Genomic DNA, 72,089 nt, shown 5'->3' on the forward strand with positions numbered 1-72,089 from the left:
GTTGGCACTAGGCCCATCAAGCCTTAAGTTGAGTCGGTTCACGAATACCAGTTTGATGAGTTTCCCATTTTAACTGTAGCATGAGGATGAGACGATCTTGAGGAAAGATAACTTGTTCAAGCCTCCTGTTTGAAATCTGAAGGTGAGAAAAAGAATGAGCTGAAGGTCTGTTTCTGCTCTTACCCCAACATGTCTCTCTCCAGCAAGGTTATCGCTTCACTTTGACAGGAACAACAGAGTGTGAGAAATAGCAGCAAGCTCCAAGGCCATCGCCTGTGATTCACTGGTTCTGTGCAGTGTGTTAACTAAACTTCCTAATCTTGCTGTCAGGGTGAGATATACATCTTTATTTCTGCGCCCCCCCCCCCCCCCCCTCCCTCCGCACCCCCCCTCCCCCATTTCTCCTCAGCCTCTGTGGCGTTCTTACATGCCGACCCAGATAGCGAATGTTGGCATCTTCCTCGCCCACCCCCGTCATCACCACCACCGAGTCTGACCCCACACATGGTGCCCTCGCCGCTCTTGTGTTGAGGAAGGAGGAAAAATAATCAGATTCCCTCCTCCTGAACGCTGAAAGTAGTATCTCCTGCAGGAAACTGGGCATGTGCATATGGGAGGACAGGATTTGATTTATTATTGTAACATGTATTAGCATACAGTGAAAAGTATTGTTTCTTGCTCCCTATACAGACAAAGCATACCGTTCATAGAGTACACAGGGGAGAAGGAAAGGAGAGGGTGCAGAATGTAGTGTGACAGTCATAGCTAGGGTGTAGAGAAAGATCAACTTAATGCGAGGTAAGTCCATTCAAAAGTCTGATGGCAGCAGGGAAGAAACTGTTCTTGAGTCAGTTGATATGTGACCTCAGACTTTTGTATCTTTTTCCCGATGGAAGAAGGTGGAAGAGAGAATGTCCGGGGTGCGTGGGGTCCTTAACTATGCTGGCTGTTGTGCCGAGACTGTGTGGAGTTTGCACATTCTCCTCGTGTCTGCGTGGGTTTCCTCCGGGTGCTCTGGTTTCCTCCCACAGTCCAAAGATGTGCGGGTTAGGTTGATTGGCCATGCTAAAAAATTGCCCCTTAGTGTCCTGAGATGTGTAGGTTAGAGGGATTAGTGGGTAAAATATGGGGGTAGGGCCTGGGTGGGATTGTGGTCGGTGCAGACTCGATGGGCTGAATGGCCTCTTTCTGTACTGTAGGGTTTCTATGATTTCTATGAGACAGCGGGAAGTGTAGACAGAGTCAATGGATGGGAGGCTGGTTTGTGTGGTGGACTGGGCTATGTTTACAACCCTTTGTAGTTTCTTGGGCAGAGCAGGAGCCCATACCAAGCTGTGATGCAACCAGAAAGAATGTTTTCTACGGTGCATCTGTAAAAGTTGGCTAGAGTCGTAGCTGAATTTCCTCAGCCTCCTGAGAAAGTAGAGGCGTTGGTGGGCTTTCTTAACTTTGAGGTCGGCATGGGGGGATTAGGACAGATTGTTGGTGATCTGGACAACTGGAAACCTGAAGTCCTCGACCAGTCCAAAGATGTGTGGGCTAGGTTGATTGGCCATGCTAAATTAATCCTCGTGTCAGGGGATTAGCAGGGTAAATGTGTGGGGTTACAGGAATAGGGCCTGGGTGGGATGTGGTTGGTACAGACTCAATGGGCCGAATGGCCTCCTCTGTACTGTGGGGATTCTATGTTTCCATTCTATGATTCCCACTTCCTCCCCCCTGCTAAGTTTAACGCAGAGGAATGGCACGAAGGGTGGGATTTTGTGTAGTCTCCCCTCTTCCCCCACCTCCCATGGCCTGTTTGTGTAACGGCGGAGGTGGCCCACATTGGCTGGCATCAGAATCTTCCACTCCCGCTGATGCCAACAGCTTTATCCATAGCTGGCACCCTCTGCCACTGCGGGACGCGCCATGAGGGGTGGGGGGGGCGGGGGTGCCACCATCAATGGGGCCAGAAGATCCCACCAGTGGGAAGGGTGGAAAATTTCACCCTAAGTGGTGAAGTTTGCTGTAGAGCAGGGGCAGACAGGATGGGCCAAACGGCCTCCTTCTGCATAGAGTCATAGAGGTTTACAGCATGGAAACAGGCCCTTCGGCCCTACTTGTCCATGCCGCCCTTTTTTTTAACAACCTAGTCCCAATTGCCCGTATTTGGCCCATATCCCTCTATACCCATCTTACCCATGTAACTTCTAAATGCTTTTTAAAAGACAAAATTGTATCCGCCTCTACTACTGTCTCTGGCAGCTCGTTCCAGACACTCACCACCCTCTGTGAGAAAAAATTTGCCCCTCTGGACACTTTTGTACCTCTCCCCTCTCACCTTAAACCTATGCCCTCTAGTTTTAGACTCCCCTACCTTTGGGAAAAGATATGAACTATCTCGCTGATCTATGCCCCTCATTATTTTATAGACCTCTATAAGATCACCCTTCAGCCTCCCACGCTCCAGGGAAAAAACGTCCTGGTCTATCCAACCTCTCCTTATAACTCACCTCAAGAACGATGTGGTTCTGTGAAGTTGTTAAGCTGGCACTGGCTGCTGTCCGTCCCTTGAGTGAACACTTTGTGAGGAGCGAACGTTAATGGAACGATGCCCGCGCGATGAGCCGGCACCTTCACAGCAGATGGAGCAGGTGTAGCTGCGATCATTGGGGTGGTGATTAAGTTTGTTTTTCTTATTCTTACGAAGCAGAAATGTCAGGAGAACAATTTAAATCTGTACTACCTTCCTCGTCCAAGGCAGAAAACGCAGCAGGAATTGATGAGGGAGGGTAGTTTATTGTGGAAGAGAAAGATATTCGTGATCAGAGTGCTTGATACGTCCTCAAACAGCACAATTGTGAGTCAACCTGGGGAGACATCTCGATGAGCAATCAGAAATGTTACCTGGTGTTGGACACTCTCTGTAAAAACAATTCAATTCCGTCAATGGTTTGTAACATTCTTGTTTTCCCTCCTCCAGAGCTCGCTAGCCTGATCGACGATGGAAAGGTTCCTCTTCTCTCTGCTCCTGCTCAGCCTGGCCGTCAAGGCCCAGATTTGCCCCAACCGCTGCATCTGCCAGAACCTGTCCCCGTCCCTCGCCATCCTCTGTGCCAAAACCGGCCTTCTCTTCGTGCCTCCCTTCATCAACAGGAAGACCGTGGAGCTTCGCCTGACCGATAACTTCATCACCACCGTCAAGAGGAAGGACTTTGCGAACATGACCAGCCTGGTCCACCTCACCTTGTCTCGGAACACCATCAGCCAGATCATGCCGCTGACCTTTGGTGACCTGCGTGGACTGCGGGCTTTACACCTGGACAGTAACAGGCTGACTAAACTCGTAAACGACCACCTGAAAGGTCTGGTGAACCTGCGGCACTTAATCCTGAACAATAATCAGCTCAGCCACATTGCGGAAGGATCCTTCAACGACTTTATCACCTGTCTGGAAGACCTGGACATGTCCTACAATAACTTGGAGCAATTTCCTTGGGAGGCCATTGCCAAAATGGTCAACTTGAACACTCTGACCTTGGATCACAATCTAATTGACCACATTGAAGAGGGGACCTTCTCTGTTCTTCACAAGTTGGCCAGATTGGACATGACGTCTAACAGATTGCATAAGCTTCCACCTGATCCCCTTTTCTTAAGGACTCAACTATTGGTCAATTCCAAAGGCGCCCAATATTTCTCGTTGGTGCTTAGTTTTGGTGGAAATCCTCTACACTGCAACTGTGAGTTGCTATGGCTACGACGCCTGACGAGGGAGGATGACTTGGAGACATGTGCGTCGCCGCCTCATTTGATGGGAAAATATTTCTGGTCAATCTCCGAGGACGAGTTTGTCTGTGAACCTCCTCTCATAACGAGGCTTCATTCAACCAAGGTGTTTGTCATGGAAGGACAAAGCGTGACCTTGAAGTGTAAAGCGGTCGGGGATCCGGACCCCTCTATTCTCTGGAGCTCGCCAGAGGGGAAGCTGGTTTCCAACACGTCCCGGACCACATTGCATGACAATGGCACCTTGGACATCCTGATCACCACCCTCAAGGACAGCGGCGTGTTCACCTGCATCGCCTCCAACGCGGCCGGAGAGTCGACGAACAACGTCACCATTGGGATCATCCCCCTCCCTCACCTCGTCAACTTAACCAGCCACGTGAAGGAGTCGGCCCCTGGCTCCTCGGATATCACCACCTCCACCAAATCTGGATCCCCCTCCAACAGCACTGACACCAAGAGCTTACAGGATAAGAAGGTGGTGGCCACTGAACTGAGCACGACATCAGCCCTCATCCGCTGGCCCTCCCAACGCCCCATCCCTGGGATCCGCATGTACCAAATTCAGTACAACAGCTCCACCGATGACACACTTGTGTACAGGTAAATCCTCACCTTAAAACTTCCTCAACAACTTCAATTCTAACTTGGTCAAAAAAAAATCAAACTGCGAACAGAATCAATAATGGGTTCATCTGCTTTTCTTAGTGTTGGTTTGGGGAAGAATATTGACCTGGAACCATAGAACCATAGAGTCTCCACAGTGCAGAAAGAGGCCATTCGGCCCATCAACTCTGCACCAACTCTCCGACAGAGCATCTTACCCAGCTCCCCCCCGCAACCTCTCCTTATCTTATCACTGTAACCCCATGCATTTACTAGGGTCAATCCACCTAATCTGCACAGGGAGTGGGGAGAATGTGGGACTCGCTCTCACAGGGGGTGGGGAGAATGTGGGACTCGCTCCCACAGGGGGTGGGGAGAATGTGGGACTCGCTCCCACAGGGGGTGGGGAGAATGTGGGACTCGCACCCACAGGGGGTGGGGAGAATGTGGGTCTCGCTCCCATGAGGAGTGGGGAGAATGTGGCACTCGCTCCCACAGGGAGTGGGGAGAATGTGGGACTCGCTCCCACAGGGAGTGGGGAGAATGTGGTACTCACTCCCACGGGGTGTGGGGAGAATGCGGAACTCGCTCCCACAGGGAGAGGGAGAATGAGGAACTCGCTCCCACGGGGTGTGGGGAGAATGTGGGACTCGCTCCCACAGAGGAGTGGGGAGAATGTGGGACTCGCTCCCACAGGGAGTGGGGAGAATGTGGGACTCTCTCCCACGGGGTGTGGGGAGAATGCGGAACTCGCTCCCACAGAGGAGTGGGGAGAATGTGGGACTCTCTCCCACGGGGTGTGGGGAGAATGTGGAATTCGCTGGGTTGAATAGTTACGATACATTTAAGGGGGGAGCTGGGTAAACACATGAGGGAGAAAGGATTGATGAATTTGGGGATCGAGTGAAACCAGGTTGGACGGGAGGGGGCTCGTGTGGAACATAAACACCAGCACGGAGCAGATGGCCCAAACGGCCTGTTTCTCTGCTGCAATATTTATGTCGATAATTCCTTTTTAAAGGCATGGGAAGCAATTGATTCAAACAGGAGCTGGTGTTGCTGTGACTGCAAGGTGCTGTCCAGATATTTCACCCAATGTGCTGAGATGCTGGAGTGAAAATGCCCCACTTGCTGTTTGAATAAAGGCGTCACCTTGAATAACGCACTCCGGGGGGCGGGGGGGTGGGGGGAGGGGCACAGCAATGAGCCCCGTTGGGGTTCTTTGCTACCAACATTCTGCAACATCGTCCCTGCCTCACAGACCCCGATGAAATGACCGGATCTGCTGAAAGGCTTGCTGGGAAATGGACGTCTGCAACCCCAGGATGAGGTCCTGAGCTAGGCTAGGGCATGATGTCCCCCTCATGTTCTGATAGCCTGCCACTCCTCACTGCTTCGGCTAACCTGGTCATAGAATCATAGAATCCCTACAGTGCAGAAGGTGGCCATTCAGCCCATCCAGTCTGCACTGACCACAATCCCACCCAGGCCCTATTCCCGTAACCCCACATATTTACCCTGCCAATCCCCCTGACGCTAGGGTCAATTTTAGCATGGTCAATCCACCCGGGTCCCTGGCGCTGTGATGTAGCAGTACTGACCACTGTGGCACCGTGCCACTGATGAAGCAGTTGCCTTAGACAAGCATGTTGAGGCTATGGCGTAGTGGTATCGTCACTGGACTAATAATCCAGGGACCTGGGTAATGTTCCTGGGATCCGGGTTCGAATCCCAGCATGGCTGATGGTGAAATTTGAATTCAGCAAAAAACTTGGAATTGAAAGTCTAATAATGACCATTGTCGTAAAAACCCATCTGGCTGGGATAGCACGGTGGCACAGTGATTAGCACTGCTGCCTCACAGCGCCAAGGACCTGGGTTCGATTCCCGGCTTGGGTCACTGTCTGTGTGGAGGCTGCACGTTCTCCCCGTGACTGCGTGGGTTTCCTCCGGGTGCTCCGGTTCCCTCCCACATTCTGAAAGACATGCTGGTTAGAACAAAGAACAAAGAACAAAGAACAGTACAGCACAGGAAACAGGCCCTTCGGCCCTCCAAGCCTGTGCCGCTCCTTGGTCCAACTAGACCAATCGTTTGTATCCCTCCATTCCCAGGCTGCTCATGTGACTATCCAGGTAAGTCTTAAACGATGTCAGTGTGCCTGCCTCCACCACCCTACTTGGCAGCGCATTCCAGGCCCCCACCACCCTCTGTGTAAAAAACATCCCTCTAATATCTGAGTTATACTTCGCCCCTCTCACCTTGAGCCCGTGACCCCTCGTGATCGTCACTTCTGATCTGGGAAAAAGCTTCCCACCGTTCACCCTATCTATCCCCTTCATAATCTTGTACACCTCTATTAGATCTCCCCTCATTCTCCATCTTTCCAGGGAGAACAACCCCAGTTTACCCAATCTCTCCTCATAGCTAAGACCCTCCATACCAGGCAACATCCTGGTAAACCTTCTCTGCACTCTCTCTAAAGCCTCCACGTCCTTCTGGTAGTGCGGCGACCAGATCTGGACGCAGTATTCCAAATGTGGCCTAACCAGTGTTCTATACAGCTGCATCATCAGACTCCAGGGAGGTGGGGTGCGAGTGTGGCGACTAGGGGAATTTCACAGTAACTTCATTGCAGTGTTAATATAAGCCAACTTGTGACATGAATAAACTTATAAAATAATGCTCTTTAGGGAGGGAAATCTGCAGTCTTTAACTGCTCTGGCCTACACGTGACTCCAGGCCCACAGCAATGTGCTCAGGGATGGGCACCAAATGCTGGTCCAGTCAGCAACACCCACATCCCGTAAATAAATTTAAAAAAAATCTTCAATGAACTGTTTAATTCTTTAGCTGGAGGGATTTAATGGGGTTTTTGATTTGATTTGATTTGGTTTATTCTTGTCACATGTATTAACATACAGTGAAAAGTATTGTTTCTTGCACGCTATACAGACAAAGCATACCATTCATAGAGAAGGAAAGGAGAGAGTGCAGAATGTAGTGTTACAGTCATAGCTAGGGTGTAGAGAAAGATCAACTTAGTGTGAGGTAAGTCCATTCAAAAGTCTGACGGCAGCAGGGAAGATGCTGTTGGTGGCAGAGGGGGTGGGGGGGGCCGGGGGGGGAAGGGGGAGGGGAGAGTGGGGAGGGGAGTGGGGGGAGGGAGGTGGGGAGGGGGGAGGGGAGAGGGGGAGGGGAGAGGGGGGAGTGGAGAGGGGGAGTGGGGGGAGGGAAGTGGGGAGGGGGGTGGGGAGAGGGGGGAGTGGAGAGGGGGAGTGGGGGGAGGGAAGTGGGGAGGGGGGTGGGGAGAGGGGGGAGTGGAGAGGGGGAGTGGGGGGAAGGTGGTGGGGGGAGGGGGTTGGGGGGGAGGGTGGTGGTGGGGGGTAGGGAGGTAGGGGGAGGGGAGAGGGGGAGGGGAGAGGAGGAGTGGGGGATGGGAGTGGGGGGAGGGTGGTGGGGAGGGGGGGTGGGGAGAGCGGGGAGTGGAGGGGGGAATGGGGGGAGGGTGGTGGGGGGAGGGGGTTGGGGGGGAGGGTGGTGGTGGGGGGTAGGGAGGTAGGGGGAGGGGAGAGGGGGAGGGGAGAGGGGGAGTGGGGGATGGGAGTGGGGGGAGGGTGGTGGGGAGGGGGGGTGGGGAGAGCGGGGAGTGGAGAGGGGGAATGGGGGGAGGATGGTGGGGGGAGGGGGTTGGGGGGGAGGGTGGTGGTGGGGGGTAGGGAGGTGGGGGGAGGGGGGAGGGGAGAGGGGGAGTGGGGGATGGGAGTGGGGGGAGGGTGGTGGGGGGAGGGGGGTGTTGGGGTGCAGGGTAAGAGAATTCTCCATTTTGAGCGTGCGCCTCTTTCGCCTCGCAACCCTTTTCTCCGCGATGCTACAGTGATGTCCCGTCTGGTTGTGTGTACTGTACAGCGCTATTCTGGGGCCTCTGACTGGAGTGGGTTAATGAAAAGAATAGGCAGTCAGTGCCACAGTTTAATTACAACCAGGGTTAACCACCTTGCTGCCACTCCGCTGTTGCTAACATCCTTTATTCCTTGAGACCCGACGCGCCGCAGGTGCAGACCGGTCTTCCCATGGTTCCTATTTCTGGGAACTAATATCTGGAAAATCAATTGGCCCTTTCATCGGTTTTACTGGTTCATTTGTTCCCTGTTCCTCCGGAGTTGGAGTGTGGCTCAGAATTCCAAATGTGATGGATTGCAGGGGGGGGGGGTGGTGGGGTGGGGGTGCGGGGGGATCAATACTTTTCTATTCCCATTGCTGAAGTGCCTCATTAGAAACTGCCCTCGGTCTAATTGCACAGGTTCATAGAAGGGTTAGGTTGGCTGATCCCAGCAGCCAGCCCATTTATACAGCCGTCACGGATATTATGTCCTTTACTACACTGAATTTCTATAACACATGCAGAGGAATCACAGACTGGCATGGCCCAAGCACCGAGACCATAAGACCATAGGAATTGGGCCATTCGGCCCATCGAGTCTGCCCCGCAAATCAATCATGGCTGTTATTTTTCTCATCCCCATTCTCCTGCCTTTTCCCCATAACCCCTGATCCCCTTATTAATCAAGAACCTATCTATCTCTGTCTTAAATACACTCAATGAGCCGGCCTCCACTGTGGCAAAGAGTTCCACAGATTCACCACCCTCTGGCTGAAGAAATTCCTCCTCATCTCTGTTTTAAAGGATCGTCCCTTTAGCCTGAGGTTGTGCCCTCTGGTTCTAGTTTTTCCTACTCGTGGAACATCCTCTCCACGTCCACTCTATCCAGGCCTCGCAGTATCCTGTAAGTTTTAATTAGATCCCCCCTCATCCTTCTAAACTTCATCGAGTACAGACCCAGAGTCCTCAACCGCTCCTCATATGACAAACCCTTAATTCCTGGGGTCATTCTTGTGAACCTTCTCTGGACCCCCTCCAAGGCCAGCACATCCTTTCTCAGATATGGGGCCCAAAACTGCTCACAAATGGGGTCTGACCAGAGCCTTATACAGCCTCAGAAGTACATCCCTGCTCTTGTATACTAGCCCTCTCGAATGGACATTACTGTAGGACATTAATGGATTTCTCACTGTGCCAGTCACGGTTGGAATTGGAATTCCATTTTTTCTTCATTCTTTCACGGGTTGTGAGCGTCGCTGGCCAGCATTTATTGCCCATCCCTAATTGCCCCTTGAACTGGCTCATCAGACTGTTTCAGAGGATGTATATGAGCCAGCCACGTTGCTGAGGGTCTGAAACCAGACCGGGTAAGGACGGCAGATACCTTTCTCGAGAGGAAGCAGATGGGTTTTTATGGCAATCAGCAAAGGGTTTGTGGTAATTCTTTGCCATCTACCGTGGTAGGATTGAATCTCGATCCCCAGAACATGACCCGAGGTTTCTGGATTGCCAGTCTAGCGATTCTGCCCCTGTAGAATCCTCCCCCAAATTTAGGATTTACCCAAAGTAGGCTAGAGTTGGTTTTTGGGGTCCGGGAGACCAAGTTACTAAATTGTGACGTAAGCTGGAATAATTGTGCTCAGTTCTAGGCATGGCACTTCTAAAAAAGGTAAATTGGCCAATTGGCGGCACGATGGCACAGTGGTTAGCACTGCTGCCTCGCAGGACCAGGGTTCTGGGTTCGATTCCAGCCTCGGGTCACTGTCTGTGTTGAGTTTGCACATTCTCCCCGTGTCTGCGTGGGTTTCCTCCGGGTGCTCCGGTTTCCTCCCACACACCAAAGATGGGTAGGTCGATGGGGAGGCGATGGCCTGGTGGTGTTATCACCAGACTATTAATCCAGAAGCTCACCTTATATTCTGGGTACCCGGGTTCGAATCCCGTCACGGCAGATGGTGGAATCTGAATTCAATAAAAAATATCTGGTATTAAGAATCTACTGATGACATGAAACCATTGTCGATTGTCAGAAAAATCCATCTGGTTCACTAATGTCCTTTAGGGAAGGAAATCTGCCATCCTTACCCGGTCTGGCCTACATGAGACTTCAGAGCCAGAGCAATGCGGTTGACTCTCAACTGCCCTCTGAACAAGGGCAACTAGGGATGGGCAATAAATGCTGGCCCAGCCAGCGACGCCCATGTCCCACGAATGAATGAAAGAAAGGTTATGTGGAGTGGCCATGCTGATTAGTGTCAGGGGGGGTTAGTAGGGGTTATGAGGATAGGGCCTGGGTGGGATTGTTGTTGGTGCAGGCTGGATGGGCCAAATGGCCCCCATCTACGCTGTAGGGATTCTATGATATGGTTTATGGACCGGGTGCAGGAAGGTGGGATTAGAAGGGGCACCTGGGTGTCCTCAGACTGGCATGGAAAAGATGGGCTGAAAGGCCTCCTTCTGCATTGTAACTTTGTTGTGGTTCTATGGTTCTAAGTAAGGCGTGCAGTCCAGATACACCACATTGATACCCCAGTTCCAAAGGGCCAGGTTTTGAGGAGAGATTGTGGGGCGATTCTCCCATCTCCCGGGAGACTCTAGTGGAATCCTTTGCGGGGGTCATCGGGCTGGCCAGCAATCGGGAGACCCGCACTGGGGGCCACTGCGCATGTGTCAGTCTCGGCGCTGACAGATCGGCGCACGCGCAGTGGCCCGCTCAGCGCTGTGCTGCCGGCCTCACCAGCGGAAATAGGCCCCACCACCTGGTTTTCAGCGTGATTCACACTCGGGCACTCTGCAGCACACAGAGTGTGGGAGATTCATTCTGAAACTCCCGCTGAAAAATCTAGCGGAATTTACTCCAGTTTTTACGCGAATTAGAATGTTTTTGGGAGAATCGCCCCCTCTATAAACGAAGGTTGCACTCTCTGGAATATCGAAGCTGAAAAGAGAATCCGATTGAGGCTTTGGGATGGTGAACGGACCTGGTCGGGCAGATCGAGGGAGACGACTCCCACTGGTGGGTGGGCAAGAGCTGTTCTTGAGTCGGTTGGGACGTGATCTCAGAATTTTGTATCTTTTTCCTGACGGAAGAAGATGGAACAGAGAATGTTTGGTAGCTCCTATTCTTTCCGAGGGTACGAAGGGATAATTAAATCAAACAGAGTAGATGGAGTTAGACGCAAGTGAGCAATGATCATAGACTCACAGAATCCCTGCAGTGCAGAAGGAGGCCATTCGGCCCATCAAGCCTGCACCGACTCCCTGAAAGAGCACCTTACGTAGACCCACCCCTCCATCTCCATAACCCCATGCATTTAGCATGGCCAATCAACCTAGCCTACGAATGTTTGGACACAAAAGGGCAATTTAAAATGACCAATCCCCCTAACCTACACATCTTTTGACACTAAGGGGCAATTTAGCATGGCCAATCCACCTAACCTACACATCTTTGGACACAAAGGGGCAATTTATAATGGCCAATCCCCCAAACCTACACATCTTTGGACACTAAGGGGCAACTTAGCATGGCCAATCCACCTAACCTGCACATCTTTGGACACTAAGGGGGAATTTAGAATGGCCAATCCACCTAACCTGCACATCTTTGGACACTAAGGGGCAATTTAGCATGGCCAATCCACCTAACCTGCACATCTTTGGAATCTGGGAGGAAACCAGAGCACCCGGAGGAAACCCACGCAGACACGGGGAAACTCGACACAGACAGTGACCCAAGGCCGGAATTGAATCTGGGTCCCTGGCGCTGTGAGACAGCAGTGCTAACCACTGTGCCACCTTGTCAGTTTAAATGATCTCAAGGAATGAAAGAATGGGCTTGAGGGGCTGAATGTACTCCTCCTGTTGCTGCGTACTTCAATAATAATTGTTCCCCAAGATGTGTTTCAGATCTACTTACCTGGTCAATATATCCTCTCTAAAGTGCAGTACCGAGGTCTCTGCACAGTAAGTCCAGTTTGCATCATGATTTGTGTGAAGTTTCAGATAAAGCGAAATATTTATTTTGTGTGAAGCCTCAACTGAAACAAAAACATTAAATTTAACTGCCGGTTTATTTCCAAATTATATGTGAGGACAGAGATACTGTTATAACCTCAGCAAGAACATCAATGCTGAGAAAGTTAAAATACGTTTGCTGCCAATAAGGGTTTTATGGATTCTCAGCGTAGATCCATTAACATGAAGAGGGCGCCATCACGAAAGATCAATCAATCAAACCAGAAAACTTGCTTTCGAGATGTTTGCAAAGTCTTACGTTTTACACCTTGGAATCATTGGGGAACTCGGAATTTCTATTCCAACATCAGCAAGTAACCACTTCTGGTTTGATGGTAATGTTTACAGGAAATTGCTGTGCATATTCTTGAATCCCAAAAAACGCCAGTACGTCGGGGTGGAATATCAATACAGGAGAATCCATAGAATCCAGACCAGTGCAGAAGGAGGCTTTTCAGCCCATCGAGTCGGCACTGACCCTCCAAAAGTCCATGCCCTCATCCTATCCCTGTATACCAGTGCATTTATCATGGCCGTTTCAGCGAACCTATACATCTTGGGACAAAGGGGCAATTTAGCATGGCCAATCCACCGAATCGCTTCTCGGCCTTTTGGCTAAGATCAAGTGTAGTACGGACAGGCTGCACTTGGTTGAGGTCATTAGGTTACATTTAAGCTTCATTTGAAGCAATTTTTAGAAGCGGCATCTCGGCCTTTTGGCTAAGATGCAAATGAGATCAAACCTTGGAGGAGGAGGACTTGCACCTACTCCAATCAGCTTGGCTCATGTAGATCAGGCCCAAGACAGGAGTGGAGTCTTGTCAGCTTGGATTGGGAATGTCTCAACTTGTTGAGACTCTGAATTGGACTTGATTTGATTGAATTGGAATTTTTTTTTAAATCCACCGAATCTACACATATTTGGACACCAAGGGGCAATTTAGCATGGCCAATCCACCTAACTCACACATCTTTGGACATTAAGGGGCAATTTAGCAAGGCCAATCCACCTAACCGACACATCTTTGGACACTAAGGGACAATTTAGTATGGCCAATCCCCCGAACTTACACATCTTTGGACACTAAGGAGCAATTTAGCATGGTCAATCCACCTAACCCGCACATCTTTGAACTTTGTGAGGACCCGGAGGAAACCCACGCAGACACGGGGAGAATATGCAGACCCCACACAGACAGTGACCCAAGCCGGGAAGCGAACCCGGGTCCCTGGCGCTGTGAGGCAGTGGTGCTAACCACTGTGCCACCGTGAGAGATTTCCTGAGTATTCTCCGAATGGTTTGACAGCACTTCAGTGACAAAGCGAAAATAGCTTTTCACTTGGATAATGGAGTAAAGAATTGCCTACAAGACTAATTGCAATGTGTTGTCTTCCTCATTTAAAGTAGTCTTGAAGACAGCTTTAACAAATGCCAGCGCGTTGACCAAATATTTATAAAGCGGAGATTCAAGACTCATTAGCGGAGGTGGAGTAAAGGAAGCTTTGTCCACACTCAAATTGTGCTGGGGACACTCAATGTTAATGTTCATGGATTTAGCAGTCCAAAGATGGCATAGAAACGCATAGATCTTCCCGATGCCCCTCTCGTACCATCTATTATCATAGGTTAGGCGCCGCACTCAGTCGATGGGCATACGAGCAACAACTAATCAGCTATTTCAGTGTCTGAAAGTTCATGGCATTGATTCATAGTTGCCCTGTGTGATTACACTGAGAGTGATCAATGCCAATACTCAAATCGCCAATCCAATTTGCACTTGGGGAAATCCACATAATGAAACAGCCGTGATTTATGGATTGTCCCTCTGCTCCCTGATTGGATCATTTAGATCGGCACTTGGCTGCCCCACTGCCATCAATCAAACTAAAAATTAATCCAACAAAAGTGCCGTCTTTTTAAATAAATGCCTAAATCGTAAATAAAGCAAAGGAAACTTATTAAATTAAATGATTTTGTTCTCCTTGCTGCTTCCAGTCCTCCGCAGAATGAACATTCCATTATAACTCTTTCTATCGGAAGATATGTGATTGGCGGTCAAATAAATTATTTGCATTTATCCAGCTCTGTTCACACCCCCTGGGCTTCTCATAATATTTTACAGCAATTGAGTACTTGGGATGGCATGGTGGCACAGTGGGTTAGCACTGCTGCCTCACAGCGCCAGGGACCCAGGTTCGATTCCCGGCTCGGGTCACTGTCTGTATGGAGTCTGCACGTTCTCCCCGTGTCTGCGTGGGTTTCTTCTGGGTGCTCCAATTTCCTCCCACACTCCAAAGCTATGCTGGTTAGGGTGCATTTGCCATGCTAAATTCTCCCTCGGTGTACCCAAACAGGCACCGGAGTGTGGCGACTAGGGGATTTTCACAGCAATTTCATTGCAGTGTTAATGTAAGCCTTACTTGTGACCAATAAATAAAGTCAAAAAAAGATCCCACAAGTGGCAGAGTGATTAAGGGATAAATGTGAGTTCAGAGACGAGGGAAATCTCCCCAACTCCTCCCTCGAAAGACCATCCATGGGATGTTTCACCTTCAGCTGAGAGAACAGGCAGCACTGACCTGGCTTTATCCTCTCAAAGGCAGAACTACTAACACTGTGGCACTCCCCCACTACTGACCCTCTGACAGTGCGGCACTCCCCCACTACTGACCCTCTGACAGTGCGGCACTCCCCCACTACTGACCCTCTGACAGTGCGGCACTCCCTCAGCACTGACCCTCTGACAGTGCGGCACTCGCTCAGTACTGACCCTCTGACACTGTGGCACTCCCCCACTACTGACACTCTGACAGTGCGGCACTCCCTCAGCACTGACCCTCTGACAGTGCGGCACTCGCTCAGTACTGACTCTCTCACAGTGCGGCACTCGCTCAGTACTGACCCTCTCACAGTGCGGCACTCCCTCAGCACTGACCCTCTGACAGTGCGGCACTCCCTCAGCACTGACCCTCTGACAGTGCGGCACTCCCTCAGTACTGACCCTCTGACAGTGCGGCACTCCCTCAGCACTGACCCTCTGACAATGCAGCACTCCCTCAGCACTGACCCTCTGACAGTGCGGCACTCGCTCAGTACTGACTCTCTCACAGTGCGGCACTCCCTAAGTACTGACCCTCTGACAGTGCGGCACTCCCGCAGCACTGACCCTCTGACAGTGCAGCACTCCCTCAGTACTGACCCTCTGACAGTGCAGCACTCCCTCAGCACTGACCCTCTGACAGTGCAGCACTCCCTCAGTACTGACCCTCTGACAGTGCGGCACTCCCTCAGCGCTGACCCTCTGACAGTGCGACACTCCCTCAGTACTGACCCTCTGACAGTGCAGCACTCCCTCAGCACTGACACTCTGACAGTGTGGCACTCCCTCAGCACTGACCCTCTGACAGTGCAGCACTCTCTCAGCACTGACCCTCTGACAGTGCGGCACTCCCTCAGCACTGACCCTCTGACAGTGCAGCACTCCCTCAGTACCGACCCTCTGACAGTGCAGCACTCCCTCAGCACTGACCCTCTGACAGTGCGGCACTCCCTCAGCACTGACCCTCTGACAGTGCAGCACTCTCTCAGCACTGACCCTCTGACAGTGCGGCACTCCCTCAGTACCGACCCTCTGACAGTGCAGCACTCCCTCAGTACTGACCCTCTGACAGTGCGGCACTCCCTCAGCACTGACCCTCTGACAGTGCAGCACTCCCTCAGTACCGACCCTCTGACAGTGCAGCACTCCCTCAGCACTGACACTCTGACAGTGTGGCACTCCCTCAGCACTGACCCTCTGACAGTGTGGCACTCCCTCAGTACCGACCCTCTGACAGTGCGGCACTCCCTCAGCACTGACCCTCTGACAGTGCGGCACTCGCTCAGTACTGACTCTCTCACAGTGCGGCACTCCCTCAGTACTAACCCTCTGACAGTGCGGCACTCCCACAGTACTGACCCTCTGACAGTGCGGCACTCCCTCAGCACTGACCCTCTGACAGTGCAGCACTCCCTCAGTACTGACCCTCTGACAGTGCAGCACTCCCTCAGCACTGACCCTCTGACAGTGCAGCACTCCCTCAGTACTGACCCTCTGACAGTGCGGCACTCCCTCAGCGCTGACCCTCTGACAGTGCGGCACTCCCTCAGTACTGACCCTCTGACAGTGCAGCACTCCCTCAGCACTGACACTCTGACAGTGTGGCACTCCCTCAGCACTGACCCTCTGACAGTGCAGCACTCTCTCAGCACTGACCCTCTGACAGTGCGGCACTCCCTCAGCACTGACCCTCTGACAGTGCAGCATTCCATCAGTACTGACCCACTGACAGTGCAGCACTCCCTCAGCACTGACCCTCTGACAGTGCGGCACTCCCTCAGCACTGACCCTCTGACAGTGCAGCACTCCCTCAGTACCGACCCTCTGACAGTGCAGCACTCCCTCAGCACTGACCCTCTGACAGTGCGGCACTCCCTCAGCACTGACCCTCTGACAGTGCAGCACTCTCTCAGCACTGACCCTCTGACAGTGCGGCACTCCCTCAGCACTGACCCTCTGACAGTGCGGCACTCCCTCAGTACTGACCCACTGACAGTGCAGCACTCCCTCAGCACTGACCCTCTGACAGTGCGGCACTCCCTCAGTACCGACCCTCTGACAGTGCAGCACTCCCTCAGTACTGACCCTCTGACAGTGCGGCACTCCCTCAGCTCTGACCCTCTGACAGTGCAGCACTCCCTCAGTACCGACCCTCTGACAGTGCAGCACTCCCTCAGCACTGACACTCTGACAGTGTGGCACTCCCTCAGCACTGACCCTCTGACAGTGCGGCACTCCCTCAGCACTGACCCTCTGACAGTGCAGCATTCCATCAGTACTGACCCACTGACAGTGCAGCACTCCCTCAGTACTGACCCTCTGACAGTGCGGCACTCCCTGAGTACTGACCCTCTGACAGTGCGGCACTCCCTGAGTACTGACCCTCTGACAGTGCAGCACTCCCTCAGCACTGACCCTCTGACAGTGCGGCACTCCCTCAGCACTGACCCTCTGACAGTGCGGCACTCCCTCAGCACTGACCCTCTGACAGTGCGGCGCTCCCTCAGCACTGACCCTCTGACAGTGCGGCGCTCCCTCAGTACTGACCCTCTGACAGTGCGGCACTCCCTCAGCACTGACCCTCTGACAGTGCGGCACTCCCTCAGCACTGACCCTCTGACAGTGCGGCACTCCCTCAGCACTGACCCTCTGACAGTGCGGCGCTCCCTCAGCACTGACCCTCTGACAGTGCGGCGCTCCCTCAGCACTGACCCTCTGACAGTGCGGCACTCCCTCAGCACTGACCCTCTGACAGTGCGGCACTCCCTCAGCACTGACCCTCTGACAGTGCGGCACTCCCTCAGTACTGACCCTCTGACAGTGCGGCACTCCCTCAGCACTGACCCTCTGACAGTGCGGCACTCCCTCAGCACTGACCCTCTGACAGTGCGGCACTCCCTGAGTACTGACCCTCTGACAGTGCGGCACTCCCTGAGTACTGACCCTCTGACGGTGCGGCACTCCCTCAGCACTGTATTGAAGTGTTAGCCTGGATTTCTGAGCTCAAGTCTGTTTTGAGTGAGATTTGCACCCTTTACTTAGAGACAAGTATGTTTCCCACTGAGCCGATCCTTTGCCGCACACTGCCTCACTATCAGGCTTTAACTAATTTACATTTCTTCTTCCTGAGTCCATTCTTTAGTTGGGGAATTGGAAAATAAGACCATAAGATCGTCAGACACAGGAGCAGAATTAGGCCACTCGGCCCATCGAGTCTGCTCCGCCATTTAATCATGGCCGGAGATGCTGCTTCTAGCCACTGGTCAGTTGGTGCCCGCATGTTAGATGGTGCTGTATGTGGGTGAGGGGGTGAGGACGGCACTCGAGTATGAAGCATTGAGTGGAGAGGAAGCTGCCAACACATGACGTCTGGGCTCACGCGCGCAGCTCAGGCGAGGCACATGGAGGATGGTCACTGTTCATTAACCCAGATAGTGGAGAGAGCTCTCAGAATGGAAGAACTAATTCAAACAGGAAAAAAGTCATTCCAATTGAAAGGGAAATAATGATTTGCTATTTCCAATTTGGCCTGGGGTATGAAATGGAAAGGTGCATTTATCAGCTGGGTGGTGAAGCGAGTTTCACATCTTTCACACTGCGGTCCATCCTTCCGTTTCCAACATTTCATCTCTCTCTCTGACGGCGAGTTATCTCCCAAAACAATTCTCAACATTTGCAACACAAAACTGCCCAAATTCAATGCAGATGGATTCTGTCCCTATCTCGTTCCTTACCTGTCCTGGGAGTGTTTGATGGGGACAGTGTAGAGGGAGCTTTACTCTGTATCTAACCCCATGCTGTACCTGTCCTGGGAGTGTTTGATGGGGACAGTGTAGAAGGAGCTTTACTCTGTATCTAACCCCGTGCTGAACCTGTCCTGGGAGTGACGGGGAAACGATTAAGCCAAATAAAGTGTGAAGAGTTTTCAGGGAGTGGTCACTGGTCCTTTCTCTACAATCTTGTTGGAACACGGGGCTGGGATGGTCACCGCCTCTGCTTACCCCTCACTCGGCATCCTTCAGAGGATATGACTCCCAGAGAGGTGGGGTGAGGGGGGGTTCTAATTTGCTCCCTTCTTTAAAATCTCCTCCTGGCATTGAAAACCGGAATGCGTCGCGGCACTCGGAGCGCGATCCTGGAACTTAAAGTCATCCCTGAGCCTCTGTAACAGTAACCGCTCCATATCCCAGTGCTAACAATTCTCACCTCCATCAGCACCAAGCAGTCATAAATGTCAGCTTCTGTCTAGCGGAGAATTCAGTTATCATCTTTTTATGTCGAATCATCAGGAATGAATGATGCTCTTGGCATTTCCTAGCTGTGTGTTGCCGCTGTACAAAAACCTTGCGTTTGCAAACCGATACACCTCACTGTCTCTGCCTTCCGATGACCTTCAGCGGGACTGAGAATAAGTGGCAAGCGTAATCAAAATATTAGGTGGACCCTGAGTCTCACCCAGGCCTGACAATACCTCCCTTTGTGTTCCTGCAACGCTTTGTCTCCGTCAGACATCTAGGCCTGACGAGATAGCGACAGCACGGGGGAAAAAATGGGCTGAATAGCCTCTGAGAGAGACATTAATTCTTTGTGCAGCCGTTGCTCGGTCAGCAACATGGTCGACAAATAATTTATGGGCAAAATGCCTCTCACTGAAGCCCTGATAATTTAAATACAGTCTGACTTTTATTGCCTGGTGCAGGCGCACACTGCACCAACTCTCCTGCGATTTGTGAATTCATTCGTCAGCTGATTATTCGTGCAGTTCGCCACGCTTTATTCCTGCTTTTGTTGCTTGATGTTTGGGAGTTCCCAGGGCCTGGTTGTGATTTTCCTTTTGTGTTCCACGTTCTTCAGAACCCTAAATATTTTGGAAAGCACCGTTGGGGCATTATTTTATTCATTCCTGGGACGTGGGCATCACAGGCTGGGACAACATCCTTTGTCCATCCCTAATTGCCTTGAACTAAGGTCGTGAATGTAGCCCAATCCATCACGTAAACCAACCCATCATCCATTGACTCTGTCTACACTTCCCGCTGCCTCGGGAAAGCAGCCAGCATGATCAAGGAGGGACGGCACGGTGGCGCAGTGGCTAGCGCAGCTGCCTCACAGCGCCAGGGACCCGGGTTCGATTCCCGGCTTGGGTCACTGTCTGTGTGGAGTCTGCACATTTTCCCCGTGTCTGCGTGGGTTTCCTCCGGGTGCTCCGGTTTCCTCCCACACTCCAAAGATGTGCGGGTTAGGTTGATTGGACATGCTAAATTAACCTTGGTGCCCCAGGATGTGATGGGTTTGTGGGATTAGCAGGGTAACTCAGCAGAGATAGGGTCGAGGTGGGATTGTGGTCGGTGCAGACTCGATGGGCCAAATGGCCTCGATCTGCACTGGAGGGTTTCTATGATTCTATGAATCTTCTAAGGACCCCACACATCCCAAACATTCTCTCTTCCAACTTCTTCCGTTGGGAAAAAGATACAAAGTCTGAGGTCACGTACCATCCAACTCAAGAACAGCTTCTTCCCTGCTGCTGTCAGACTTTTGAACGGACCTACCTCGCATTAAATTGATCTTTCTCTACATCCCAGCTATGACTGTAACACTACATTTTGCACCGTCTCATTTCCTTCTCTATGAATGGTATGCTTTGTCTGTATAGCGTGCAAGAAACAATACTTTTCACTGTATCCCAATACATGTGACAATAATAAACCAAATCAAATCAAACTGAGTTTCTTCCTCGGCCATTTCAGAGGACAGTTGAGAGTCAACATTACTGTGGCTCTGGAGCCTAACATATTGCGACATCTTGTGGCACAATGGCACAGTGGTTAGCACTGCTGCCTCGCAGTGCCAGGGACCCGGGTTCGATTCCCGGCTCGGGTCACTGTCTGTGTGGAATTTGCACGTTCTCCCCGTGTCTGCGTGGGTTTCCTCCGGGTGCTCCGGTTTCCTCCCACAGTCCAAAGATGGGCGGGTTAGATTGATTAGCCATGCTAAATTGCCCCTTAGTGTCAGGGGTAAAATCTGTGGGGTCACGGAAATAGGGCCTGGGTGGGATTGTGGTCAGTGCAGACGTGATGGGCCAAATGGCCTCCTTCTGCACTGTAGGAATTCTATGATTTAGGCCAGACCAGGAGAGGATGGCAGATTCACTCCCCTGCAGGATTTCCCAGAGTTGAAATGCCTAACACAAGAGGACGTGCACTGAAGGTGAGAGAGGGAAAGTTTAAAGGAGATGTTAGGGACGAGTTTTTTCACACAGAGAATTAGGTGTCTGGAACACGCTGCCAAGGGTGGTCGTGGAGCCAGATATGATAGGGATGTTTAAGGGGCGTTTAGATAAGCACATGTATGTGCAAAAAATATCACAGAATCATAGAAACCCTACATGCAGAAAGAGGCCATTCAGCCCATCGAGCCTGCACTGACAACAATCCCACACAGGCCCTATCCCCATAATCCCACATATTTACCCTGCTAATCCCTCTAATCTACACATCCTGGGACACTAAGGGCCAATTTACCATGGCCAATCCACCTAACCCGCACATCTTTGGACTGTGGGAACAAACTCCCGCAGACACAGGGAGAACATGCAAACTCCATACAGACCCAAGCCGGGAATCGAACCCGGGTCCCTAGAGTTATGAGGCAGCAGTGCTAACCACTGTGCCACCGTGCCACCTGGCAAATGCAAAAAGGAATATGCTGGTTGATGTGAAGAGTAATGAAGGAAGGTAATCAGTCCCATGGAAAAACAGAAAGAGAATGCCGGATAAACTCCCAGAAATAAATAAACCCCAAAACTGATACAATTGCCAGGAATAATAATTTTTCAACCATGGCCGGCACGGTGGCACAATGGTTAGCCTCACAGCACCAGGGACCCAGGTTCAATTCCAGCCTTGGATGACTGTCTATGTGAAGTCTGCACGTTCTCCCCATGTCTGCGTGGGTTTCCTCTGGGTGCTCCGGTTTCCTCCTACACTCCAAAGAAGTGTAGGTTAGTTGGATTGGCCATGCTAAATTGCCTCTCAGTCTTCAGAGATATGTAGATTAGGTGGATTGGCCCTGGTAAATTGCCCCTTTGTGTCCCAAGATGTGTAGGTTAGGTGGACTGGCCATGGTAAAGTGCCCCCTTGTGTCCCAAGATGTGTAGGTTAGGTGGATTGGCCATGCTAAATTGCCCTTTTGTGTCCCAAGATGTGTAGGTTAGGTGGATTAGCCATGCTAAATTGCCCCTTTGCATCCCAAGATGTGTAGGTTAGGTGGATTGGCCATGCTAAATTGCCCCTTAGTCTCCAGAGATGTGTAGGTTAGGTGGATTAGCCATGGTAAATTGCCCCTTTGTTGCAAGATGTGCAGGGTTGAGGAATTAACGAGGGAGACGTGTGGGGTTACAGAGAAAGGGCCTGGTCTGTTGGAGTGATGGTGCAGACTTGATGGGCTGAATGGCCTCCTGCCGCACTGCAGGGATTCTATGATTCTAAGAGGAGGGAGACTGGCCTGATGAGATATCCTATTCCGAGAAACATTGCAGTGATTCCGTTCCAAAGCAATATGACTCGGATAATGAAATGAACCCATCAAAAAGCTGTTACATTGCTTTAACTGCCTTGAATCATATCACACTCAGTGTTTCAGGAGGAAGCCCTGGTACCTACATGGCAGCATCCCCAAATAAAGGTTCAGACACAATCGCACAGGTTGAGTGAAGCCTAAAGACATTTTCACCCATCACTTTCAAAGCTCTGATGATGAGATCACACTGCAATGATTTCAGAACTGTATACTTGTACAGTACAAAAGCTACGGACTCTGCACCCAATATAGATTTTCAAAAGGATTTCTGGGCAATCTGTTAGGTCAGATTTCTCTCTTTCTCGTGCAGTCAGTAGCAGCAGTGTGTACCATCTACAAGATGCACTGCAGCAATTCACCAAAGATCCTTAGACAGCACCTTCCAAACCCACGACCACTTCCACCCAGGAGGACAAGGGCAGCAGATACATGGGAACACCACCACCTGCAAGCTCCCCTCCGAGTCACTCACCATCCTGACTTGGGAACATATCGCCATTCCTTCGCAATCGCTGGGTCAAAATCCTGGGATTCCCACGGTGGCACAGTGGTTAGCACTGCTGCCTCACAGCAGCAGGGACCCAGGTTCGATTCCCGGCTTGGGCCACTGCCTGTGTGGAGTTTGCACATTATCCCCTCGTCTGCGTGGGTTTCCTCCGGGTGCTCCGGTTTCCTCCCACACTCCAAAGATGTGCGGGTTAGGTGCATTGGCCATGCTAAATTTCCCCTTAGTGTCCTGGGGTGCATTGGTCAGAGGGATGAGCGGGGTAAATGTGTTTTACTTTGACTTTTGACATTCATTCAATAGTGCAAAGAAACCAGCGGTGAAATAACTCCTCAGAGGCCGTTGTCTCTTCACCAGATTCCCTTTATTTACAAACTCTATTTCATTCATAGAGTGCTTCAGGAACGTGGTCAGAGTCTGGAGTGCCAGAAGACCTGACACTCCCAGCTTACGTTACACATGAGACTCTCTGGTTGGGCGGGCAATTAATGGCAATCAGGGAGCTCATACTCCAAGAGGCCCAACCCCCCTGGGCCTCGCTGAAGTCATAGAGTCATAGAGGTTTACAGCACGGAAACAGGCACTTGGGCCCAACTTGTCCATGCCACCCTTTTTTTAAAAAACCCTTAAGCTAATCCCAATTGCCCGCATTTGGCCCATATCCCTCTATACCCATCGTATCCATGTAACAATCTAAATGCTTTTTAAAAGACAAAATTGTACCTGCCTCTACTACTGCCTCTGGCAGCTTGTTCCAGGCACTCACTACCCTCTGTGTGAAAAAATTGCCCCTCTGGACACTTTTGTATCTCTCCCCTCTCATCTTAAACCTTTGCCCTCTAGTTTTAGACTCCCCTACCTTTAGGAAAGATATTGACTATCTACCTTGTCTATGCCCCTCATTATTTTATAGACCTCTATAAGTCACCCCTCAGCCTTCTACACTCCAGAGGGAAAAGTCCCAGTCCATTCAGCCTCTCCTTATAACTCAAACCATCAAGTCCCGGTAGCATCCTAGTCAATCTTTTCTGCACTCTTTCTAGTTTAAGTCGTTACACAGCGGTTGGGAATCCTGACTGATACTCCCCCCCCTCCTGGACCAGAGAGTGCTCTGACCAATTGTAGTTTACCTGCCACCATCTTGGCGGCACAGTGGTTAGCTCTGCTGCCTCACAGCGCCAGGGACCCGGGTTCGATTCACGGCTTGGGTCACTGCCTGTGTGGAGTTTGCACGTTCTCCCCGTGTCTGCATGGGTTTCCTCCGGGTGTTCGTTTCCTCCCATAGTCCAAAGATGTACAGGTTAGGTGGATTGGCCCTGCTAAATTGCCCCTCAGTGTCAGGGGCACTAGCTGGGGTAAATGCATGGGGTTATGGGGATAGGGCTTGGGTGGGATTGTTGACGGTGCAGGCTCGATGGGCCGGATGGCCTCCTTCTGCACTGTAGGGATTCTATGACTCTATCTTGACTGACATCAAGTTATGGATTTACAATCCAGTTTCAGTCGAGCTATGAGTCTCCACAGTTTGCAGCTCTGAAGGAAGATCCAAGTAAATCCAGCTGAATTCAAAATGACTTGTGAATTGCATTGGGTGGAATTTCACCGTCCCGCTTGCCACAGCAATTGTCGCGGGCGGAACAGGGACCATGCAAGACCTGTTGACCCTGGGCGGGATCTTCTGGTCTCGGGGTGAGGACGGCCAGAAAATCCCGCCTAATGATTGGTACAATATGGGAAATGCTTCCAAAAGAGAAAATGCTGGAAAATCTCGGCAGGTCTGGCAGCATATGTAAGGAGAGAAAAGAGCTGATGTTTCGAGTCCAGGTGACCCTTTGTCAAAGCTAAAAGGCAGAGAAAGTGGGTGATATTTATACTACAGGGGGAGGGAATGAAAGATGAGTCATAGCCATGGAAACCAGGGGAAAAGGCTGCTAATGGCAGCCCATAGAGAGAATAAAGGGTGTGAATGGCCAACTGGCAGAGAAGCTGAAATTAGAAGGTAAACTATGACAGATGAAGATGTGGGGGAAGAGGGGAATGGGTGGGAGAGAGGGAAAATTGAGAAAAATGGGGGGAAAGGGGAAGCAAATGTGAGGTAATGCATTTTGGAAGGTCTAATACAGATAGGAAATATACAGTAAATGGCAGAACCCTTAGGAGTATTGATAGGCAAAGGGATCTGGGTGTACAGGTACACAGGTCACTGAAAGTGACAACGCAGGTGGAGAAGGTAGTCAAGAAGGCATACGGCATGCTTGCCTTCATCGGCCGGGGTATTGAGTTTAAAAATTGGCAAGGCATGTTGCAGTTTTATAGAACCTTAGTGAGGCCGCACTTGGAATATAGTGTTCAATTCTGGTCGCCACACTACCAGAAGGATGTCGAGGCTGTGGAGAGGGTACAGAAAGGATTTACCAGGATGTTGCCTGGTATGGAGGGCATTAGCTATGAGGAGAGGTTTGAGAAACTTGGTTTGTTCTCACTGGAGCGACGGAGGTTGAGGGGAGACCTGATAGAAGTCTACAAGATTATGAGAGGCATGGACAGAGTGGATAGTCAGAAGCTTTTTCCCAGGGTGGAAGAGTCAATTACTAGGGAGCAGAGGTTTAAGGTGTGAGGGGAAAGGTTTGAAAGAGATGTACGAGGTAGATTTTTTACACAGAGAGTGCCTGGAACTCGTTGCCGGGGGAGGTAGTGGAAGCGGATACGGTAGTGACTTTTAAGGGCATCTTGACAAGTACATGAATGAGATGGGAATAGAGGGATATAGTCCCCGGAAGCGTAGGGGGTTTTAGTTCAGTCGGGGCAGCATGGTCGGTGCAGGCTTGGAGGGCCGAAGGGTCTGTTCCTGTGCTGTAATTTTCTTTGTTCTTTGTTCAAATGGGGAGAAAAGGTAAGGAAAGAGGGATGAAATATGGGGAAAGTGGGGGGCGGGGGGAAGAAAAGTGAAGAAAGACAATAAAGAAATAAAAGGTTGAGAACCGTTAAAAATTAAATAAAATGAAAACAAAGGGGGGAATTGTATCCTTGTCAGTGACATACTATTTACTAATTTAAGTGTCTTGTATCTTTCAGAATGATTCCGTCTGCAAGCAAAACCTTCTTGGTGAATGACCTAGCTCCTGGCAGGGACTATGACCTGTGTATTTTGGCTGTCTACGATGACGGAATCACTTCGATGACTGGGACTAGGGTGGTGGGCTGCGTCCAATTCACTACAGAACAGGAGTATACCCAGTGTCATTCAGTGCACACCCAGTTCCTTGGTGGGACCATGATCATCATCATTGGAGGGATCATTGTGGCCTCCGTGCTGGTCTTCATCATCATCCTTATGATCAGGTATAAGGTCTACAATAACACTGGAGAACACAAGACTGTTGTGAGCAACATGTGCTCACAGACCAACGGGGGTCAGAACGGAGGGATGACTCGCTCCAGCTCCAAGCTCGCCGAGGGTTCAGGTGAGTCAATTCCAGAGATTTTTTGTGAATCCTCCAAGGGCTCGGTGACTGTGCTATTAAACGTGTCTCGGGAAAAGGGCCATTTACCGCAAACCAGAACTGTGCTGACTGCCGCCACTTTGTCTCAAGCGCAATGCAGGAGGGCAAAGCCAAGCATAGACTCCCAGAAAGAAGCTCAGTTGTCTTCTGAAGAGGGGCAGACAGAAGGGAGCACAACTGACTCCAGTTTGTCCGTGTGTTTGATTAGACCGAGCAAGGGCACTCTACCTCGACGGGAGAAACAATCTAAACTAAGCAATGTATCTGTTCTGCCCTCTGAAATCTCGAGAGCTCACCATAGACACTCGTTTGATGGAGACTATTCTCTGTTCCAGAGTCACAGTTACCCCCGGAGGGCACGGACTAGGATAAATCTGACTGGCAGTGGGCAGAATTTGAACTCTGATGACACTGTTCTGGAAAGCAAGAGAACAACCTTTAGCAGCACCGAATGGATGTTGGAAAGCACCGTGTGAGTCCCAACCTCACTCGCGGGACAGTATCACCAGTCCGCCATTCAATGCGGGGTTAGCATTCGCACAGAGGTAAAACCTTTCGAGGGAGCGAGCAGGGGCAGGAAAACCTCGGGATGTGACCCTTACCATCCGCAGTGGTGCCTTATACGAGCACGATACTGAAACCTTTGGAACGGGAAGGTTCATTGCTGCCAACATCAGTGCCCCGAGGACATGGCACGTTCCGCCAGAGGAGTCCGTCACTTTCTTGGTGTTTTCTTTTCATCCCTCCCGCCAGGTGGTCGCGGGTCTCAGCGATCCGGAGCTTTGTGTTCAATAAAGGTGCATTCCGAATACTTCACACATCACCGGCCGGGAGAGCCAGTCACTGAAAATAAAGCAAATGAGCTCCTGTCATTAACACTCTCATCTCAAAGAAGACGCACACAGCTTTGATGTTTATTGGAATCAAAAAATAAGAAGTGTATAAGCAGAAACTCACGGGAAAAACGAGGAAGGAAAGATTGAAATACGCGGACAGAGTGTCCAACTTTAAAATGACTTCATTTGTAGTATCTGGCTGGTCTGGATAGATTTCTGTGTCAGTGTATGTACAATATCTATATATCTGTCTGGATATCAGTGTACAGATATTTATATGGATATATGTATCTGTATTCTACATTTATATATCGTAAAGAGTTGTGTCACCCATGACTTTTTTTAACCAATGCTGTTGATGAACATGTTTTTATATTAAAAACCTGTGCCATCATCTTGTCTGCTGCTTTTTTTTCCTGCTCTGAGTACGTCTAATACCAGCTGGAAGAGTTTCAGGCAGGGGATGGCCGAGTGGTATAGAATCCTACAGAGCAGAAGGAGGCCATTCGGCCCATCGAGTCTGCACCGACTACAATCCCACCCAGGCCCTATCCGCATAACCCCACGCATTTACTCGAGCTAGTCCCCCTGAGACTAAGGGGCAATTTAGCACGGCCAATCCACCTTAACCCGCACATCTTTGGGCTGTGGGAGGAAACCGGAGCACCCGGAGGAAACCCACGCAGACACGGGGAGAACGTGCAAACTCCACACAGACACTGACCTGAGGCCGGAATTGAACCTGGGTCCCTGGCGCTGTGGAGCAGCAGTGCTAACCACTGTGCTACCGTGCCGCAGGAGGCATATGGCATGCTTGTCTTTATCTTGTTGGGAAGTCTTGTTGAAGTTGTACAAGACATTGGTAAGGCCACACTTGGAATACTGTGTACAGTTCTGATCACCCTATTATAGAAAGGATATTATTAAACTAGAAAGAGCACAGAAAAGATTTACTAGGATGCTACCGGGACTTGATGGTTTGAGTTATAAGGAGAGGCTGGATAGACTGGGACTTTTTTCCCTGGAGTGTAAAAGGCTGAGGGGTGATCTTATAGAGGTCTATAAAATAATGAGGGGCATAGATCAGCTGGATAGTCAATATCTTTTCCCAAAGGTAGGGGAGTCTAAAACTAGAGGGCATAGATTTAAGGTGAGAGAGGAGAGATACAAAAGTGTCCAGAGGGGCAATTTTTTCACACAGAGGGTGGTGAGTGTTTGGAACAAGCTGCCAAAGGTAGTAGTAGAGGTGGGTACAATTTTGTCTTTTAAAAAGTATTTAGACAGTTACATGGGTACGGTGGGTATAGAGGGATATGGGCCAAATGCGGGCAATTGGGATTAGCTTAAGGGTTTTTAAAAAAAAAGGGCGGCATGGACAAGTTGGGCCGAAAGGCCTGTTTCCATGCTGTAAACCTCTATGACCTCTATGATCTGCCGGGACATTGAGTACAAGAGTTGGGAAATCATGTTGCAGCTATATAAAACTTTAGTTAGGCCGCATTTGGGGTATTGCGTGCAGTTCTGGTCGCCACACTACCAGAAGGACATGGAGAATCCAGTCTCATTCATGAAGGGAATGAGACTGGACCCCTCATTCTCAGTCCCTGATCACATTCCCTCTCCTGGTCCGATCTCTCCCTTTCACGTCCCTCTTCCCTAACTCTCTGTCCACCTGCTCTGGTTCATCTTTGTTGAGGCTGAGTTTATGGCCAGAAGCTTGTGGGAAGGCACCGAGAACCAAATGAACATAGGGAAGGATATGCACAGACATAAACGTTCCATACTCCCATGAGTACAATCCTTATGTCTCCACCAGCACAGTGGGACAGTGGTTAGCGCTACTGCCTCAGAGCGCCAGGGACCCGGCTTCAATTCCCGGCTTGGGTCACTGTCTGTGCGGAGTTTGCACATTCTCCCCGTGTCTGCGTGGGTTTCCCCTGGGTGCTCCAGCTTCCTCCCGCACACCAAAGATGTGCAGGTTAGGTGGTGTGGCCATGCTAAATTGCCCTTTATTGTGTAGGTTAGGGGGATTCGCGGGGTAAATACGTGGAGCTATGGGGATCGAACCTGGGTGGGTTGCTTTGTTGCGGAGTTGGTGCTGGCTCGATGGGCCGAATGGCCTCCCTCTGCACTGTCGGGATTCTATGAAGTTGAAATGTGCAACTCAGCCCCAAAGCCGAGCAGGACGATGGCCTCTACAAGCTGATATTATCAAAGAATCGATTTTACCATCAAGATCATTGATTAATGGCAGCCGCTGCCTTGTGCTGCCCTCTCTGAGTTCAGCCTTTTCCCTCCTTCCGTGTCCTTTCCGTTGACAATGCTAATGCTGCCCTGAAGGAAATGAAGAAAGCAGCTCATTGCTCTGGTGAATACATTTTCTTTCTTAATGCCCTTTAATTATGAATTAGTGTTTGCATTGTTAATTTTCTTTTAAGTTTGCAGTGTATAAATTCATCTCTCGAACTTCTTCAAGCCTATTAAAATTACACTCACACACACACACACTCACACACACACACAAACAGACACACACACGCACACACGCAACTCACTCACACACAACTCACACACACACGTGCACACTCACACACGTGCACACTCACACGCGCACACACACACGCGCACACACACACACACTCACACACTCACACACACACACACAAACAGACACACACACACACACTCACACACACACACTCACACACACACACACACACAAACAGACACACACACACACACACACACACACACGCGCGCACACTCAGACACACACACTCACACACACACAACTCACATGCACACATACACACAGTAATTAACAGTAATTGCCCAGCAACAGGGAACATCTCTGTCTCCCTGACTCGCGCACACCAGATGGTGCAGTGCTGTATGTCAGATAGAGATAAATGGATGCCTGAGAGTAGGTTTACAAGGCTGTCACCTAATGGAGTGAAACACAGGCAGTATCTAACAGCCAGCTGTACCCCCTTCGGTCATCAATGTCTCTCCGCTACCGTTACTTCTCAGATACTGTGATGAAGGTGAGTTGAATTTAGAAGGCATCCGTGTGAGAACAGGTCCTCGAGGCATTGAGAACAGATTGTCTTTGAACTGGTCCTACAACCCCAGAGCTATTGCCACGGACTGTCAGAGGACAAGCTGTGCCAATCAGCTCCTCCTTTGCAGAATGACCTTGAGGAAGGAGTTGAATCGGGGCGAGGGAATCTGACTTTTCACAGAAGCAGCCATGCTACAACTTGAACTTATATTGCACTCCACGGAGAGGCGATGGCCCAGTGGTAATATCTCGCTGGACTGTTAATGTTCTGGGGACCCGGGTTCAGATCCCGCTACAAAATCCCTATTGTGCAGAAGGACTTCATTGGGCCCAATGAGTCTGCGCGACTCACCAACACAGCAACCCATCCAGGTTCTACCCCCTAACACAGCAACCCACCCAGGCTCTATCCCCCAACACAGCAACCCACCCAGGCTCTATCCCGCAACACAGCAACCCACCCAGGTCCTATCCCGCAACACAGCAACCCACCCAGGTTCTATCCCCCAACACAGCAACCCACCCAGGTTCTATCCCCCAACACAGCAACCCACCCAGGTTCTATCCCGCAACACAGCAACCCATCCAGGTTCTACCCCCTAACACAGCAACCCACCCAGGTTCAATCTCCCAACACACTCACACACCCAGGTTCTACCCCCCAGCACAGCAACCCACCCAGGTTCTACCCCTCAACACAGCAACCCACCCAGGTTCTACCCCTCAACACAGCAACCCACCCAGGCTCAATCCCCCAACACAGTAACCCACCCAGGCTCTATCCCCCAATACAGCAACCCACCCAGGTTCTACCCCTCAACACAGCAACCCACCCAGGTTCTATCCCCCAACACAGCAACCCACCCAGGCTCTATCCCCCAACACAGCAACCCACCCAGGTTCTATCCTCCAACACAGCAACCCACCCAGGTTCTACCTCCCCAACACAGCAACCCACCCAGGTTCTACCCCTCAACACAGCAACCCACCCAGGTTCTATCCCCCAACACAGCAACCCACCCAGGCTCTATCCCCCAACACAGCAACCCACCCAGGCTCTATCCCCCAACACAGCAACCCACCCAGGTTCTATCCTCCAACACAGCAACCCACCCAGGTTCTACCTCCCCAACACAGCAACCCACACAGGTTCAATCCCCCAACACAGCAACCCACCCAGTTTCTACCCTGCAACAGAGCAACCCACCCAGGCTCTATCCCCCAACACAGCAACCCACCCAGGTTCTATCCCTTTACACAGCAACTCACCCAGGTTCTACCCCCTAACACATCAACCGACCCAGGTTCTATCCCCATAGCCCCACAGCAAATGGTGGAATTTGAATTCAATAAAAAATATCTGGAATTAAGCATCTACTGATGACCATGAAACCATTGTCGATTGTCGGAAAAACCCACCTGGTTCACTGATGTCCTTTAGGGAAGGAAATCTGTCGCCCTTACCCGGTCTGGCTACATGTGACTCCAGAGCCACAGCAATGTGGTTGACTCTCAACTGCCCTCGGGCAACTAGGGATGGGCAATAAATACTGGCCAGCCAGCAATGCCCATGTTCCACAAATGAATAATAAAAAATTTGCCATGACTATAATCTATGATTGTGGGTGGCGCGGTGGCACAGTGGTTAGCACTGCTGCCTCACAGCGCCAGGGACCCGAGTTCAATTCCCGGCTTGGGTCACTGTCTGTGCGGAGTCTGTAAGGAATCTGTAAGGAGACTCCTCACTGTGTTTACCCCAGTCCAACGCCGGCATCTCCACATCGTGCGGAATCTGCACAGTCTCCCCATGTCTGAGTGGGTTTCCTCCGGGTGCTCCGGTTTCCTCCCACAGTCTGAAAGACGTGCTGGTTCGATGGATTGGCCGTGCTAAATTCTCCCTCAGTGTACCCGAACAGGCACCGGAGTGTGGTGACTAGGGGATTTACACAGTAACTTCATTGCAGTGTTAATGTAAGCCTTACTTGTGATACTAATAAATAAACTTTAAACTTTAAAAAGATAGCATTAGCTGTGATTCCACCCACGGTTGAATGGCCTGCTGGCAGAAGACTAAATTTGACTTCTGGAGAGCGTGTGGGTCATCCCATGAGAAAGAAGAAAGGAGGGATAAAGGGAAAAGTAAAGTGAAAGGGTAAAGCCAGTGAAGAGATAAAATGAGTAGCTGTTAACTACAAGTTGCGACGGAACATATCTCTGGCCATATAATCAGCTATTACTTTTCACAATCATTGCCAAGCTATTAAACAACCACTTGAATCACGTTATTAACCAGTACATTTATATCGACATGTAAAACTCATTCCTGAAACATAAATTTACAATGAATGGGTGGCTTTATAAGAGGCGATACTCTCAGGAGCCCTCCCGAGTGTAACAAAGTCACAACCAGTTTCCCCGGAAATTGAAAGCTGCAATTGGAGTTTCTACATGGCACAGACTATTAACAACCGACTGTGGGTGGCACAGCGGCACAGCGGCACAGCGGTTACCATTGTTGCTTCACAGCACCAGGGACCCGGATTTGATTCCTGACTTGGGTCACTGTCTGTGTGGAGTTTGCACGTTCTCCCCCGTGTCTGCGTGGGTTTCCTCCGGGCGCTCCGCTTTCCTCCCACAGTCCGAAAGACGTGCTGGTTAGGGCGCATTCACCGTGCTAAATTGCTCCTTAGTGTCCCAAGATTGGCCATGTTAAATTGCCCCTTAGTGTCCCAAGATGGGCCATGCTAACTTTCCCCTTAGTGTCCCAAGGTGGGCCATGCTAAATTGCCCCTTTGTGTCCCAAGATTGGCCATGCTAAATTGCCCCTTAGTGTCCCAAGATTGGCCATACTAAATTGCCCCTTTGTGTTCCAAGATTGGCCATGCTAAATTGCCCCTTACTGTCCCAAGATTGGCCATACTAAATTGCCCCTTTGTGTCCCAAGATTGGCCATGCTAAATTGCCCCTTACTGTCCCAAGATGGGCCATGCTAAATTGCCCCTTTGTGTCCCAAGATTGGCCATGCTAAGTTGCCCCTTTGTGTCCCAAGATTGGCCATGCTAAATTGCCCGTTACTGTCCCAAGATGGGCCATGCTAAATTGCCCCTTACTGTCCCAAGATTGGCCATACTAAATTTCCCCTTTGTGAACCAAGATTGGCCATACTAAATTGCCCCTTTGTGTCCCAAGATTGGCCATGCTAAATTTCCCCTTACTGTCCCAAGATTGGCCATGCTAAATTGCCCCTTACTGTCCCAAGATTGGCCATACTAAATTGCCCCTTTGTGTCCCAAGATTGGCCATACTAAATTGCCCCTTTGTGTCCCAAGATTGGCCATACTAAATTGCCCCTTACTGTCCTAAGATGCGTAGTTTCGGGGGATGAGCAGGGTAAATATGTGGAGAAAATAGTCGGTGCAGACTCGATGGGCCAAATGGCCTCCTTCTGCACTGTAGGGATTCTATGATTCTAGGGGCCGGATCCTCCGACTTCGCCGGCTGCTGAGATTCTCCAGTCCTGCTGCAGTGAATGGAGATTTGACTGAGCGCCGAATTCTCGCTGGCCGCGCAGCGGTGTGTAAACGGCCAGGGAACTCGGGCTTCCGTCTGTCTGTCTCCCTTTCATCCCGCACCTTTATCTGGCAGGACACGATTTGGTTTAAATATTTGACACATTCTGTCATCTCTCCATGCGGTTCAGAGACAGGTTTTTGGGAAATGGTTTTTGTTCCATATTTGCCCAGGAATCAGAGTGGAACCAGCCAGGGAAGTTCTTCGGGCTGGAGCTGGTCCAGCTTTCTGAGTGCGGGACAGTGTGGGGTCTTGTTACAGTTCCTGCGTGAGCTCTCGAGCAGTCCGGCTGTGTAACCATCATGCTAGGTCGCAATGGCCTCTGACCCAGAGGGGCACAGGTTCAAGCTTTGGAGCAGAGGTTTCAGCAGATAATCTCGACTGGATCTCCATGGAGCGCTGAGCTGTCAGAGCTGCCTACTGTTCACTTAAAATATTAATCTGGACTGTTTCTTCAGAAGGAACTCTTTAAAATGCAGCTAACAAAATATAACAAAACTTACTCCAACTTATAAATCAAAGAATGGGTTTAATAAAGAATCATCATTACTCCAAACTTGGGGCCTCGCCCTGGGCCACTCCAAGCTCAACACAATTCTACATAGTTCCTTATTTATAATGAATCAGCTGAGAGCGGCCACAGAATCCCGTCCCTTTTCTTTAAACCATGTCTCCATGTTCTAGACTCTCCCATAAGGTATGAAACATTTCTCTCAGCATCTACCCTGTTAAACCCCCTCGGGGCCTTAGATATTTAATCAAATCACAGAATCCTGACAATGCAGAACGAGGCCATTCGGCCCATCGAGTCTGCACTGACTCTTACCCAGGCTTACCCCATAATCCCACGTATTTACACCACTAATCTACCTAACCTATATGTCTTGGGACGTTAAGGGGCAATTTAGCATGGCTAATCCACCTAATCTATATATCTTTGGACATTAAGGGGCAATTTAGCATGGTCAATCCACCTAACCCACACATCTTTGGGCACTAAGGGGCAATTTAGCATGGCCAATCCACCTAACCTGCACATCTTTGGGCACTAAGGGGCAATTTAGCATGGCCAATCCACCTAACCTGCACATCTTTGGGCACTAAGTGGCAATTTAGCATGACTAACCCACCTAACCTGCACATCTTTGGACACTAAGGGGCAATTTACCATGGCTAATCCACCAAACCTATATAGTGTGGGAGACTAAGGGGCAATTTAGCATGGCCAATCCATCTAATCTATATATCTTTGGACATTAAGGGGCAATTTAGCATGGCCAATCCACCTAACCTACACATCTTTTCATTAAGATCCCTCTAAATCTTCTGAACTCAAATGGATAAACACCCAATGTGTCTTTCCTCATAAGATGACCATTTCATTCCAGGAATCAGGTGGATTGGCCATGCTTACATTGCCCCTTGGTGTCAGGGGGAGTAGCAGGGTAATTAAAAGCAAGTTACTGCGGATGCTGGAATCTGAAACCAAAAGAGAAAATGCTGGAAAATCTCAGCAGGTCTGGCAGCATCTGTAAGGAGAGAAAAGAGCTGATGTTTCGAGTCCAGACGACCCTTTGTCGAAGCTAAAAGGCAGAGAAAGTGGGAGATATTTATACTGCAGGGGGAGGGAATGAAAGATGAGTCATAGCCACAGAAACCAGGGGGAAAGGCTGCTAATGGCAGCCCATAGAGAGAATAAAGGGTGTGAATGGCCAAACGGCAGAGAAGCTAAAATCAGAGGGTAAACTGTGAGAGATGAAGATGTGGGGGAGGGGAGAATGGGTGGGAGAGAGGGAAAATTGAGAAAGGGGAAAAGAGGAAGCAAAGGGGAAGAAAAGGTAAGGAAAGGGGGGATAAAATAGGGGGAAGAGTGGGGGGGAGAAAAATGAAGAAAAACAATAATGAAATAAAAGGTCGAGAACAGTAAAAAATAAAATAAACTGGAATGAAAACAAAGGGGTTGAGGTGGGATAGAGCCAATCATCTGGAGCTGTTGAATTCGACGTTGATACCGGAAGGTTGTAAAGTGCCCAGCCGGAAGATGAGATGCAGTTCCTCCAGTTTGCGTTGAGCTTCACTGGAACATCTCTTTTGGTAGCGGGGTAAATACGTGGGGTTACGGGTATAGGGCCTGGGCGGCATTGTTGTCGGTGCAGACTCGATGGGGCTGAATGGCCTCCTTCTGTGCTGTAGGGATGATGTGGAGGTGCCGGCGCTGGACTGGGGTGGACACAGTAAGAAGTCTCACGGTAAGTCACAGCAAGTGTCCTCCATCACCTGATGAAGGGGCAGCGCTCCGAAAGCTCGTGATACCAAATAAACCTTTTGGACTTTACCCTGGTGTTGTGAGACTTCTTAAGGTACTGTCGGGATTCTATGATTCTTCCCAAGGAGGCTGGGTCAGTGAAAATGTCTAAGGCCGAATTAGGTAGATTCTTTGAGTGAACCTTCGCTGCACTGAGTCCAAAACAGTTCAATCCTTGCTTAATTTCTACAGAGCAAGATCCCACAACAAGGTGATAATGAACAGTTAATCTGTTTCTTTTAAGTGAATTTTGTTGAAGAATTAATATTACACAGGAAACTTGGAACAACTCCCCCGTCCTTCTTTGAAATAGAACCATGAGATCTTTATCCACTCGAGGGAAAAAAGGGGCTTTGGTTTATGGCATTGCTGACAGTTCAGCACTCCCTCAGTACATCTGGATAATGGATTCAAATGTCCGGAGTAGGATTTGAACCGTTTGCCTTCTGACTCAAAGGGGAAAGTACAACCAATAGTGAACATGACTGGCGTGAGAAAAAAACCTCAGCAGTCAGCAAGACTCCTACCTACACGAGTTTGGGAAATTTCAATGCGGGCCCTCAGTGATTTGAGTTGATTTATTATTGTCACATGTATAGGGATAGAGTGAAAAGTATTGTTTCTTGCGCGCTATACAGACAAAAGCATACCGTTCATAGATTTTTGCAGTAACTTCATTGCAGTATTGATGTGCACCAACTTGGGACTTACAAATAAACTTTACTTTAATAATTAGAGTACATAGGGGAGAAGGAAAGGAGAGAGTGCAGAATGTAGTGTTACAGACATAGCTAGGGCGCAGAGAAAGATCAAATTAGTGCGAGGTAGGTCCATTCTAAAGTCAGGAAGAAGCTGTTCTTGAGTCGGTTGGTACATGTCCTCGGACTTCTGTATATTTGTCTCGACAGAAGAAGGTGGAAGAGAGAATGTCTGGGGTGCATGGGATCCTTAATTATGCTGGCTGCTTTCCCAAGGCAGCGGGAAGTGTAGACGGAGTCTACACTTGGAGAAGGGTTGAAAGCACACAGCTACTTCTAATTCCTATTAATTGATATCAAACCTCACTCGGAAAGACCTGAGGGTCGTGAATAATGGAAACTGGTTGAATTGGGGACACTGAAAGTATTCCAGGGCTAGATAGAAAGAGATTCAGTCCAAATCTAACCCAGGAGTTGGATTTTGATCCAAGTCTTCCAGTCAGTATTGGAACTGTTACTGACACGCACAGGGCTGTCCGAACCTGACACAATGACCTGCAGTAGAGCTAGGTTCAGACAGACCTCTGCGTTTCAGTAACAGTTCCAATACTGATTGGAAGACTTGGGTCAAAATCAAGAAACATTAACTCTGTTTCTCTCTCCAAAGATGCTGCCAGACCTGCTGAGATTTTCCAGCACTTCCTGTTTTTATTGTGTATTTACCTAGTTACGTTTAAAAGGGTCCGAGTTACGGTGGAGCTGCTGGAGTGATTGAGGTGGGTGAGATGGGAGTTGGGTGAGATGGGTAGGTGGATGGGGTGGGAGCTGGGTGAGGTGGGAGCTGGGTAGATGGGTAGCTTGGAGAGCTGGGAGGTGGGTGAGGTGTGTAGGTGTGTAGGTGGGTGGTTGGGTCGGCTCAGCGGGGGGGGGTTAGTCAGGTTGAGGTGGGTAGTCGTGTCGGGTGTACTGGGTCCAGGTGAGGGTAATAGCTGGCCGGCTCACGGGCAATTGCTCGGTCATGGGCGAGTCAGGGGTTCACGGGGAATGATTGAAAGTCGGGGGCAGGGGTTGGCAGGGGCTATTGGAGTTACTGGTGGTTCCGTTCTGGTGTCACTCAGGAGTTAGACTAGGTTTAAATCGGTCTAATATTCCCTGGGTTTGCGCATCGGAATTATCCAGAATCTCTGACGGTAACTCAGAGTTGGAGACATTCGTGAAGGATTTTCCGAGCGAAATGTGAAAGTTCCCGGATAATTCCCATGATGATCATGTCAGGGTCCCAGTGCACACCTTCAGTTGGATATTTGGTTGCAGACAATCTAGCAACAGAAGATTTGGCCCCATTAATTGTGTTATATTAGCATCTCTTATCTCAATTCGCATAAAATATACAACCTGCAAAGCTACATAGCCGTATTTTAAAGTGATAAGAACTCTCTGAAGTTATTTTATTTATATAAAAGTTGATGACTAAAGTAGATGCTTAAAATGTACCTGACTGATGCATCCACTGCCTTCAGTAATGACAGATACATTTACTCTTCATCATGTTGAATAGTGGTTATGCTGTGACTACATGCTATGATTACAGGTATCACAGTGGTTAGCGCTGCTGCCTCACAGCGCCAGGGACCCGGGTTCGATTCCTAGCTTGGGTCACTGTCTGTGTGGACTCTGCACGTTCTCCCTGTGTCTGCGTGCGTTTCCTCCGGGTGCTCCTGTTTCCTCCCACAGTCCCAAAGACGTGCTGGTTAGGGTGCATTGGCCGTGCTAAATTCTCCCTCAAGTGTACCTGAACAGGCGCTGGAGTGTGGCGACTAGAGGATTTTCACAGTTGCTTCACTGCAGTGTTAATGTAAGCCTACTTGTGACACTAATAAATAAACTTTATCTATGAACAGATGTTGAGGTTTGGCGTTAACCAAGAACTTTCTTTACATTGGTTGATTTTCATGTCCCAGATGTACTTGGAGACACCCGTTTGAGCCTATCCCAGTGAAGGTTAAAGTTCCTTTCTAAATCATAGGATCATAGAATCCCTACAGTGCAGAAAGAGGCCATTGGGACCATCGAGTCTGAACCGATTCTCGGAAAGAGTACCCAGGCTCTTTACCCCACTTTATCTCCTATCCCCTTACCATGGCTAATCTCACACCCATGTTGGAACTGTGGGAGGAAACCAGAGCACCCGGAGGAAACCCCATATTCTCCATCCCTTTCCTATAAACCCATCCGTTAATCAGATTGTTAATCAGTTCATTGCTTCGACAATTGCTTACCATGACTGGATACAAAAGATTCCCTCCCTTTGCCTTGGAATTTGAGTTCCTCCCACATCTAACAGGATTAGACAGGGAAGATTCAGAAAGAATGTTCCCGATGGTGGGGGAGTCCAGAACTAGTTTGAGGATAAGGGGTAAACCTTTTAGAACTGAGGTGAGGAGAAATTTCTTCACCCAGAGGGTGGTGAATGTGTGGAATTCACTCCCACAGAAAGTAGTTGAGGCCAAAACATTGTCTGATTTCAAGAAGAAATTAGATATAGCTCTTGGGGCTAAAGGGATCGAGGGATATGGGGGGAAGGAGGGAGAGGAATCAGGATATTGAATTCGATGATTATCCATAATCAAAATGAATGGCAGAGCAGGTTCGAGGGGCCGAATGGCCTCCTCCATCTTCTAGTTTCAATGTTTCTATCTGTGATCAAATCATAGAAACATAGAAACCCTACAGTGCAGAAAGAGGCCATTCGGCCCATCGTGTCTGCACCGACCACAATCCCACCCAGGCCCTACCCCCATATCCCTACATATTTACCCGCTAATCCCTCTAACCTACGCATCTCAGGACACGAAGGGGCAATTTTAGCATGGCCAATCAACCCAACTCGCACATCTTTGGACTGTGGGAGGAAACTGGAGCACCCGGAGGAAACCCACGCAGACACGAGGAGAACGTGCAGACTCCACACAGACTTCAATGAGTTTGTGTGAGCGCCATTGTAAAGGCTCACTCACTTAAAATAAAGGGATTAAATATCTAAGAGCAGACAGAGAGAGCTGCACTGTATCTATTCATAGATTAATATTTTGATGTCCAATTTCTGGGGATTGATTTCAGTGTTGTTAAAAGGCTCCATCTTCTAATCAGCTCTGAAAATACTTGTCACCAATTGCACCGAGCTGTGATCTATCAGGCGTGATATTTATACGCAGGGAGACTCCCTGAGTGCCACATTCAACAACAGAATAAATCTACTTACAATTGCAAGACACCCTGGGCACTCTTTCTCCGCAGACAGTACAAGACTGCCAGTGTCCAACTGTCACGGTTTATGGTTCTGCATCAGGATCAAGTGGGACACAACACGCTCCCAATGTCAGGAAGGAGACACAGTTGCATTTTCCGACTTGAATTCAACTGGCAAAGAAAGATTAATCTGCAATGGAAATGCTTTGCTTGGCAGCCAAGGGTAATTGGAGTTTGCATATGGAACCAGAAACTGAACGAAAGATTTACTAATTAAAATAGAACAGGGAAGGACCGTCCACCCATTGACCCCCCATGCCATCTGCTATCCTAACCTACTTTACAACTGCAATCTGAATATTCATAATCATCACTACAATCACAGAACAGCAAGCCCCCAACCATTAGAGTAGTGATTATAATCAGCACCGCTCTCAACGAGTTACTGTCATGTTCAAGAGATGCAGCAAGGAAATGCTGCCTCACAGCGCCAGGGACCCCGGGTTCGATTCCCGGCTTGGGTCGCTGACTGTGCGGAGTCTGCACAGTGTGGGTTTCCTCTGGGTGCGCCAGTTTCCTCCCACAGTCCGAAAGACTGTGCTGGTTAGGGTGCATTGGCCGTGCTAAATTCTCCCTCAGTGTACCCGAACAGGCACCGGAGTGTGGCGGCTGGGGGATTTTCACGGTAAATTCATTGCAGTGTTAATGTAAGCCTACTTGCGACACTAATAAATAAATCAAATAAAAATAAATAAAATTTCAAAATTGTAATGAATGTTGGTGTGAAAACAGAGTCCATTGCAATTTCTGCTGTATTTATATCATTCTTTATGTCAGGATATTTCCTCTGGATGTTCTGTTTCTTGTTAAAAGGTCACAGACCCGATATGTTAACTGTTTCTCTGCAGATGCTGCCAGATCTGTTGAGTATTTCCAGTATTTTCAGCTTCGATCATACATTCCATTGATTGTCTAATTTCAATGTTACTTTTGATTGGCTTTCATATATTAAGTACAGTCCAGCTTCACTTTACCAACACTATGATTTAATTTTTAATGTTCCTGACTTAAAGCGTCTCTTCAACATTCAATAAATGACTGTCTGTGTGGAGTCTGCACACTCTCCCCGTGTCTGTGTGGGTTTCCTCCGGGTGCTCCGGTTTCCTCCCACAGCCCAAAGATGTGCGGGTTAGGGGGATTGGCCATGCTAAATTGCCCCTTAGTGTCCAAAGATGTGCAGGTTAGGTGGATTGGCCATGCTAAATTGACCCTTAGTGTCCAAAGATGTGCAGGTTAGGGGGATTGGCCATGCTAAATTGCCCCTTAGTGTCCAAAGATGTGCAGGTTAGGTGGATTGGCCATGCTAAATTGACCCTTAGTGTCCAAAGATGTGCAGGTTAGGTGGATTGGCCATGCTAAATTGCCCCTTCGTGTCCAAAGATGTGCAGGTTAGGTGGATTGGCCATGCTAACTTGCCCTTTCGTGTCCAAAGATGTGTGGGTTAGGTGGATCGGCCATGCTAAATTGCCCTTTAGTGAACAAAGATGTACAGGTTAGATGGATTGGCCATGCTAAATTGCTCCTTAGTGTCCAAAGATGTGCAGGTTAGGTGGATTGGCCATGCTAAATTGCTCCTTAGTGTCCAAAGATGTGTAGGTTAGGTGGATTGGCCATGCTAAATTGCCCCTTAGTATCCCAAGATGTTGAGGTTAGGTGGATTGGCCATGATAAATTGCCCTTTAGTGTCCAAAGATGTACAGGTTAGGTGGATTGGCCATGCTAAATTCTCCCGCAGTGTACCTGAACAGGCGCATCACAGGACATGGACCCAGGTTCAATTCCCGGCTTGAATCACTGTCTGTGCAGAGTCTGCACATTCTCCCCGTGTCTGCGTGGGTTTCCTCCGGGTGCTCCGCTTTCCTCCCACGGTCCGAAAGGCGTGCTGGTTAGGGTGCATTGGCCGTGCTAAATTCTCCCTCAAGTGTACCCGAGCAGGCGCCGGAGAGTGGCGACTGGGGGATTTTCACAGTAAGTTCATTGCGGTGTTAATGTAAGCCTAGTTGTGAGACTAATAAATGAACTTTAAAACTCAATTTGCCTTCCAAGGGTTGGCGTTTCCACATCTGAAGACACACATCAGGGAGAGTAAAGCGTGAACCTGTGATTCCCCGAAACAAACCAGAAAGAATTGGGTGGAAGCAAAGGCAAAGGAGCTTCACATTCTGTTTGTTACATCAGCTCTGATTCTAATGAGCCACAATAGTTCCTATTGATGCATAATGCATTACCACTTAATAGATTTTCCTCTATGAACCACAAGTAAGATGCAGTGGGATAGAAGAAGACATTCGCCTGAAAGGTCAAGAGAAAATTTTCTTCTGTAAATTTTACAGAGTAAATTATGTAAAAGATGTCAACATTAATGAATTGCCCTGCCTGTATCACTTTCAATAATAAGGGGCCTTACATTGTTTTGCTGTCGTTCCCTAATCCACAAAGATAGTCAACCAAGCCATTATTAATTCAACTGCTCCTCACTATCCAGCTCCTGAAATATTCGGTGAGATGAAACCTCCGAGAATTGACACAAGTAATTTCTGTCTCCTTGACCGTATCAGCTTTGCTTGTTATCTCGCTCGACTATCATTAGTCGCGAAATTAACACATTTACATTTCCGAGCCCTGGACAGGCGATGGCCGAGTGCTTTTATTGCTAGACTATTAACCCACACTATTAATGACGCACAAGGCATCTCACACTCCAGAGCAGACTAGGTCTAAGATGAGACTATCCTCTCGTAGAGACGCAGGCCGGAATTTTACCGGCATGCCTGCCCCGATTCCGGGGGCGAGGCTCGGAGATCGGCATTCTCCATCGGCCTCGGGCGGGATTGTACGAACCTCAGGCGGACGTGCTGATAAAATTCTGCCCATAGAGTCATCGGGGTTTACAGCATGGCAACAGGCCCTTCGGCCCGACTTGTCCATGCCGCCCCTTTTTTTAACCTCTAAGCTAGTCCCAATTGCCCGCTTTTGGCTCATATCCCTCGATACCCATCTTACCCATATAACTGTCTAAATGCTTTTGAAAAGACAAAATTGTACCCGCCTCTACTACTACCTCTGGCAGCTCATTCCGGACACTCACCACCCTCTGTGTGAAAAAATTGCCCCTCTGAACCCTTTTGTATCTTTCCCCTCTCACCTTAAACCTATGCCCTCCAGTTTTAGACTCCCCTACCTTTGGGAAAAGATATTGACTATCTAGCTGATCTGTGCCCCTCATTATTTTATAGATCTCTATAAGATCACCCCTAAGCCTCCTATGCTCCAGAGGAAAAATGTCCCAGTCTATCCAGCCTCTCCTTATAACTCAATCCATCAAGTCCCGGTAGCATCCTCGTAAATCTTTTCTGCACTCTTTCTAGTTTAATAATATCCTTTCTATAATAGGGTGACCAGAATTGCACACAGTATTCCAAGTGTGGCCTTACCAATGTCTTGTATAACTTCAACAAGACGTCCCAACTCCTGGATTCAATGTTCTGACCAATGAAACCAAGCATGCCGAATGCCTTCTTCACCACTCTGTCCACCTGTGACTCCACTTTCAAGGAGTTATGAACATGTACCCTTAGATCTCTTTGTTCTGTAACTCTCCCCAATGCCCTACCATTAACTGAGTAAGTCCTGCCCTGGTTTGAGCGACCAAAATGCATCACCTCACATTTATCTAAATTAAACTCCATCTGCCATTCGTCAGCCCACTGGCCCAATTGATCAAGATCCCGTTGCAATCCTAGATAACCTTCTTCACTGTCCACTATGCCACCAATCTTGGTGTCATCGTCAAACTTACTAACGATTCCTACTAAATTCTCATCTAAATCACTAACATAAGGGACAAATACCAGTGGACCCAGCACTGATCCCTGAGGTACATCACTAGTCACAGGCCTCCAGCCTCTCCCCAACATTTGTCAGCCATCAAACTCAACCAACTGTGCAAAAAGAAAATGCCATTCGATTTCACATCCTCATGCGATGGCCGAGTGGTATTATTGCTGGACTATTTATCCAGAAACTCAATGTTCTGGGGGCTCGGGTTCGAATCCCGTCACGGCAGCTGGCGGAATTTGAACTCAATAAAAAATATCTGGAATTAAGAATCTACTGATGACCATGAAACCATTGTCGATTGTCAGAAAAACCTATGTGGTTCACTAATGTCCCTTTAGGGAAGGAAATCTGCCGTCCTTACCCGGTCTGGCCTACATGTGACTCCAGAGCCACAGCAATGTGGTTAACTCTCAACTGCCCTCTGAAATGGCCTTGCAAACCACTCAGTTCAAGGGGAACTAGGGATAGGCAATAAACGCTGGCCAGCCAGCGATGCCCATGTCCCATGAGTCAATAAACAAAAAACTGGACCAAATCCCCATCTTTAGGTAGCACCTTCCAGACCCACCACCGCCTAGAAGGACAAGAGTAGCAGATACCTAGGATCACCACCTGCAAGTTCCCATCCAAGTCACAGTGTTTGGAAATATATCGGCCGTTCCTTCTCTGTTGCTGGAGCTCCATTCCTAACAGCGCGGTGGGTGTGCCTACACCACATGGACTGCAGCAGTTCGAGAAGGTGGCTCACCACCATCTTCTCAAGGGGCAATTAAGGATGGGCAATGAATGCTGGACTTGCCAACAATGGCCACATCACAGGAATGAATTGAGAAAGAAGGAGACCGAGATAGCGCTGTAAAATGTTGAGTAATGAACAGCAGAAATATTCAGAGTCTGCAGATTATCCTGGAAGATGACACTGATGTTATGATGTCGATGTGACTCAAATAGCTATAAAAACATAGCCTTGCCATCAACATTGTTTTAAAGTTTATTTGTTAGTGCCACAAGTAGGCTTACATTAACACTGCAATGAAGTTACTGTGAAAATCCCCCAGTTTCCACACTCTGGCGCCTGTTCAGGTACACTGAGGGAGAATTTAGCCTGGCCAATGCACCTAACCAGCGCGTCTTTTGGAGTGTGGGAGGAAACCGGAGCACCCGGAGGAAACCCATGGAGACACGAGGAGAACGTGTAGACTCCGCACAGACAGTGACCCAAGCCAGGAATCGAACCTGGGTCCCTGGTGCTGTGAAGCAGCAGTGTTAACCACTGTGCCACCGTGCCGCTGGAACAGCTCCTTTAACTTTACACTAACAGCACTGTGGGTGTACCTACACCATAGGAATTGCAGTGATTCAAGAAGGCGGCTCACCACCACCTTCTCAAGGGACAATTAGGGATGGACAATCTTCGACTAGAAAAGCTTTTCCTGATTTCACTCGTGAACGGCATGTCCCTGTCTTTAAGATTTGACTTCCTTGTTCTGGACTCCACACCGAAAGGAAATAGTTTCTTTGGTTGGAGTTTTCTGGCCGTTTATACTGGTGGGATCTTCTAAACCTGCTTATGGCGCACCCCCACCTCGGGTTTCCTGGCAACGGGGCATTCAATGGGAAACCCAGCTGTCAATGACAGGACCAGAAGATCCCATTACTGGCCAATGGCGGTTCACCGTTGGGATCTCCCAGTCCTGTCAAAATCAACGAGGATTTCAACGGATCAATGCAGGAAAACCTGCTGGAAAGTCTCATAGCCAGATTATTACTGAGAAAAAAAAAGTCAGACTGGAGGACAGGCTGTTGCCAAATGGAAACTAAAGCAAGATATTGCAAAATATTTAGAATGAGCCGGACATTGAAGAGGTAAAGACTAAATTAGTGGAAGCATTTACATTTGGCTGGATGGTGTAATGATTTGATTTGATTTATTATAGTCACAAGTATTGGGATAGAGTGAAAAGTATTGTTTCTTGTGCGCTATAGAAATATAGAAAAACTACAGCACAAAACAGGCCCTTCGGCCCCACAAGTTGTGCCGAACATATCCCTACCTTTTAGGCCTACCTATAACCCTCCACCCTATTAAGTCCCATGTACTCATCCAGGAGTCTCTTAAAAGACCCGATTGAGTTTGCCTCCACCACCACTGACGGCAGCCGATTCCACTCGCCCACCACCCTCTGTGTGAAAAACTTCCCCCTAACATTTCCCCTGTACCTACCCCCCAGCACCTTAAACCTGTGTCCTCTCGTAGCAGCCATTTCCACCCTGGGAAAAAGCCTCTGAGAGTCCACCCGATCTATGCCTCTCAACATCTTATATACCTCTATTAGGTCTCCTCTCATCCTACGTCTCTCCAAGGAAAAAAGACCGAGCTCACTCAGCCTATCCTCATAAGGCATGCCACTCAATCCAGGCAACATCCTTGTAAATCTCCTCTGCACCCTTTCAATCTTTTCCACATACAGACAAAGCATACCATTCAAAGAGTACATAGGGGAGAAGGAAAGGAGAAGATGCAGAATGTAGTGTTACAGTCACAGCTATGGTGTAGAGAAAAGTCAACTTAATATGTGGTAGATCCATTCAAAAGTCTGATGGCAGCAGGGAAGAAGTTGTTCTTGAATCGGTTAGTCGGTCGGTCGGAGGTGGAAGTCCCGTTACTTTATTTACACCATACATCTGTACACAGCCAGCTCTCCAGTTGCTCCCTGCTGAGTGCAGGCTGGGAGTCTGACACACCTGCTTTAAATTGGGAGCATGAGGCCCCCTGATTTAACCATCAGTTAGGACTCATCAGGTATCTCTTTTAAGGTACCAATCAAGTAAACAAACTCAAATTAACTTAAGGACAAATTAAAAGGGGCAGCTCCCCAAAAGAAAGGGGGAACAGCCTGAACCAAAAACAAAGTCGAAAGGAAACTTAAAACGTCAAACCAAAAGGTGATTATCGGGGTCGATAATACACCCCAGCCCCTGCGGCGCCCAGCGGTCGCGGAAGGCATCAACCGCGCCCGTGGACACCGCATGCTCCCTCTCCAGGGACACCTGGCCGCGAATGTAGCCGCGGTAGAGGGGCAGACAGTCGGGATGGACGGCCCCGTCGATCGCCCGCTGCCTGGACCTATTGATGGCGCGTCTCGCCAGGCCCAGGAGTAGGTTCACGAGGAGGTCGGCATCCCGACCCGCCCCTCTCCGCACCAGGTGCCCGTAGATCAGGAGCGTGGGACTGAAGTGCAAACAAAACATCAGTAAAAGGTGTTTGAGGAAACCAAAAAGGGTGTGCAGCCTAAAACACAGAACATAGACATGGTCCACGGACTCCACGAGGCCACAGAAGGGACAGTCTTGGGAGCCCGTGAACCAAAAGAACCTACGGTTGTACGGCACTGCTGCGTGCAACACCCTCCACCCCAGGTCCCCAAGATAATTGGGGGAGATCCCTCCGTTGAGGGACCTCCAGCGGGGACCTCCGCCGCCCGGCGACAACAAGGCCCGCCAAGGTGTATCCGGGCGACGGGCGAGGAGGTGGTAGTGGAAGGTGTGCAGCAGCAGCCCGCACAGGAAACACCTCCGCGCGGTGGAAAAGGGCACAGAGGACATCTCCGCGAGGCGGCACAGATCGTGGGGCACCTGACCCGGGGGGTTGGGTCTAGGCTTTGGGCCAATGTGAAATTCTGTCCGAGCAGGGGAACGTTGGGGCGGGATCCCACCGCACGCCTGCGCCGCCTCCAGGCCGCATGCGCACTTGGGGCCGAGCACAACCGTCCTAAGGTCTTGGATGGCTTTAGCCGCGTGCCGGACGGTCACCCCCGCGCACTCAGCCAGCACGTGGGGGCTCATCCAGCCCGCTCCTCCGCCATTCAGCACGTCCCCGATCCTGGTCACCCCGGCGTCCACAGCCCTCCTCTCTGCCAGCCACCTGAAGTTATACGGCTGGAGGAGCGGATTCCTGAGCAGGGGAGAGCTGCGTCGTGAGGCGACCGTGTTCCAGACCGTGAGGAGGTCCTGGTAAAAGACGGGCAACGCCTGCAAGGAGGTCGGAATAAGGGACTCATCAGGTAGTTCACACTCCAGCAAGCTAACCTCATTAGCCTGGCTGAAGTCATCACAGTCGGGAAGTGTAGACAGAGTCAGTGGATGGGAGGCTGGTTTGTGTTGGACTGGGCTTCGCTCACGACCCTTTTGTAGTTCCTTGCGGTCTTGGTCAGAGCAGGAGCCATACCAAGCTGTGATACAACCAGAAAGAATGCTTTCTATGGTGCATCTGTAAATGTTGGTGAGAGTCATAGCTGACATGCCAAATTTCCATAGTCTTCTGAGAAAGTAGAGGGGTTGGTGGGGCTTTCTTAACGATAGTGGAGGGACCAGGATAGGTTGTTTGTGATCTGGACGCCTAAGAACCTGAAGCTCTGAACCGTGTTTACTTCTAATGTGAATATTAGGGTAGATAAATGTATGGCCTTTGATAATCTAATTATGCTAATTCTGGATGGGCATGGGAGAAAGATTTTTAGAAGTTCATTTGTGGGACATGGGCGTCGCTGGCTGGCCAGAATTTATTGCCCATCCTTAGATCATAGAAACTTGAAAAATATGAAATTTCATGAACCGTTTAATTGTTTAAATATTGGGGATGAGTGAAAGTATCTGGGCAAGGCAGGTGCGGATCATCTGAGGTGAATCGAACGGTCGGTGACCCAGAGAATGGTGAAGAGTTCGGTTCTGAACAACAAAGAACAATACAGCACAGGAACAGGCCCTTCGGCCCTCCAAGCCCACGCTGCTCCCTGGTCCAAACTAGACCATTCTTTTGTATCCCTCCATTCCCACTTCATTCATATGGCTATCTAGATAAGTCTTAAACGTTCCCAGTGTGTCCGCCTCCACCACCTTGCCCGGCAGCGCATTCCAGGCCCCCACCACCCTCTGTGTAAAATACGTCCTTCTGATATCCGTGTTAAACCTCGCCCCCCTCACCTTGAACCTATGACCCCTCGTGAACGTCACCACCGACCTGGGAAAAAGCTTCCCACCGTTCACCCTATCTATGCCTTTCATAATTTTATACACCTCTATTAGGTCACCCCTCATCCTCCGTCTTTCCAGTGAGAACAACCCCAGTTTACCCAATCTCTCTTCATAACTAAGCCCTTCCATACCAGGCAACATCCTGGTCAACCTCCTCTGCACTCTCTCTAAAGCCTCCACGTCCTTCTGGTAGTGTGGCGACCAGAACTGGGCGCAGTATTCCAAATGCGGCCGAACCAACGTCCTATACAACTGCAACATCAGACCCCAACTTTTATACTCTATGCCCCGTCCTATAAAGGCAAGCATGCCATATGCCTTCTTCACTACCTTCTCCACCTGAGACATCACCTTCAAGGATCTGTGGACTTGCACACCCAGGTCCCTCTGCGTATCTACACCCTTTATGGTTCTGCCATGAGGAGGTTTCTGGGAAGTGAGGGAAAGACTGAATGTAGTTCGGTGTTGAAATGTTTTAATACACATGGAAAATAGGTGCAGGAGGAGGCTTTTCGGCCCCTCGAGCATGCACCCCCATTCAATATGATCATGGCTGATCATGCACTCTCAGTATCCCACTCCTACTTTCTCTCCATCCCCCTTGATCCCTTTAGCCACAAGGGCCACGTTCAGCTCCCTCTTGAACATATCTAATGAACTGGCCCCAACAGCTTTCTGTGATAGAGAATTTCACAGGTTTACAACTCTCTGAGTGAAGGAATTCTTCCTCATCTCACAAAGCTGAACAAGATAACTGGAGGATTTACCGTGGGTGAAAATAGAAAAAGCAGTAAACTCCTTAAGATGTCTCTTGCACGTCCCCAATTTTAACCAGTCCATCACTGTGCCTTCAGCTGTCAGAGCACCAAGCTCTGAAATTCCCTCCCACACCCCACTTAGGTCACTTGTTGAAAAAACACCTTCTAGCCCAGCTTCTGATGGGCCAAAGGGCCTCTTTCTGTGCTGTAAAGCACTATCACTATAGATTCAATGGTGTTGACATTTTTATTTATTCATTCGTGGGCCATGGGCGTCGCTGGCTGGCCAGCATTTATTGCCCATCCCTAGTTGCCCGAGGGCAGTTGAGAGTCAACCACATTGCTGTGGCTCTGGAGTCACATGTAGGCCAGACCGGGTAAGGACAGCAGATTTCCTTCCCTAAAGGACATTAGTGAGCCAGATGGGTTTTTCCGACAATCGACAATGGTTTCATGGCAATCAGTTGATTCTTAATTCCAGATTTTTTAATTGAATTCAAATTCTACCACCTGCCGTGGTGGGATTCGAACTCGGGTCCCCAGAACATTAGCTGAGTTTCTGGATTAATGAGTCTAGTGATAATACCACGAGGCCATCGCCTTCCCCTGGCTCCCTCGGAGCTTCAGGCATCTTGTATATTGTTCATGAATCATTGAATCACCACATTGCAGGAGGAGACCATTCAGCCCATCGAGTCTGCATTAACTCTCTGACAGAATATCTTACTCAGGCCCCCTCCTGTATCCTATCCCCGTAATCCCACACATTCATCATGGCCAATCTACCTAATCTACACACCCTGGGACACTAAGGGGCAATTTAACATGGCCAATCCACCAAACCTACACATCTTTGGACGCTAAGGGGCAATTTAGCATGGCCAATCCACCGAACCTCCATATCTTTGGACTGTGGGAGGAAACCGGAGCACCCGGAGGAAACCCATGCCGACACGGGAAGAACATGCAAGCTCCACACAGACAGTGACTCAAGGCCAGAATTGAACCAGAGTCCCCGGAGCTGTGAGGCAGCTGTGTTAACCACTGTGCTACCCTGCCTTCATGCAACAACATGTTTGCTTTTGTATGTTCTGATACCTCACGTAACGTGTTGTCATATGTTGTCTGATAATCACCGTTATGAAGATGCAGATTTTACTACATTTAATAATGCGATATAAGTAAATGTTGTTGTGGAACAAGATGCCTCCAGCTCTGAGAGAAGCATATCTCAACACCATCGAATCACAGAGTTTTACAGAGACCCTTCGGCCCATCAAGCCTGTGCCAGCCATCAAGCATCTATTTATTCCAATCCTGTTTTCCAGCACTTGGTCCATAGCCTTGTACGCTGCGGCGTATCAAGTTCTCATCTAAATGCTGCTTAAATGATGGGAGGGTTCCCGCCTCTATCACCCTTTCAGGCAGATTTCCACCACCCTCTGGGTGAAAAAGAGGTTCCGCGAATCCCTCTAAATCTCCTGCCCTTTACCTTAAATCTGCACCCCGTGGTTATTGATCGCTCTCCTCAGAGGAGAAGTTCCTTCCTATCCACCCTATCTAGGTCCCTCATAATTTTGTACACCTCAGTCAGTTCCCCCCTCAGCCTTCTCTGCTTCAAGGAAAACAACCCCAGCCTAACCAGCCTATCTTTATAGTACCTTTCGAATGAATAATTTGTTGAGTGGCACAGTGGTTAGCACTGCTGCCTCACAGCGCCAGGGAGCCGAGTTCAATTCTGGCCTCAGGTGGCTGCCTGTGTGGAATCTGCACGTTCTCCCCGTGTCTGCGTGGGTTTCCCATTAGTGCTCCGGTCTCCTCCCACACTCCAAAGATGTGCAGGTTAGGTGGATTGGCCATGCTAAATTGCCCCTTACTTGTCCAAAGATGAGCAGGTTAGGTGGATTGGCCATGCTAAATTGCCCCTTAGTGTCCAAAGATGTGCGGATTAGGTGGATTGGCCATGCTAAATTGCCCCTTAGTGTCCAAAGATGTGCAGGTTAGGTGGATTGGCCATGCTAAATTGCCCCTTAGTGTCCAAAGGTGTGCAGGTTAGGTTGATTGGCCATGCTAAATTGCCCCTTAGTGTCAGGGGGATGAGCAGGGTAAATACGTGGGGTTATGGGGATAGGACCTGGGTGGAATTGTTATCAGTGCAGGCTCAACGGGCTGGATGGCCTCCTTCTGCACTGTAAGGGTTCTATGATTCTATGATTTTCTGTGAGGGGAGTGAATCTGTGGAATTCCTTCCCGCAGAGGGCTGGTAGAGGCTGGGCCTTTAAGTATGTTCGAGGCTGAGATAGAGAGATTTTTAAGGGAATCGAGGGTTATGGGGATAAGGCGGGAAGGTGGAGTTGAGGATTATCAGATCAGATTAGTCATGATCTCATTGAATGATGGGTCGAATGGCCTACTTCTGCTCCTATGTCTTATGGAGCAGGCGGCAGGAGGTAAATAGTTGGGAACAGGTTGGATTGGAATTGTGGATTGTGGAACTCTCATTGTCTGAGTGAAGCATTGAGGTTTGCAGCTTTCATTTCAATGCTCAACATCGTGGAGCCTTTAAAGAGCTGTTTGATTTATATGCTGTTGAGGAGGTATTTTTACATAAAATTAATGAATTTGATTAAACTGGTGACATTGAAATATATGCAGTAAGGGCACTGTCAACATTTTTAAAACACTGCAAATGATGAAGACGGAATTAAATTGCTGACACAGGTTCATCAGACAGTCATTCCAAACCTCAATTCCAAACTCACCGAAAACACAGTAAATAATTAATTGCTCATTTGCAGCAAGATGTTCAGCTTTGAAAACAAACAAGTTCCTTGTTGGAGGGACTTGCTGCGGTTCTTGGGTAATTCCTTCCTCGTAGCTCCGAGCCTCCACGCAGCCTCCGCACAATAATTCGACCAGTGGTTCTGCTTTCGAAATGCACAATTCCAGTTGAGTCGGGAGAGGTTTACTTCTCCCTGCTGGGTTCCCGTTTGATGTGTTTCCTTCTGATGTTTAGCCTGAGGTTGTGCCCTCTGGTTCTAGTGTTTCCTACCAGAGGAAACATCCTCTCCAGGTCCACTCTATCCAGGCCTCGCAGTTTCCAGTAAGTTTCAATAAGATCCCCCCTCATCCTTCTAAACTCCCAACGAGTACAGACCCAGAGTCCTCAACCATTCCTCATACGGCATGCTCTTCATTCCAGGGATCATTTCTGTGAGTGGATAGTCAGAAGCTTTTTCCCAGGGTGGAAGAGTCAATTACTAGGGGGCACAGGATTAAGGTGTGAGGGGCAAGGCTTAAAGAAGATGTACGAGGCAAGTTTTTTGACACAAGAGGGTGGTGGGTGCCTGGAACTCGTTGCCGGGGGAGGTAGTGGAAGCGGATACAGCAGTGACTTTTAAGGGGCATCTTGACAAGTACATGAATAGAATGGGAATAGAGGGTTATGGTCCCCGGAAGGGTAGGGGGTTTTAGTTAAGTCGGGCAGCATGGTCGGTGCAGGCTTGGAGGGGCCGAAGGGCCTGTCCCTGCGCTGTAATTTTCTTTGTTCTTTGTTCTTTGTTCTTTGTCCTCTGGACCCTTTCCAAGGCCAGCACATCCTTCCTTTGGGCCCCAAAGCTGCTCACAAAAAGTCAAAAAATGTTTTTGAGAAAACATTGTAAAAATTATAGCTGGAGAAATGTGATTTAATTTCCCTTCCCTCGGTAAATCCAAAATGATAAAAGAACCCCTGGAACATCTTGAGCAAAGCTGCGCACAGTAGGTTCTTGAGTCTCCCTGATTTCATCGCTTTTCTGATGGTGCAAATAGGAAATGTACTTTAACTCGACAAGATAAGAAAATGAAAAAAAGATTGTAAAAGGTACTTTGCTTACACCAGCTCTCGAGGAGGCAGTGGATATGAGATTCCACTTGTCAAATATTTTAAGCGAGGTTTCTATACTGTCGGAGAGATGTACTGACGATGGTGTGCCTATTAAATGTTATGCAGATAATCACTCCTGGTGGGATAATGTACACTTAACAAAAGAAGTGAGTGAGAATAGGTTACGGGTTGACCCTGCCAGCTTACAAAAACCACTGAGGAGAAAGGAAACCTCAGAAATTAAATGTAGAGAAGCAATTTAACCACTGCCTGATTGTTAAACACAAGAAATCATTCTTGTAAAGAAATTGCTCATGGTCCGAAAGGAGGGTTTTAATGTTGTGCATTTGCAAATTGAATCTAAACTCCATTGAAAAGGAGATATGCAGGTGGAGGGTATTAATTGGGGATTTGCGTCCTGGTGGGTTTCACTCGAGCGCACATAGAGAGAAGCTTTTCTTATTCATTCGTGGGACACGGGCGTCGCTGGCTGGGCCAGCATTTATTGCCCATCCCTACTTGCCGTTGGAGGGCAGTTGAGAGTCATCATAGAATCCCTGCAGTGCACAAGGAGGCCACTCGGCCCATCGAGTCTGCACTGACCACAATCCCACCCAGGCCCTATCCCCATAACCCCATGCATTTAACCCAGCTAGTTCCCCCTGACACTAAGGGGCAATTTAAGCATGGCCAATCCACCTAACCCGCACGCCTTTGGACGGTGGGAGGAAAGCGGAGCACCCGGAGGAAACCCACGCAGACACGGGGGAGAACGCGCAGACTCCGCACAGGCAGTGGCCCAAGCCGGGAATTGAACCCGGGTCCCTGGCGCTGTGAGGCAGCAGTGCTAACCACTGTGCCACCGTGCCGCCCAAAATTCATGTTGTAGTGGCATCCCTGAAAAGTGCAACGTTAAGTGAAACAATTTGAAGTAAATCAGATTTCCCCATTGCTAACCGCTACAGTTGGGTCCCCATTGTCAAGCTGTTAATAGTGTTAAAGGCATCAATATCTCGAGAGATTGTGCTAATATATGAGACAGTAACGAGAGTCAACCACATTGCTGTGGCTCTGGAGTCACATGTAGGCCAGACTGGGTAAGGACGGCAGATTTCCTTCCCTAAAGGACATGAACAGAGAAACCTAGAAACTAGAAGCAGGAGGAGGCCATTCGGCCCTTCGAGCTTGCTCCGCCGTTCATCTTGATCATTAGTGAACCAGGTGGGTTTTTCCGACAATCGACAATGGTTTCATGGTCATCAGTAGATTCTTAATTCCAGATGTTTTTTATTGAATTCAAATTCCCACCATCTGCCGTGGTGGGATTCGAACCCGGGTCCCCAGAACATTCGCTGAATTTCCGGGATTAATAGTTTTGGCGATAATATCACTCGGCCATCGCTTCCCCTAAAAGCCAATTGCGGGTTTTAGTTATTTAAGGTTAATTCCAAAGAGGTGTAAAGGAAAACTTACCGAAACATGTGTGATGGGGTTAGAACATAAGAACATAAGAACTAGGAGCAGGAGTAGGCCATCTGGCCCCTCGAGCCTGCTCCACCATTCAATAAGATCATGGCTGACCTTTTCGTGGACTCAGCTCCACTTACCAGCCCGCTGACCATAATCTTTAATTCCTTTACTGTTCAAAAATCTATCTATCCTTGCCTTAAAAACATTCAATGAGGTAGCCTCAAGTGCTTCACTGGGCAGGGAATTCCACAGATTCACAACTCTTATTTTGAGGCTATGCCCCCAAGTTCTAGTTTCACCCGCCAGTGGAAACAACCTCCCTGCTTCTATCTTATCTATTCCCTTCATAATCTTATATGTTTCTATAAGATCTCCCCTCATTCTTCTGAATTCCAATGAGTATAGCCCCAGTCTACTCAGTCTCTCCTCATAAGCCAACCCTCTCAACTCCGGAATCAACCTCGTGAATCTCCTCTGCACCCCCTCCAGTGCCAGTATATCCTTTCTCAAGTAAGGAGACCAAAACTGTACACAGTACTCCAGGTGTGGCCTCAGCAGCACCTTATACAGCTGCAACATAACCTCGCTGTTTTTAAACTCCATCCCTCTAACAATGAAGGACAAAATTCCATTTGCCTTCTTAATTACCTGCTGCACCTGCAAACCAACTCCTTGAGATTCTTGTACAGGTCCTTCTGCACAGCAGCATGCTGCTATTTTTACCATTTAAATAATAGTCCATTTTGCTGTTCCTACCAAAATGGATGACCTCACATTTACCAACATTGTACTCCATCTGCCAGACCCTTGCCCACTCACTTAGACTATCTAAAGCCCTTTGCAGACTTTCACTGTCCTCTGCACACTTTGCTCTTCCCCCCATCTCAGTGTCATCTGCGAATTTTGACACACTACACCTGATCACCAACTCCAAAACATCTATGTAAGGGTTAAAAGGTTCATGCTTGCAATGTTTCACTCTAAATAAATGTAAGCCTGGCTCCACTATCCTTCTTCTTCAACTGACTATCTGGACGAGAACAGTTTTCCAATCCAACACATCTTTCCAATCTCAGGTTTTCATTAATATTGAGTTTTTACTTGATAGATTTTTCGATGATTCTCGATTTACTGAAAACCATTGAGGGGAAATGTGGAGCCGAGTTGTTATCAGTTGTCTTACTGTGTTTGAGTGACTGAGTCGATGCAAAAATAATACCTGGTCAGGCTGATCTTCCTCTCTGGTGATTCCTCACAACTTTAGGTTGAGAAAGATAGATCCAATGGGCAACACATTGGCGCAGTGGTTAGCGCTGCTGCCTCACAGCGCCAGGGACCGGGGTTCGATTCCCAGCTTGGGTCACTGTCTGTGCGGAGTTTGCACATTCTCTCCGTGTCTGCGTGGGTTTCCTCCGGGTGCTCCGGTTTCCTCCCACACTCCAAAGATGTGTGGGTTAGGTTGATTGGTCACACTGAATTGCCCCTTAATGTCCCGGAATGCGTAGGTAAGAGAGATTAGTGGGGTAGATATGTAGAGATACGGGGATAAGGCCTGGGTGGGAGTGTTGTCGGTGGGCTGAATGGTCTCTTTCTGTACTGTAGGGTTTCTATGATTTCTATGACCCGGGTTCGAATTCCAGCTTTGGGTCGCTGTCTGTGTGGAGTTTGCACGTTCTCCCCGTGTCTGTGTGGGTTTCCTCCGGGTGCCCCGGTTTCCTCCCACAGTCTGAAAGACGTGCTGGTTAGGATGGATTGGCCACGCTAAATTCTCCATCCGTGTATCTGAAGAGGCGCCGGAGTGTGGCGACCAGGGGATTTTCACAGTAACTTCATTGCATTGTTAACGTAAGCCTACTTGTGACAACAATAAAAATAATAAATAAACTTTAAAAAGGCTCAATGGGTGTAACGGACAGACCCTTCTTCCCCAAAGGAAAGGAACACCCAAGACTATTCCCATCCCCCACAGAGCATTTTTATCAAGTTTCAGATAGATGATAATATCCCAGATATTACCAGGGTCTGGTATAGTTCCTCAGTAAAGAGTATATGGTAGGTTCACAGTTAGCGAAACAGATCATACAATCATAGAATATCTACAGTGCAGAAAGAGGCCATTTGGCCAATCTAGCCTGAACTGGCAACAATGCCACTCAGGCCCTATCCCCATAACCCCACGTATTTACCCTGTGGATCCCCCGACACTAAGGGTGGGATTTTCTGGCTGCGCCCGCCCCCAAAGACCGGAAAATCCCACCCTTAGCGTCAATTTTACCATGGCCAATCAACCTAACCCGCACATCGTTGGACTGTGGGAGGAAACCGGAGCACCCGGAGGAAACCCACACAGACACGGGGGAGAACATGTCACCCAAAGCTGGGATCGAACCTGGGTCTCTGGTGCTGTGAGGCAGCAGTGCTAACCGACTGTCCCACCTCACTCTGTGAGGTAGTATAAATTCGAAACTATATAGATGTTTTCTTCAAGAACCTAACCCTAGTTTAGTGAGACAGTCAATCCCAATAGTAAAAAGTACTAGGAATAGATAGGGAATACAATCTTATTTCTAGTTGAGAATCCATTTTTAAAATTAAATTATTGTTACAGTAAAATATTTCAGTCAGGGTATCCATCAATTATTACAGAAGCATTTGACCTTAATTCCCAAGTAGTCAGATGACTCACTCCTAGTTAAGGAGAGAACTGCTATTGCTTTACCTTATTAGCCGCATTATTTCCTTGGGAGGTCCTCAAGTGACTTAAGCAATGTATGTTCTCAATATTTAGGGTATTTCTCAGGACTGCACAATTAATTTCATTCATATATCTTAATTATCATTACATTTAGCTCCTTTAGGTTCCAAATGTAGACTGGATCACTGCTAGTTTCCAAATAGATCAGCCTCTCTTTGGTTTCTAAGAAGGTTTATATAAGTATTAAATCCCATTGATTTGAGGGAAGTCAAGCTGTGAGAACTTGTACTCGCTAATTTTTCATCAGTCATGCACCGCTGTTTTAAGATCACAAAGTAATTCTTGAGGCTGGTCTAGCGTGTAAAAATTCCACTTGACTGTAGTCAAGGATTATCAGCGTAAACTCAGTTTATCCAATAACACACAGTGGTCGCTTCACAAAAGGAAATGTGTTACCTTGAGTGTCTCTTGTCATCAGGACTTATCTTATTGCTGGAAGGAGAGCCACATCCCTTCGTGCTGGGGCCTCTGGTGAGGCAGTGTGAATCTTTCAACCCTTTATAATTTGTTAAGCTCTTTATATTTTAGCAAAATAACTCACTTGATTTGATTTATTATTGTCACATGTATTAGTATACATTGGAAAGTCTTGTTCCTTGCACGCTATACAAAGCATACCATTCATAGAGAAGGAAAGGAGAGAGTACAGAATGTAGTGTGACAGTCATAGCTAGGGTGTAGAGAAAGATCAACTTAATGCGAGGTGGGTCCATTCAAAAGTCTAATGACAGCAGCAGGGAAGAAGCTGTTCTTGAGTCGGTTGGTACGTGACCTCAGACTTGTATATCATTTTCCTGACGGAAGAAGGTGGAAGAGAGAATGTCCGGGGTGCGTGGGGTCCTTGCTTATGCTGGCTGCTTTTCCGAGGCAACGGGAAGTGTAGACGGCGTCAATGGGTGGGAGGCTGGTTTGCGTGATGGATTGGGCTACGTTCATGACCCTTTGTAGTTCCTTGCGGTCTTGGGCAGAGCAGGAGCCCATACCAAACTGTGATACAACCAGAAAGAATGCTTTCTATGGTGCATCTGTAAAAGCTGGTGAGAGTCGTAGCTGACACACCAAATTTCCTTAGTCTCCTGAGAAAGTAGAGGTGTTGGTGGGCTTTCTTAACTATAGTGTCGGCATGGGGGGACCAGGACAGGTTGTTGGTGATCTGGACACCTAAAAACTTGAAGCTCCTGACCATTTCTACTTCATCCCCATTGATGTCGACAGGGGCATGTTCTCCTTTACGCTTCCTGAAGTCGATGACTATCTCCTTTGCTTTGTTGACATTGAAGGAGAGATTATTGTTTTTAACCCGTTGCTATGGCCTGATTTCTTTATGCGGATTGGCTCACACTGCCAACACTCACCAGCTGAACACATGTATATTGTGTGGGCAAGACATGCCATGGGGGACTGCAACAACCCAGAACACACCAGGGTTCATTGTTACCCTCGTTTGGGACGGAAATTGATCATTTCCACTTCGACAAACAGAAAAATCAGGTCAGGAGATTAGTGACTGTAATGGAACAATGATCTGTAGTCAAGGGAAAATACTGCAGATGCTGGAATCTGAAACAGAAACAGAAAATGTTGGAGAAACTCAGCAGGTCTGACAGCTTGGGGTCATAGAGTCATAGAGCAATATAGCACAGGTGGGCGGCACGGTGGCACAATGGTTGGCACGGTGGCACAATGGTTAGCACTGCTGCCTCACAGCGCCAGAGACCTGGGTTCGATTCCTGGCCTTGGGTCACTGTGGAGTTTGTACGTTCTCCCCGTGTCTGCGTGGGTTTCCTCCGGGTGCTCTGGCTTCCTCCCATAGTCCAAAGATGTTCCGGTTAGGTGCATTGGTCATGCTAAATTTCCCCTTAGTGTTCTGGAATGCATAGGTTAGAGGGAGTAGCGGGGTAAATATGTGGCGTTACGGGGATAGGGCCTAGGTGGGATTGTTGTCAGTGCAGACTTGATGGGCTGAATGGCCTCCTTCTGCACTGTAGGGATTCTATGAGAAACAGGCTCTTTGGCCCAACCAATCCATGCTAACCATGGTGCCCTCCCACTAGTCCCAATTGCCCGCGTTTGGCCCATGTCCCTCTATCCTTTCTCTCTGTGGACAGAGAATGGAGCCAACATTTCGAGTCTGGATGACCCTTGGCCAGAGCTGATCTGTGCTCTTCTGTTTTGTCCCCCTCTGCCAAAGATTAAATTGGCAGCCACCGTCAGAGTGGGGGCTTTCACAAATCCTAGCCCTAACTCTTCCCATTTCACCAGTGCTTTCAGAAGATACGCTGCCTCTAATTGGAGCATTGCACCGGGTAATTTGCAACGGGTCACTGTGTGTGTGTGTGTGTGTGCATGTGTGTGTGTGAGAGCATGTGTGTGTGTGCGTGTGTGTGTGTGTGGGCAACCTGTGTGTGGCTTTAAGGTCATAACATTCCGATATTCCTCTGGGCTTCCGTTCCGAGGGGTTTGAAGATGTTACCAGATTGAAGGCATCAGATCCCGCAGCATCTGCCTGATCGGAACCTCGGAGTTTGTGTGGATCACACTGCGTTCGATATACCTATTGCCAGGATGCGAATGTCGCTGGTGAGGCTGTTATTGCCCCCAGGGGACAGTGGGCAGTCTTGCCACATCAGAGGACCATCACATCAGTGTGGGTTTGCAACCACGCAGAAGCCCAGGCTGGGTAAGAACAACAAGTTTCCTTCCCTTTGAAAGACACTTGTGAACCGTTTGGGGTTTCCTGACAATTTGACAACTCAATGATCACCAGTTTTCTTAAGAAGAAATAAAAAATGAATTGGAACTCCCAGTTTCCACGGAATGTTTGAATACAGACACTCTCTGGGTTAATCACCTCGAAACGCCATAGCGCCAACTCCACCCGCACTGGCACTGTCTCTAAAACTGGCACCACCACGACAACAAACTCCTATTCATAACCACCCCCAAGACAATTCACTGGAGTGTTAACAATCAACAAACGACACCAACATGTAAAGAGATATTAGCTCAGATAGCCAAAAACTTGATAAGAGAAGAATGTTTTAAAGGGTGTCTCATAGGAAGCGAGTGAGGCAGAGAGAGGCGGGGGAGAAGTGGGGGGGAGGGGGGAGGTGGGATTCCAGATCTGAGGAGCCAAGGCAACTGGAGACCCCACTGCCACCATTGGTGGAAATATTTATCTTTGGGAATGTGCAGTAGGCCAGAGGAACGCAGGAATATCAGAGGCTTTGGGATTGGAGATTACAGAGAGAAAGAGGGAGGGGTAAGGATACTGAAAAGCCTGGATAGAGTGGATGTGGGGAAGATGTTTCCATGAGTTAGAGAGGCTCGGATCCAAGGTCACAGGCCCAGAGTAAAGGGACGACCCTTTAGAACCGAGATGAGGAGGAATTTCTTCAGCCAGAGGGTGGTGAATCTGTGGAATTCATTGCCACAGAGGAGGCCGGGTCACTGAGTGTCTTTAAGACCGAGATAGATAGGTTCTTGATTGGTAAGGGGATTCAAGGTTACGGGGAAAAGGTGGGAGAATGGGGTTCAGAAACATATCAGCCATGAATGAATGGCGGAGCAGACTCGATGGGCTGAATGGCCTAATTCCGCTCCTATATCTTATGGTCTTATAGAAAGTTCAAGGGAGAGACCCACTGCACTGGGTAGAAAGTCCTGCTGAAATGTCTGATCTGAAATTGAGGCGATGGCCCAGTAGCATTATCGCTAGACTATTAACCCAGAAACTCAACGAATGTTCTGGGGACCCGGGTTCGAATCCCGCCACGGCAGATGGTGGAATTTGAATTCAATACAAAATATCTGGAATTAAGAATCTACTGATGACCATGAAACCATTGTCGATTGTCGGAAAAACCCATCTGGTTCACTAATGAGGGTAGCGCGGTGGCACAGTGGTTGGCACTGCTGCCTCATGGCGCCAGGGACCCAGGTTCAATTCTTGGCTTGGGTCACTATCTGTGTGGAGTCTGCACATTCTCCCCGTGTCTGCGTGGGTTTCCTCCGGGTGCTCCGGTTTCCTCCTACAGTCTGAAAGACGTGCAGTTTAGGTGGATTGGCCATGCTAAATTCTCCCTCAGTGTACCCGAACAAGTGCCGGAGTGTGGCGACTAGGGGATTTTCACAGAAGCTTCATTGCGGTGTTAATGTAAGCCTACTTGTGACTAATAAATAAACTTTAACTTTTTACTTTATTTTAATGTCCCTTTCGGGAAGGAAATCTGCTGTCTTTACCCGGTCTGGCCTACATGTGGTTCCAGAGCCACAGCAATGTGGTTGACTCTCAACCGCCCTCCAAGGGCAACTAGGGATGGGCAATAAATGCTGGCCAGCCAGTGAGGCCCAAATCCCCATGAATAAAAACTAAATTGTTTGCCTCTCCACAGATGCTGCCTGACCTGCTGAGTGTTCCCAAAGTGCTTTGCTTTTCCCGAAGTTAAGCTTGGCTTCTCTTACCGTGCTGTGTGAGAATCACCAAATGCTTTCTTCCAGTCTTACTGCGTCAGAACATTGATACAAAGATATGTAGAGGGACAGGTAGTATTGAGGAAGCAGGGGGGCTGCAGAAGGACTTGGACAGGTTAGGAGAGTGGGCACAGAAGTGGCAGATGGAATACAATGTGGAAAAGTGTGAGGTTATGCACTTTGGAAGGAGGAATGGAGGCATAGACTATTTTCTAAATGAGGAAATGCTTCGGAAATCAGAAACACAAAGGGATTGGGAGTAATTGTTCAAGATTCTCTTAAGGTTAATGTGCAGGTTCAGTCGGAGGTAGGAAGGCAAGTGCAATGTTAGCATTCATGTCGAGAGGGCTAGAATACAAGAGCAGGGATGTACTTCTGAGGCTGTATAAGGCTCTGGTCAGACCCCATTTGGAGTATTGTGAATAGTTTTGGGCCCCATATCTAAGGAAGGATGTGCTGACCTTGGAAAGGGTCCAGAGGAGGTTCACAAGAATGATCCCTGGAATGAAGAGCTTGTGGTATGAGGAACGGTTGAGGACTCTGGGTCTGTACTCGTTGGAGTTTAGAAGGATGAGGGGGGATCTTATTGAAACTTACAGGATACTGCGAGGCCTGGATAGAGTGGACGTGGAGTGGATGTTTCCGCTAGTAGGAAAAACTAGAACCAGAGGGCACAACCTCAGGCTAAAGGGACGATCCTTTAAAACAGAGATGAGGAGGAATTTCTTCAGCCAGAGTGTGGTGAATCTGTGGGACTCTTTGCTGCAGAAGGCTGTGGAGGCCAGGTCATTGAGTGTCTTTAAGACAGAGATAGATAGTGTGATGACTTCAGCCATGCTAATGGGGTGGGCTTGCTAGAGTATGAACTACCTGATGAGTCTTAACTGATGGTTAAATCAGGGGGCCTCATGCTCCCTATTTAAAGCAGGTGTGTCAGACTCCCAGCCTGTATTCAGCAGGGAGCAGCTGGAGAGCTGGCTGTGTACAGGTGTATGGTGTAAATAAAGTAACTTGGTGACGGGACTTTCGCCTCCGTGGAGTTATCACAGATAGGTTCTTGATTAATAAGGGGGTCAAGGGTTATGGGGAAAAGGCAGGAGAATGGGGATGAGAAAAATATCAGCCATGATTGAATGGCGGAGCAGACTCGATGGGCCGAGTGGCCTAATTCTGCTCCTATGTCTTATGGTCTAGGGTTGCTCAGACCTCTCTCCCGGGAGCTCTTTAAGGGGTCTCACGGAGAAATAAATATTTTTCGATCCAGTCGAACATACACACCCAAAAACACATCGAGCAGGCAACCCTTTTGCACCAATCCCTACCTTGGCAAAGCAATATCAGTATCAATAGCATTGACTTTCAACCTTTGGAGTAGTGGAACTGGCCAGATCTGAAATCGCTGGCGAGTACTGAGTAATTAGCGGCCCCCATTGCTACATTTATATGACATAATCTGCTTCAGTAATTTCACTTCTTGTGTTTAATCCTCTCCAATTTACATATAAAAGTGACCTCATTAAGAGCGAGTGGGAACTACACAAAAAAAAACAGTCAAAACGCATTCTTTGAAATAGAATGACGATTTAGAAAAACAAAAAAAATAATTAGCCGTGACCCCTCTGTAATCCTGAATACGTTGTGAAACCCTTTATTACACAATGCATTGAAATCTAATTTGGCAGGAATTTCAAAGCGGAATAATTCCCCTTTCAGTGATGAGATAGAAAGAATTATCAGCCCTTTTGGTAACAATTTTCGTGCCTCTCTCGAAAGCACTGACTCACGCTAGGCTCATGTTCCATCGTCACCGCAGCTTGCCCCTGCGTCTTCCTATGAAGCCTCCTTTTCATAAGTTTCGATCATCACAGTTCCAACTCCCCCTCACCAGGTGTCCACTCCAGCCAACTTCCCGGCCCATGTTCACGACTGGGAAACATAACTGAACTTCCCACCGCCCCCCTCTCCACACACCAACATCCACCCTCCCCCAACCCCCACCACTTCCCCCTGACCCCTGCCCCCCCCCCCCCCCACTGGACCCAAGATGACCTGAAACCAACTTCTGCGCCTTCAATCTCATAAGAATAAGAGCAGGAGTAGGCCATTCAGCCCCTTGGGCCAGCCCCACCATTCAATAAGATCATGGCTGATCAGAGAATCCCGACAGTGCAGAAGAAGGCCATTTGGCCCATCGAACCTGCACTGAAAACAATCCCACCATGGCTTTATCGCAGTGACCCCATATGTTTATCCTGCTAATCCCCCTGACACTGAGGGCCAATTTAGCACGGCCAATCCAACTAACCTACATATCTTTGGTCACTAAGGGCTAATCTAGCATGGCCAATCCACCAAACCTACACATCTTTGGATACTAAGGGGCAATTTAGCATGGCCAATCTACCTGACCTACACATCTTGGGACACTAAGGGGCAATTTAGCATGGCCAATCCACATAACCTACACATCTTTGGGCACAAAGGGGCAATTTACCATGGCCAATCCACCCAACCTGCACATCTTTGGACACTAAGGGACAATTTAGCATGGCCAATCCACCTAACCTACACATCTTTGGGCACAAAATGGCAATTTAACATGGCCAATCCACCTAACCAGCATATCTTTGGACACTAAGGGACAATTTAGCATAGCCAATCCACCTAACCTACACATCTTTGGACACTAAGGGGTACTTTAGCAAGTCCAATCCACCCGCCCTACACATCTTTGAACACCAAGGGGCAATTTAGCATGGCCAATCCACCCAACCTACACATCTTTGAACACCAAGGGGCAATTTAGGTCGGCCAATCCACCTAACCTACACATCTTTGGACACTAAGAGGCAATTTAGCATGGCCAATCCACCTAACCTACACACCTTTGGACACTAAGGGGAAACTTAGCATGGCCAATCCACCTAACCTGCACATTTTTGGACTGTGGGAGGAAACCGGAGCACCCGGAGGAAACCCACGCAGACACAGGGAGAACGTGCAGACCCCACACAGACAGTGACCCGAGGCCAGAATCGAACCCGGGTCCTTGGTGCTGTGAGGCAGCAGTGCTAACCACTGTGCCACCGTGCTGCCATGTTGTGTCTGATACATTAAAACAGACGAAGCTTCAAAAGCCCCTCATTTGCTGTAAACTGTTTGGAGACACCTGCTTGTTGTGAAAGGTGCCGTGTAGTTGCAAAGATTCAGAATCCTCCGAGTATAGAAGTTTCCCCTCATCTGCGTCCTCACTGACCGACCCCTTTTTGCTGAGACTGTGAACCCCCCCCCTTCCCCTCCCCCGCGGCGTCCTGTAATCTCAATCCGGGGGGCAAGATCCTCAGTGTTAGCTCCCCCTTACTGACAAGAGGCAGAGCTTATCCTTGCTTGGTCCAGAAATAGATGAACTTCCTTAACGATACAAAGCAGCAACAAGACTGCCCACAAGGGAGGAGGATTAATTTTACAAGTTCTTTATCAGCAGTAAAGCAGGGCTGCGGTTTAAATGTGCTGAATGCTCCAAGTTGTTGAAATGGAATGGATACCTGCAGGATTCCACTTCCAGAGAGGTGGACAGGATGTCTTAATGATATCCTGTCACTTAGGGCAAGGGTCTGGCAGATGGAGTACAATGTTGGTAAATGTGAGGTCATCCATTTTGGTAGGAATAACAGCAAAATGGACTATTATTTCGATCGTAAAAAATAGCAGCATGCTGCTGTGCAGAGGGACCTGGGTGTCCTTGTGCAGGAATCACAAGGAGTTGGTTTGCAGGTGCAGCGGGTAATTAAGAAGACAAATGGAATTTTGTCTTTCATTGCTAGAGGGATGGAGTTTAAAAACAGCGAGGTTATGTTGCAGCTGTGTAAGGTGCTGGTGAGGCCACACCTGGAGTACTGTGTACAGTTTTGGTCTCCTTACTTGAGAACGGATATACTGGCACTGGAGGGGGTGTAGAGGAGATTCACTAGGTTGATTCCGGAGTTGAGAGGGTTGGCTTATGAGGAGAGACTGAGTAGACTGGGGCTATACTCATTGGAATTCAGAAGAATGAGGGGAGATCTTATAGAAACATAAAAGATTATGAAGGGAATAGATAAGATAGAAGCAGGGAAGTTGTTTCCACTGGTGGGTGAAACTAGAACTAGGGGGCATGGCCTCAAAATAAGGGAAAGCAGATTTAGGACTGAGTTGAGGAGGAACTTCTTCACACAAAGGGTTATGAATCTGTGGAATTCTCTGCCCAGTGAAGCAGTTGAGGCTACCTCATTGAATGTTTTTAAGGCAAGGATAGATAAATTTTTGAACAGTAAAGGAATTAATGGTTATGGTGAGCGGGTGGGTAAGTGGAGCTGAGTCCACAAAAAGATCAGTCATGATCTTATTGAATGGCAGAGCAGGCTCGAGGGGCCAGATGGCCTACTCCTGCTCCTAGTTCTTATGTTTTTCTGTGGGTCCAGGTCACACCAGACAGCAGGGAATGAGGAAAGGCCACTTGTACCCACAATCCACACATCACCACCTCAATCTCAAACTCCCATCGCTCCCCAGGATTATTTCTTCATCCCTTTCAAATTCCAGCGGGTCGATTAAAGTGACTTAAACCCTCAGTCATTCCTCTCAGCCTTGGCTCAGCGAGAAGAACTCTCAACTTGTAGTCGGAAGGTCCATGTATTCAGGCTCCATTCCAGATACTTTTTAAAAAACTCAATCATGGGACACGGGCGTCGCTGGCTGGCAAGCATTTATTGCCCATCCCTAGTTGCCTGAGGGCAGTTGAGAGTCATAGAAAGAAAGAAACCCTACAGTGCAGAAGGAGGCCATTCGGCCCATCGAGTCTGCACCGACCACAATCCCACCCAGGCCCTATCCCCACATATTTACCCGCTAATCCCTCTAACCTACACACCTCAGGACTCGAAGGGGCAATTTTTTTAACCTGACCAATCAACCTAACTCGCACATCTTTGGACTGTGGGAGGAAACCGGAGCACCCGGAGGAAACCATATTGCTGTGGCTCTGGAGTCACATGTAGGCCAGACCAGGTAAGGATGACAGATTGTCTGTGTGGAGTCTGCACGTTCTCCCTGTGTCTGCGTGGGTTTCCTCCGGGTGCTCCGGTTTCCTCCCACAGTCCAAAGATGTGCGGTTTAGGTTGATTGGCTGTGCCAAATTGATCCTAGTGTCAGGGGATTGGCAGGGTAAATGTGTGGGGCTGCAGGAATAGGGCCTGCGTGGGATTGTGGTCGTACAGACTCAATGGGCAGAATGGCCTCCTTCTGTACAGTAGGGATTCTATGATTTCCTTCCCTAAAGGACATTAGTGAACCAGATGGGTTTTTCCGACAATGGTTTCACGGTCATCAGTAACTTTAAGTTTATTTGTTAGTGTCACAAGTAGGCTTACGTTAACACGGCAATGAAGTTACCGTGAAAATTCCCAGACTGGGTAAGGATGGCAGATTTCCTTATCTAAAGTGAACCAGATGGGTTTTTCTGACAATCGACAATGGTTTCATGGTCATCAGTAGATTCTTAATTCCAGATTTTTTTATTGAATTCAATCCCACTATCTGCCGTGGCGGGATTCGAACCCAGTCCCCAAACATTAGCTGAGGGAGATTAACAGTCTTGTGATAATACCACTAGGCCATTGCCTTCCCCTTAGGCACACTATTTAGGCTGAGGGTCTCATAGAAACAGAGAAACCAGAAGCAGGAGGAGGCCATTCGGCCCTTCGAGCCTGCTCTGCCATTCATTTTGATCGTGGCTGATCATCCAATTAAATATCCTGATTTCCCCCCCTTTCCCTCCATATCCCTCGATCCATTTAGCCCTAAGATCTATATATAATTTCTTCTTGAAATCACACAATGTTTTAGCCTCAACTCCTTTCTGTGGGAGTGAATTCCACACATTCACCACCCTCTGGGTGAAGAAATGTCTCCTCCCCGCTATTGACCCAAATCCTGCTTTGGGATGTGTCAGTGACACAGTAGCACTTTATCCAGCCGACTGTTCATGGGGAGGAATTGGATCAGATAAACAAGCGTAGGATAAGGCGGAGAAACAGGAGATGACCTTTTGAAAGTGGAAGAATGAAAGGAAAATGGAAGAGAGAAAGAGAAGACAGGAAGGCAAAGAATATATCGGCTCACCTCTCCCTCCGATGACAGCACCTCCACTGGCAGGAGGGTACAATTGCAGCCTAGTAAGTTTACATGGGCAGATTCTATGCTCAATGTAGCACTTGGGGTGAATGGGATAAAAGGTCATGGGGAGAAAGCAGGATTAGGCTATTGAGTTGGACAATCAGCCATGATGGCGATGAATGGCGGAGCAGGCTCGAAGGGTCGAATGGCCTTCTCCGGCTCCTATCTTCTTTGTTTCTATGTTTTGATTTTTCGATGTTTCTTCCATGTTTCGATGATTCCATTGGGTGGGATTTGCGTTTTGCGGTGGTGGGAGGCAGTGCGCGCTTGCTGGTGGCAGGACCTTACGGTCACGCTGCTCTCAGTGCGGTTTCCCTCTCCACCAGGAAACCGGCAGCGAGGATGCGTGGTTGGCCAGTCCGTAAGATCCCGCTGGCGTGAACGGCAGCAAGATCTCGGCACCTGTAAACGTAAACACCGGAATTTCCGACAGAAGAAGAGTAAAGTTTATTTATTAGTCACAAGTAGGCTTACATTAACACTGCAATGAAGTTACTGTGAAAATCTCCTCGTCGCCACACTGTTCGGGTACATTGAGGGAGAATTTAGCACTTAACCCACACATCTTTCGACTGTGGGAGGAAACCGGAGCACCCGGAGGAAACCCACGCAGACACGGGGAGAATGTGCAAACTCCACGCAGACAGTGACCCGATCCGGGAATCGAACCCGGGTCCCTGGCGCTGTGAGGCAGCAGAGGCTGACACACAGAAGCAAGATTGCTAAACGTATTGCCATTAAGTAATTTCCTCTCCCTCAAACCTTCCCATTCTCCTCTCCTCCGCCTCTACCCCCTCCCTCCTCGCTATCTTGGGTCCCCAACGAGGAAACTATAAGGCTGCCATTTTGCCATCCTTGCACCAACATTGACACATTTCTCGTCACCAACACCCGATACAAATTCCACCTAAATTAAACTTTTGGAAATGTGTTCCTTTTCCACATGGCTCGAGGAAGGATGAAATCGATGACAGAACTTGGAGGACAATATTGATTAGTTGATTCGATTGAAGGACAGACGCATCCCATAAAATTATGCACAATTCAGGATATCACGGCCGGCATTCTCCCATCCTGCCCGCCACTGGAATTTTAGCGGGCGGGTTGCGGAGGACGCAAAATGTTATTGACGGTCGGGCGGGAATTTCCGGCTTTTAGACCGGCGCGGCTGGAGAACTCCGCCGCACGTGGCATGATCCAAACTCCTTGCCCGGAGCCACAGACCGAGGCTTTTGAGGAATGCTGAGGCCTTCAAGTGAAGGCTTTAATGAAGGTGCCAAAATGAATAATTCAGTGGGCAAACCGTCTTCCTGAAACGGGTGCACTTTGGATCTTTTTTTGTACGGTTTAGACGCTGACTCGAATTTTAGTTCCGGTGGAAAGCTCATTTTCTAACAATATATTTTTTGAAGCAAAAAGCAGATTGGACAATCAGCATGACAGAGGAAGGGACAGAATGAATTTTGGATGGAAAATGTCAAGGCGGCAAACCGTGACAAAATAATGCCACCAGGAGGGAGAGTGAGCAGAGGTAAGAATTCTGAGATGTCCTGCAGAGGACGAGGGTTATTCTCAATAAATAAAAGAAAAGTGAAGCCTCAGTTGAATATTTTTGGGGAATTAGATCTTGATTTTACATCTAATGTTTATGTTTTCAAATGCCGACACTTGAATGTTGTGCAGTACCTGCCAGCTCTGTGCAGTCAATTGATTTGACTGCGTGGCAGGGAAAGACTCCAGGCTTTATTTTTCCCTACATATGTCCAAACCTTCGACACATTTCCTTAGGAAAGCCCTGCAGCAGCAGAGAGCTGGTTAGCTTTGCTGGATCTCAACCAGGTTATAAATGAGCATGAGCACTTTCTTAGCTTCCCACAGCCTGTGTCACAGCCATGCCTGCCTCATTGAAATTCTCTCCACGCTCGCCTTACATCCAACACTGCAGTGAAGGGAGAAATCCCACCTCGGGTGCTTTGCCGATGCACTACGTCGATTTTCTGAAGGAGACTGAGGGGCGGGTGACGGCCTCGTTTCCTTTCCCCGGCAATCCTTTGATCTAACAGCGCGCTAACTTCTTGTGGGTTCAATCCCCACTCCAGGACCTGAGCTGACAATTTTGAACTGATCCGTTCTACAATGCTGAGGCGGTGAATTCTCAGCTGTGATCCTGAGTGCAAGGTTGTTCAGTCGAATGTCAAAGAAATTCCCATGGTACTGTTTGAACATTACAAGAATACATTAGTTGGTTATCCATATTACAGGAGCTGGGGAGATCCTGTTGCAAATTAACTGCCGGTGTGTTTGCCAGTATAACCGCCACAGTAATTAATAACGTGTGAGGTGCGGTGAATTTTTTCAGAGATGTTTTAAATAAAGACAAGTCTTTTACATTGTTTTTTCCCTCACTGTCCATTAGCTTCATGGAGCCAGGAGTTAAATGGTGAGTGGTTGACACACAAGGCATTTCACAGTAGGTCACACCAGAGCAGACTTGGTCTAAGATACAGCGCAGAAGGAGGCCATTCGGCCCATCGAGCCTGCACCGACCACAACTCTCCCGAACCTTCGCCAGCCATCAACCTCAACAAAATGCCATTAGATTTCACATCCTCGTGCGATGGCCCAGTGGTATTATCGCCAGGCTATTAACCCAGGAACTCAGCTAATGTTCTGGGGACCTGGGTTTGAATCCCGCCACGGCAGATGGTGGAATTTAAATTCAATAAAAAAATACCCGGATAAGGAATCTACTGATGACCATGAAACCATTGTCGGAAATACCCATCTGGGTTGCTAATGCTCTTTAGAGAAGGAAATCTGCCGTCCTTACCCGGTCTGGCCTACATGTGACTCCAGAGCCACAGCAATGTGGCTGACTCTCAACTGCCCTCTGAAGGGCGGCACGGTGGCGCAGTGGTTAACGCTGCTGCCTCACAGTGCCAAGGACCTAGGTTTGATTCCAACCTTGAGTGACTGTGTGGAGTTTGCACATTCTGCCCGTGTTGGCATGGGTTTCCTCAGAGTGCTCTGGTTTCCTCCCACACGCCAAAGATATGCAGGGTAGGTGGATTGGCCATGCTAAATTGCCCCTCAGTGTCAGGGGGATTAGCAGGGTAAATTTGTGGGTTTACAGGAATGAGGCTTGGGTGGGATTGATGTTGGTGCAGACTCGATGGGCTGAATGGCCTCCTTCTGCATTGTAGGGATTCTATGATTTGATGAACCATATGTGATGGCCTAGTGGTATTATCGCTACGCTATTAACCCAGAAACTCAGCTAATGTTCTGGGGACCCGGGTTCGAATCCCGCCACGGCAGATGGTGGAATTTGAATTCATAGAATCATAGAAACCCTACAGTACAGAAAGAGGCCATTCGGCCCATTGAGTCTGCACCGACCACAATCCCACCCAGGCCCTACCCCCATATCCTGACATA

The 72,089-nt window shown here is 48.8% G+C and overlaps 1 protein-coding gene and 1 pseudogene across 2 annotated transcripts; both read left to right on the forward strand.

Moving 5' to 3' along the window:
* The first annotated feature begins 2,965 nt into the window (after positions 1–2,965).
* Positions 2,966–27,693, forward strand: LOC144511462 (leucine-rich repeat and fibronectin type III domain-containing protein 1-like protein). Of its 2 annotated transcripts, XM_078241842.1 has the most exons (3): positions 2,987–4,374; positions 26,037–26,425; positions 26,800–26,911. In XM_078241842.1, the coding sequence occupies exons 1-3, from the start codon at positions 2,987–2,989 to the stop codon at positions 26,829–26,831; spliced, it is 1,809 nt and encodes a 602-aa protein (XP_078097968.1). In that variant the 3' UTR covers positions 26,832–26,911. The 2 variants fall into 2 exon arrangements, with proteins under 2 accessions (XP_078097967.1, XP_078097968.1); XM_078241841.1 differs by having other exon boundaries at positions 2,966–4,374; positions 26,037–27,693.
* On the forward strand, positions 12,871–13,023 carry LOC144511592 (U2 spliceosomal RNA; annotated as a pseudogene).
* Positions 27,694–72,089: the final 44,396 nt, after the last annotated feature.

This window comes from Mustelus asterias, chromosome 24, assembly GCF_964213995.1.
Source record: "Mustelus asterias chromosome 24, sMusAst1.hap1.1, whole genome shotgun sequence".
Taxonomy (NCBI): Eukaryota; Metazoa; Chordata; class Chondrichthyes; order Carcharhiniformes; family Triakidae; genus Mustelus; species Mustelus asterias.

Coding starts and splice junctions, on each gene's coding strand:
- LOC144511462 (XM_078241841.1), top strand. CDS start 2,987: ATGGAAAGGTTCCTCTTCTCTCTGCTCCTGCTCAGCCTGGCCGTCAAG. Junction 4,375..26,036: donor GATGACACACTTGTGTACAG/GTAAATCCTCAC, acceptor TGTATCTTTCAG/AATGATTCCGTCTGCAAGCA.